General features: G+C 45.1%; 1 protein-coding gene and 1 long non-coding RNA gene across 3 annotated transcripts; both read right to left on the bottom strand.

Annotated features, from left to right (window-relative positions):
- Positions 1–2208: 2208 nt before the first annotated feature.
- Positions 2209–10182, bottom strand: LOC147673256 (uncharacterized). Its single transcript, XR_015302506.1, has 3 exons — positions 9173–10182; positions 3089–3162; positions 2209–2308 (listed from the first exon to the last, which is right to left on the bottom strand). It is a non-coding gene; the product is annotated as an uncharacterized LOC147673256 (long non-coding RNA).
- Positions 10183–36436: 26254 nt separating this feature from the next.
- On the bottom strand, positions 36437–71789 carry LOC147673255 (procathepsin L-like). 2 transcript variants are annotated; one of them, XM_086947057.1, is made up of 8 exons: positions 71723–71789; positions 60747–60909; positions 56825–56947; positions 55674–55829; positions 49941–50165; positions 43433–43601; positions 39381–39495; positions 36437–36834 (listed from the first exon to the last, which is right to left on the bottom strand). In XM_086947057.1, exons 2-8 carry the CDS (start codon positions 60879–60881, stop codon positions 36735–36737), a joined length of 1023 nt encoding a protein of 340 aa, XP_086803183.1. In that variant the 5' UTR covers positions 60882–60909; positions 71723–71789; the 3' UTR covers positions 36437–36734. The 2 variants fall into 2 exon arrangements, with proteins under 2 accessions (XP_086803183.1, XP_086803182.1); XM_086947056.1 differs by lacking the exon at positions 71723–71789 and adding an exon at positions 69034–69116.
- Between the last annotated feature and the right edge of the window lie 300 nt (positions 71790–72089).

Genomic DNA, 72089 nt, shown 5'->3' with positions numbered 1-72089 from the left:
CAGTTTAGAAGTCTCTGCCGTTAAATGAGGAATGCTGAGGTGCGTAGCATCGTCCTGTGGAAAGGACGCGTAGATCTTCCTCACTTTTTCTGTGAAAAAGGTGGCAAGGTCCTCGCATTGTTTCAGGGAGGTGATGCAGGAGCCTGGATTGGGGATATTCTGGAGGTTTTGAACTAGGTTGAAGATGGTTTTGGTAGGGTTGGAACTACTTTCGATTTCCTTTGCGTAAAAAGAGGCTCGAGTAGTGCGGATCGCCTTGTGGTAGATGCGAAGTTTAGATAGATAGAGGGTTTTGTTAGTATCTAAGTATTCTTTCCTCCATTCGCGTTCGGCTTTTTTGCACTCTTTCCGTAGCATTTTAAGTGCATCGTTGTACCATGGGTTAGAGGGGGAGCTGCGGGCTTTAGTCAATTTGGGCGGAATTAAGGCATCGAGCCCTGTGACTATCCATTCGCGGAAGGCGGCGTAGACTGTATTAATATCCCTATTTTCTTCGGGGAGGTGGAATTCACCTAGGTGGTTGATGAGGTCTCCGGAGATGAGTTTATGCCAAGGTCGTTTGTGGCAGGAGTTGGCCGTGCTTTTGGGGGGTGGTTTTTTTCCCATAATAGTAAGTTTGACAAGAAAGTGATCAGTCCAGCCCATAGGTTCAGGGGGGTCCGCCGTGACTTCCGAAAGGTTCGAGAACACGGGATCCAGTATGTGCCCAGCGGTGTGGGTAGGGGAGTGAACCAAGGGGTTTAGCTGCAAAGCCGTGATGTCGGCTAGCAGGTTTTTGATAGTGGGGTCAGTGGAGGAGTCAAAGTGAAGATTGAGGTCACCCAGGATGGTAAAGTTGGGAGAGGAGACTGCCAAGCTGTGTGCAAGTTCCAAGAGTTCCTCAATGAACCTGGTGGAGGGGCCGGGAGGCCGATAAACGTAAAGGCCAGAGAGAGTGAATTGCGGGCAGGTGGCAATCTTTAAGCGTGCGCATTCGCAGCCCCAGATTTCTTCCTTGGTAAAGGAGCAGTTATATATGGTTTTGTACACAACGGCTATTCCTCCGCCTCTAGAGTCTCTATTAACCAGTTTCATAGAGAAACCGTTAGGCAGCGTGAGATTTAAAATACTGGTTTGATCGTTATGGAGCCAGGTTTCACATAAGAACAGAATGTCTGGATTTTCGTCCATAATGAGGGTGTTGACTTCTGCATGGTGTTTTACAAGAGATCTGACATTCAATTGCAGAACTCGGAGGGAGGGTAGTTTGGGTATCGCTGCTGTACCACTTACCAGGCTGGGTAGGGGTGTTGCAAAGTTGCAAGATTCACACTGGAGTGCAGTTTGTCCGAGGTGGCCTTTGAGCTTGTTACATATAGTTTTGGCGTTTAGTGCGTGGAGACGATTTCTGTCATAGCTGACTCGATGAGAGGGTCATATCGATGATCATACTAGAAATACAGCAGTAATACTCAATCACATCCCCAAAAATGAGAACCTATGCCGCGGCACAAGCACAGACATACTTGAAGTGATTTATTCTGCAAGATGCATTAAATTGCTCTGCTTTACCCAATGAATCTTATCCAATTGTGCACCAATGAAGCATTCTCGTGGCATGTGGTGCTTTCTCCCTTCCCTATGGAGGAGAAGACAGCCATCATTTGTCATGGCAAGTCACCTAGAGCGTCTGATCGGTTTCCACATGGTCAGATCTCTAATGTGCCTTGTGAAATACTGCCTGGCCAGTTGTTCGAAGGAACTCTGAAGCCATACTAGTTAAGAAAGCCGGGATCAATGCAGGAGGAGACTAAGCCCCAGAGCCCTCATTCCACCCCTTGTCACCAGGAGGTGTGGCATAGAGGCCCTAAATGGAAGCCATTTCTTTGCAGCCTTAGTGCAAGGTTCACAAATGCAACTAGTGAACAAGGAACCATTCAGAGGGGGAACACCAGGGCACTGGCCATGTAATGAAATAGTAGACATACAGAGCACCAACTCCCTCCCCCAACCCACTAACACCCAATTCTAACAGCCAGCTTGCATTGGCAGAAACTTATGGGATAAGTAATTGTGTAAATTAAGTTCCTACCCATCACAAGAGCGTGATTCATTCCATCTTCTAAAGATGGCCCTGACCATCATTGGCAAACACTCAACCCACAGGAGAGCCCCTGTGGGAAAACCTTGATCACTATCCCATTCTCAAAATGAGCAGACACAATAATTCAGTTTCAACACTTTATTTTACAATAATGTGAAGCTGTGAAATGAGACCAGGTCTGGCCAAAGACTTCCTCCAAGAAGCTTCCTGTGGGAGGAGAGTCACCTACAAGAAAACAAGAAGAACATGAGCGAGAACAGCAACAGCCACCAGAGATGTTAAAGCATCTAAAAATTAACAAATACTAACAGATTTACAAGTCTACTTCTCCCTCTGCTGTAAACCAAACGGTTAAGATAACTCCTTTAACTGAGTGGAGAAAGTGCCCTCCCATGCACACCAGTATGTTTATGGGAAGTAGAAAACACAATATGCACAGGTCACTGCCGCGTGAGCTGGTATTAAATCGAAGTTTCAAGAACACAAGTATACCTTGTAAACTTCACTCCTTGAAAATCATTGCTGGGCCTCCCTTGGCAAGCAGACTTTATAGTATCTGGGAGATGCATCATACTTCTGAAACCTACAACCCTACATGCAGACAGACAAGCCCTTTAAGATACATGGGAGTTGCCAGTTTCCTCATTTTTGACAGACTTGTGCCAATGGTTAAATATCCCCCATTCCCCCCCCAATCCGAGTTTTCACAAGGTGAGCTTGGTCTTGGACACCTTCATGGTCTGGACCATTGAATCCTTCTAGATTTACCTACAAACCTGAGGTTACAGACTTGGCGCATCACACCTGTTAGTCTGAAGATTTCTCCTGGCACAGCAAACTACCTTAACTTTGATACACTTTCTATTCTCCAACATCTACTCCTCCCAGCATTATTACTTTACTCATGCCACCACCTCAGAAGGCAGCGATCAAAATTACTATAACAAGTATAGTCACATACTTTTGTATCATGCAGGTTACACACTTTATGAACCTATAACTTACCTTTCATAGTGCAGGCAAAAACAGGCTTCACAGCAGAGTGGATAACTGAGCAACACCAGGTCAGCTGCAGAAGGCTGTGGAAAAACAGAACATTAGGATCCAAAACCAACAAGACCTCTGTTCAGTTACTGATTTTCTGCCCAAGTTTTGTACCAATTGCAACCTCTGGAGGGTGTTCAATCAAAATAATGTACTGACAGCAAGAGCCAAAGACTGAATAGTCTTAAAGGCACCTGCTTTTGCCCCATTCCAAGGGGGGGGGGGGGGGGGGGTAAATCTGTTAAGTTTAAAGAAAAGCACTCTGGGGTGCTCTCGGATGCCAGAACTAGAAAAGAGAGAGATTAGACCAATCTCTTCCACTTAAGAGTTAGCAAGTGCATGCCATGTAAAAAATTGTAATTTAAATAATTTGCATGGACGTTAATGGCACTCTGCATCACAAAGAGGTTTGTATCCAAACTGGTCTCAGGCACTACCCCATCATGTACACTTGCTGGAGAGGACACAACAGGTACTTTTCGTAGCAATCTACATGTGCTGGATCCACCATATTAAGACAACAAGCATTTGCAATGCAATAGGTCTCGCATTAGGAAAGTTTGAGCTATTGGTATTGTAAATGACCAATTTTGTATTTATGTATTGGTTTTGAAAATAGCAAAATTAATATCTTTGTCATTTACAATGCCAATAGTTTTAAATTTCGCAAATGAGACAGCTATAGCATTTGTAACGCAATATGTGTTGTATTTACATGACTTAGATGTATTGATATTACAAATAACAATGGCTTGTAATTCTTTTAATAATTAATACGTAAAAAAAGGTTATTGTAAATTATAATGGCAATAGCTTAAACTTTTGTAAATAACTTTTGTGAAGATTATGTTCACTGTTTTTTATTATGATGAAAATGCAAGAACAGAAGTGAAATATTAACATATTTTTGTGACATTTGTAATAAAGTTTGAAACATTGGGAGAACATATTTGAATCAGTCGTTGTTGAATGGTTGCACAGATTGATGCTGTGATGGCGCTGAGTGTTGTTGGGGTGGCGACGAGTGATGCTGTGGCATTCAGTGATGCTGTGGTAGTGCAAAGTATGTTGTGGTGCCACTGAGTGATGCTTTGGTGGTGCTGAGTGATGCTGTGGCGAACCGATAGATAGAGTGAGTGTGATAGATAGATAGATAGAGGGAGGCCGATAGAGTGAGGCCGATAGAGTCAGGGCGATAGATAGAGTGGTATTGTATGGAGTGTGTGTTGCATTCAGTAGAGTGTAATTATGTGGTGTGTAATTATGTGGCACTGAGTGGTATTTGGAATGTATGTTGCTTTGAGTGCAGTGTAACTATGTTGCATATAATTGTGTGGCACTGAGTGGTATTTCGAGTGTATGTTCCATTGAGTGCAGTGTAATTATGTGGCGTGTAATTATGTGGCACTGAGAGGTATTTGGAATGTATGTTCTATTGAGTGCAGTGTAATTATGTGGCGTGTAATTATGTGGCACTGAGTGGGATTTGGAGTGTATGTTGCAATGAGTGCAGTGTTATTATGTGGCATGTAATTATGTGGCACTGTGTGGTATTTCGAGTGTATGTTGCATTGAGTGCAGTGTAATTATGTGGCGTGTATTTATGTGTCACTGAGAGGTATTTGGAATGTATGTTCTATTGAGTGCAGTGTAATTATGTGGCGTGTAATTATGTGGCACTGAGTGGTATTTGGAGTGTATGTTGCATTGAGTGCTGTGTAATTATGTGGCGTGTAATTATGTGGCAGTGAGTGGGATTTGGAGTGTACGTTGCATTGAGTGCAGTGTTATTATGTGGCATGTAATTATGTGGCACTGTGTGGTATTTCGAGTGTATGTTGCATTGAGTGCAGTGTAATTATGTGGCGTGTAATTATGTGGTACTGAGTGGGATTTGGAGTGTATGTTGCATTGAGTGCAGTGTAATTCTGTGGCGTGTTTTAGTGGCACTGAGAGGTATTTGGAATGTATGTTCCATTGAGTGCAGTGTAATTATGTGGCGTGTAATTATGTGGCACTGAGTGGGATTTGGAGTGTATGTTGCAATGAGTGCAGTGTAATTATGTGGCACTGTGTGGTATTTCGAGTGTATGTTGCATTGAGTGCAGTGTAATTATGTGGCGTGTAATTATGTGGCACTGAGTGGGATTTGGAGTGTATGTTGCAATGAGTGCAGTGTAATTATGTGGCGTGTAATTATGTGGCACTGTGGTATTTCGAGTGTATGTTGCATTGAGTGCAGTGTAATTATCTGGTGTGTAATTATGTGGCACTGTTGGTATTTGGAGTGGGTGCTGCATTGAGTGCAGTGTAATTATGTGGCATGTATTTATGTGGCACTGAGAGGTATTTGGAGTGTATGTTCCATTGAGTGCAGTGTAATTATGTGGCGTGTAATTATGTGGCAGTGAGTGGTATTTGGAGTGTATGTTGCATTCAGTGCTGTGTAATTCTGTGGCGTGTAATTATGTGGCACTGAGTGGGATTTGGAGTGTATGTTGCATTGAGTGCAGTGTAATTCTGTTGCGTGTATTTATGTGGCACTGAGAGGTATTTGGAATGTATGTTCCATTGAGTGCAGTGTAATTATGTGGCGTGTAATTATGTGGCACTGAGTGGTATTTGGAGTGTATGTTGCATTGAGTGCTGTGTAATTATGTGGCATGTAATTATGTGGCACTGTGTGGTATTTCGAGTGTATGTTGCATTGAGTGCAGTGTAATTATGTGGTGTGTAATTATGTGGTACTGTTGGTATTTGGAGTGTATGTTGCATTGAGTGCAGTGTAATTCTGTGGCGTGTATTTATGTGGCACTGAGAGGTATTTGGAATGTATGTTCCATTGAGTGCAGTGTAATTATGTGGCGTGTAATTATGTGGCACTGAGTGCTATTTGGAGTGTATGTTGCATTGAGTGCAGTGTAATTATGTGGCAGTGAGTGGGATTTGGAGCGTATGTTGCATTGAGTGCAGTGTAATTATGTGGCACTGAGTGGTTTTATAGCGCATGCTGCCAACTAACTAATTGCCTCTTGGCACATTACTGACACCTAGTCAGTCCTATTAGCCGAAGGTTATCAATTTTAGGACTCATTTGCTGTACTTCTGACCAAACATATGAACTTCAGAATGCACGCATGCTTCCTAGGTAGCTGATCTGCTCACCATGCCTTTTTACGGACTTTGTGGCTATGATTCTTTTGGGGGCGTCGGGGGGAGGCATAGCTACTAGCCCTCTTTACCACCATCTGTTTGTGGTAACCTTGTGGGTACGTTGCTTATTAGCAGGCCATGCTGTTGCAAGAGAAGATGGCAGAGGTGAGGGTGAGACTGCAAGTGTCTGCCTACTTAGGCACCGACAGCCATTAAAAATACGGTAGCTAATAAGGGAAATGTAATCTGCTTCTCGGCACAGCAGGATGTGACAATGTGCTGCGTTACCTTATTTCCCAGCATGCCATCTCCCCTTGGCCCCCATTGATACCGGGGTCCCGCCCCCTAGCTTACCTGCTTCAGATGGGCGGCACAGAGGGGTACACAGAGGCAGATGTGTTTGTTTGCCGGAGACAATCTCGTGCGGCTGCAGATGGCACTGCCCGGCAGCGGGCTTTGCTCCCTGACACCCCGTCACACTCCGAGTAGTGCTGGCAGAGAGGGGCTCCATCCCATCCTCTTTAAACATGCAGCGCTTCTTTTCTATTTTTTTTTTTAAGTGGAAAGGAAACTAGAATTCTGGCTGACTAAGGTATTTGGACAGGATGGTTTCCAGCTACGTCGCACACTGTGCTATGGTTTGGCATTTTGCAGTAACTGTTTTCAAGTACGGTGGGGACCCTCACAGCACTATGTGCCTCGCTATCCACAGGTATAGGTTGGGTGCTGCAAACTCGTGCCAAGTTCTTTAACTTGGGAATGTAACATTTAGAAATATCACGCCCCTCGCTTATCTGTTTGTCTACTGCAGAAGAGGTTAACTTTTAGTTATTTATATATCACTTAATAACAACATTGAACCTGTTTCTAAGCTTTTCTAAGTTTCACAGATAAAGAAACCGAGGCGGAGGGAGTGACTTTCTCAGGATCTCTGCCATTTGAGTCACGCTTGACATTTTGTCTGTGTTTCTTGTGGGCGAGGGCCCGGGGGAGAGATACCGCTAACTTTTTTTTTTTTTAATGACACCTGTCATGTGATAGAAATTTGGGTTGAACTTGTGAATGTTTAAAGACAACAATAATAATACAAGCATGTAGTGTCGTGTGCGGCAGAATTCGGGTTGTGAAGCATGATTGAAAACTTCCAGTAGATACGAAGGGACCATCGGTCCATCAAACCCGGCTCTCTAGCAGGTGCTTGCAGCCGGCTGGCTGAACCGGCTTCACACTGGAGCACCTGAGGCTTCAAATCCGCCTGTCGGGAAGGCCCTGCTGAGAAGAGAGCAGTGGACCCTGGCGCGGCACCGAGGGGGAAGGTTTGGGGCAGGGCCTCTACAGCGAGCGGCTGAGCCCAAAGGAGGCGCTGGACGTGCGAACTGGCCCTCGGCGTTGGAGCGCACAGGGCGTCGGGCTGACTGGCGGCAATGGTGAGTGAAACTCCTGGCAGAACGGACCGCACCTTGAGGGCCAGTGAAGCGTGTGTGTTTTCTGCATGGACCTGGACCCCAGCCACAGCAGTGCATTCACATGTGTGAGAAGCAGTGGGTTCAGGGCCAGGCATTCTTACAAGCCCCAAAAGGAGCCCTGTTAAATAAAAGTTTATCTATATTGGACTAACGTTGCGGTAGTCTGTACGAGGAACATTGGACCGTAGTTGTGTGCTCCCTACGACATGGGTGCGTCTGTCGGTAATGCTGTTTTGCATTTGTACTTGGATTGATTTATGCATGTTATATTCCTTAGTTTAGCAAACCACCGCATGCAGCTTTTCTAAATTGATATTTCATAATTACAGAGCGGTTTTCGAAGTTGAGTGGATGGAAACGGAGCGCGCATTACAAAAACGAAAGTGACATGTGCACATGCATTTGTTCACGAGCGCGTACACAGAAGCCAATCTGCGGGTGTCCGGTCTGTATCACTTGGCAGACAAGACAGTAAAACAATACATCCTTCTGCGATACCTAAACAAGCACTGCACTGTGGGGGAGAGATCGGCGACAGTGAAGGTGCCTGCGAGAGGCTCATGTGGCGTCTCAAAATTGAAAGCAGGAGCGCGAGAACAGACGCTGCTGACGCCGCCGTACACGCTCACAGCTCATGCCAGCAGCAAACGCGCGCTCACGAGGCCAAATCCGAGATGGAAAATGCGCGCCCCAGTCTGGTGTCCACATATTCAAGCATATATGTATACTAAAGTATACTGGAGGTCCATCGCTACGCTCGACCTAAAAATGAGGAGGTTCCAACTTAAGATGCACTGAAGCTTCCTCCAGCCCTTATTGCTGCCTACAATCTTCACCTCCCCACATCATCCCCCAACTCCACTACTAAACCCTCCACCTGGATAGACACGAACATACATTTTACTCTTACATTGCCACTATATATACACACACACACAGGGTTTGTAAGGGGTTTTAGATCAAGTTCATAAAGTTACTGCCATAAGAAAATGTGCAGAGAGAATGGCACTCACCATTTCATAGAAAGCAATTAAATACCAAACACTAGGTATAGATTAAATTATAATCCTGAAAAGTTATGGTTTTCTGCAAGGTTCATAATTCTTCCTCTAGAGCAAACACTTCAGGAACATATATAAAAATGCAGCCCAGTTCTATAGACTGGTGGTTAATGCATTTTCTGGTAACAGTAAATAGAACATTTTCTAAACTTGCTAAACTAAGATTTATTCAAACAGTTTCCCCATTGTTCATGTACATTCTATTGCAGAAAGGAAAGCACTCTTCACCCCAAAATATTGCTTAGTCAATTTTTTTTTTTACTTTATAGTAATTTGAATTACTTTACCTTAAAATTGGATTTTCATAATTTAGTAACCTTAGATTTCATTTCCATTAATTGACATATTGTAAAGCCATGACTTACCCGTAATACTGTAGCTTGAATTTGATAGGTTCCAAGACAACATGTAGGCAACTTCAATCATTTGTGCTTCAGGAATTGGTGCAGCACCGAGACGCAGAAGGCGGCTTCTAAAGCGGTGGAAATCTGTAATAGATACAAAGGACAAAATTAGTACAAATCTCAAGTGGAGAATCCAATATCTTCAGGTAGGAAGGAGACTTCAATATTCTGGCATACTGTACCAGCAATAAAGTCTAGAAGTGTCAAAAGGCAGGAGCTCCAGCTGTGCTGGGGGGGGGGGGGGGGTGTTTCTCCAGTGACTGGAGTAGATTTCACTGCGAGATGCCTGAATAGAGGCGTTCTATGCGGCCCTCGGGTGCCAGAATTCAGGCTATCTCGAGAGAGGTGACAGACCAGAGCCAATCGCTGCCTCCTCTCAGTTGACGTCAGCACTGCAGCTGGGTTACCCACATGGACACCCCCCCCAAAAATAAACTGGGTGGCCACATGGGGCCCGGCTGCAGCGCTGAGGTCAGGCTGAAAAAGAAAAGCCACTTTTTTTTAATTTAGTCATCACATAATAGAAATAGAAGTAAGAAAAAAAAAGTTAGAGAAAGTGGGAATACAGAAGGATAGGGAAAAGTTGACTTTATAATTGCTATAACAGAATACAAACATTCTGTTGGTACTCAGTGGGTATCACAGCTACCCAGCTTAGTGGTACTCAACCAAATATTTTGCATCTAAAAGAGACAAAACATCCATTTGCCATCCCTCACGGGAGACTAGCAGCTCAAATGGTGGACTATGCAGCCTTAATTGGTGCATGCAAGTATTGCAGTCACCATGCTGCAACAAGCAATCAGTTTTTGTAAAGTGCAGCTAATCACCCGCGTGGGTATCCAAGCACTAGGCACAGTAGATGGATGGAATGCAGAACAAATCAAAACATTCACCCCCAGTCAAGATCTGGGTTAAATCCATCATTCTTTTACTCTCCATGCAACCCCAGTTCAGACCTGGCCATATGCAAATCAGTCTAGGCCCTGTACCTCCTGGGAACAGTCCAACCTGAACTGCCAAGCCAGGTCCTCCCTGGACCTGAAACAAGCATCCTAGGGCCGGTTCCAGGGTTTCACCCCTCAGCCAGGATAGCTTGAATACAGTGGCACAGTGAGCCTGGCTGCTGGGCTCAAGTTAAAAAGCCAGGTCGAGTCTCTTCCTGAACTCCACCAGCAAGAAGGAGAAAGCCATTCCAGGACTTGGCAGCGAGGTAGGAGACAGAACGGCATATGCTGTGGTTTCGGCAGATGTGGTGTGCATGCTTGAAGGCAGGAGAGCAGAGGTCTCTGAACAGCTGGGGGAAGTTCAAGGGGTGGTGGACATATGCTGGTGCAAGGTCATGGAGGGCTTTGTAGGTGTCAATATATTGACTTAGCATCTTGCCTGGACAGGGACCAAGTGGAGGGTCCTCAGGTGTGGGATGATCTGGGTCCGTTTGGACAGAGGGGAAGAGTCTGGCCACTGCGCTTTATATTGTTTGGAGTCTAACCAGGAGTTCATGGTGGTTCCTGCGTACAGCGTGTTGCCAAAGTCCAACCAGCTGGTGACTAGGGCTTTAGTGAGTTTTCCATGGTGCTAATGGGACGCCATTTGAATATACTTGGAAGCATGCAGCGTGTGGAAGCAGGCGTATGAGGCTGAATTGATCTGTTTCAGACAAGTGGCATTCCTCCAGACGGCAATATTCTTTATGTAGTGGAGGAAGTCAGTCTTGGTGGTGGAGGGGGGTCTACTGAAGCAAGAGAATAAGCGGTCTTCAACTTAACATATGATGTTGAGAACATGGGTTCCAACAAGGTCAGCCAGAGGCATCACGTATGTGTTGATGTGTGGTGCTGAGGGATGAACCTTAAGGGAAACTGATGTGGGAGCACACTGCTTCACCTCCCAGCAGGTTCACCCCAGAAAACCTTATGCCTAATCTCTACTGATGACGGATAATAATCCAGAAATACGTGTCTAGAGATGGCCAGCACTAATCTGCACCCACCTGGTGAAACACGAGAGACTTTGCAAGTATACACACTTGGCAAACTGCATCTACCATGATGCCTAGGGGCGAACCTGCTGGGAGGTGAAGCAGTGTGCTCCCACTTCAGTTTCCTGAACCTTAAGGAACACCACAGATGATGCACGTAGGTTACAAGGTGAAGGAAGGACGGCGGATTCTCAGTCTCGCGAGGAATGATGAAATTCAACCAAGGGCATCTCCCTGTATCCCAATGTGATGCAGTCTCTTGAGTGGGTGGTAGGAAAAGGTGTTGAGCGCTACAGAGAGGTAGAGGACATAAAGGCTGCAGATTATCCATCAAAGAGGGTGAGGATGTTGTCAGTGGCAGCAATTAGGGCAGTCTGTTGTGGTCGATGTGAAAACTGGATTGGGAGGAGTTGAGCAGGTGGTTTCGCTGTAGGCGTTAGATGAGCTGCTGGTTGATGGACTTTGGCACGGAAAGGGAGCGGCAAGGTGGGTAGTAGCTCTAGAGTTGGGGGGGGGGGGGGGGGTCAGTAGAGGGGGACTTCTGAGCGTTTCCATGAGTTGGAAAAGGCAGCTATGTGATTGATATGGTGAGGATGGTGCTGAGTTGGTGACTGATATGGTTGAGGCAAGAACTACGGAAACAAGAACGGAGGCAGCAGAAGAAATGAATAAGGACACCCCATTACCGAAGCGTTCCGGTTGCCACTCAAGCGGCAAATAGACCTAAACTGTAGAAAATAACGTAAAAGCTGCAGGGGTTGCGAACTAATGCAAGTGTAATCCTACGATCACACAAATCTTGAACCACGCATCTTGCAAAGAAGCTGGTCTTGCTGGAAGCAGTGGGCTAAGATCTGCTAAATAAGCCATTAAATGATTCAAGCAAAGCCATCAGAGGCCTAGGCGAAAATTATGTTCCTAATGATACAAGGGAATATTCCCATAATCACCTTGCATGGTCATGATGGTGTGCAGCCACGACATTAGAGTATACCAGCTCAAAGGAGCATTTAGGGATCACAGTAAAAGCACATAAGAGGGTCAGGTGCCCACGAGTGCCAGGACAGGGTAGAACGCTAGAAAATGGACATAAATCAGGTAATATCACGATACAAGAGGTGGACACTAAGAACTTGAACTTTTGGGACTGTCAATTTGTGAAAAATGCAGCTTTCCAAGACTAAAAGTGCTGCTGAAACTACATGTGAAAGCGTAGGAGAACCTAAAAATAAGATTTTTTTATAATCCTATTTCACCGAGGAGCTGCTAGGTGTATCCTTTGAACTGGAGCCTAGATAGACTGAATCCTACAGCCAAGCTGAAGAGCAGGTTGGGCCAAAAGAGGCTGAGGAGTCTGCAAGAGGTATCCAATGCATCACATGGAGCAGAGAATTGTCAATCAAATTTATGTAGTAGACTAAAAGAGTAACTGGTGAGCATGTCACAGGTGAACTGTCTGACTGTACAAAGCACGTGTGCAAATCAGAAAACAATCAACCCACAGTCACATTGTGGGTACTGCCTATTAATACACTAGCTGAAAAAAAGCAATCAGCCGCCATTTTGCACCTTCAGAAGGTAACTAAAGAAATAGAAATCTCTTTTCTGAAGTCTGAATGCGAAGAGTTAAGCCAATTTATGTAGTCACAGAGACAAGTAATAGAAATATGCCCACAGCTACTGCCTCCAAAAGAAGCATTTCGATGGTGTCATTGAGCGAGCTGCTAGGGCAGGCTACGGCTGGAGCGTTCAATTCTACAGCGGGCTGTGGCTTTCACAGGGAAAAGGAGAGGGTCAAATTTAGCCTTAAAACCAGCTGAAAGTCTGATAAGAGATTATAGTAATTCACCAAACACTGTGGGTGAGCACAACTTGGTGCAACTGTCATAGCATCGAATCATGAACCAAAAAAGTATGGCCTGCTAAGTGTAATATGGACAGTATCATTGCTTCCCTAAGAAACCTCACAGATCCAAGTCAAGAGCTGCCACCTGGTGGCACTGCCCATCGCCAAGATGAACATTAAATCAAGCTATAAAGCGTGGATTTGGGCCACACAGCAGCGTAGAATTAGGGGATGGTAGAATCCATGCTATGAAATGAGACACATCATAGGGGCAGTGAGAAGGGTTTCAGGTGGGGCTGGCTTGCTCACACAGGTGACAGATTACAAGGTAAAGGCAGGATCACAATGATAGGTAGATTGAACCGTTTACTTCACTGCAAGTGGGAAAGTCCATCCTGTAGCTAGGAGGTAAAATAAATCCCCATTCCCTGGTCTGTTTATGCAAGTCAGATTTTTTTTTAGCCTCGAGAAATGTAGAGCTGAAAGTGGTATGCTTTTTAGGCTGAAACAGCATAGTAGTTTCTCGAAAACACCGAAAATACGAAGTCCTGAGCACACTAATGGTGTATAGTCCACACAAACCACATAAGCCAGCAGAATCGAAATTGCAAAGATAAAGCAGCTAGCTGATGGATTACTAGCTGCAGAGGAGAGGTCACTCGTGGAGTCCTGTCCGCAGGCAAGAGCCGCTAGAGAACCAGCTAAGAACTCAGTGACTAGAACTTCCATCAAAGGACTGGCAACCAAAGTGAAAGGCTTGGGATAGGCAATGCAAAGTATACCATGGTGTACCAACGTGTTCACTGCGCCTCTGCAGCAACCTAAAATGGAGGAGAACAAAAAACCAAAAAGTTAAAAGCAAACTCAAGCCAAAACAGCCCACTCAATTTTGGGGGGGGGGGGGGAGGGGGGGTGCACTTGCAAATAGGCTACAGCTGCGCCCACCACACTGAAGACCACCTTGCAGCGGATCACAGAGGCTAGCAGATAAGATACCATCCTGCTACATCCCCACCTCTTGCAAAAGTGGCCTGTACTCACTGATAGAATGAGAAGTTCCAGAAGACAAAGAACCATCTATAGGCCTGCAAAGAAAACAAAAAGTAAATTAGGAGGAAAAGATGGGAACTTCAACATAGCGCTCCCACTGGAACCCCAGACCACCCTTTCGTAAGTAGAAAGAAAAATGCCCCATACACAAAAATAACTTACCAACAGTGGTCCATTGAACTGGTCGAAAGCAGAAGAGAAATGCGTAATTTCTCTTACTTAGAACACCCAAAACTACCTGAACTAAGGAATTGCACAGATCTTGCAGCCGCCTACCCAGGAGACAGAGTAAACACCAACAGCTGCTGAAAGTCGTTTTCTGGCACTTAACTCAAGCATTCCACAATTTCTTTTTTGCAGTTATGTAGAGCGAACTTGACCCGTATTGGAGTGTTTACATGAGCACCAGTTACATTACACAAGGACAGATTCATGTTTTGGTAGTCACAGGGAGATTAAGCAATTTGCCCAGAACCACATGATGCTGAGCAGACACCCAGGCTCAAACCTGGTGCACCAGTTCCAAAGTAGGCAGGTTTGGCCCCAACTCCACATCCTTCCCTCTACTCGTGAAGAGTATAATAAGTCCAGGACACAGGTGGCAGTATCTCCCACAACCATAAATAACACTACCTCTAACTGAACCCCCAGTGCTCCAAGTACTGCGTACCTTTTGAGAAATACCCTTGCAGAAGCCCCCTCCTCACTTGAGCTGCATCCCAAGACACGAACATTGCAGTCTTACCTTAAAGCCAGACTCCTGGGGAGAAAAAAATACACCAAAACACATTACCGTAGACTGTAGAGTATAATCTCATGAAACTTCTCTTTTAATAAGCAAAAGCCCGCAAGAAAATGCCCACCCACCATCTTCAAGCCCAAATGCTGTAAAAATGTCCCCTCTTCTACATCAACACTGGTTCCAACAACAAGCATTGTAAACTCCAAGAAAGCAAACTTTCATACCCCAGAGACTCACTCTTCTCCTTGCGAGACTCAACACAGCTGCAGTGTAACCGTAAATTAGAAATTAAAATATAACCTACCAGAGTGCTAACCTGAAAGGGTGTAGAGCACTCCAGTACTCCCTAGCCGGTCTGTCTCTTCCAAATAGCCCGTTTACCATGATCTTAAAATTGTACTATAACTCACAAAACACAATCTTTTATTATAAAAGAAAAAAAAGTTTCTTAAAAAAGAGAAACTTGCTTGATAAGTCATCCTACCATAACTACACCAAATTAAAATAAAAACAGTTTTTCGTGAGGTAGCGGAGGGAGAGAGACGTTTATAGTGGAGAGTTTTTATTATTTTAACAAAAAAAAACGTAACCTCAAGATGGTCCGAGTCGATATGCATATAAATTGATCAGTTTAAACGCTTTGTTCTGAACAAGTTAGTGATTTAAAGTATTTACAAAACAATATCGAGACGAATAAAAGAAAGCAGTAGTCGATTCTAGGACTTCAAATTAATTACACCAGCCTCTCAAACATTACCTGGTGAATAAAAACATCTTTAGACCGATCGTAGAAAAGAACTGGAAAATAAATGAAATGAAAAGATATACAAAACTAAGACACCCCCAACGCTGGCGAACCCACCTCCAAAGACCGCTCCGTCGAGTCTTCTTCCGCGGTCGCCTTCGATAGAAGATGAGCATTAGAATCCTAAACTGCAAAACAAGAAAATGAGGGACCCCAAAACCACCCGGAACGTTCGGTGAGTGTTGGCACTCCATAAAACATCCAAGAACACGAACGACACAAGCATATGGATAATACTTATAGCAGATAAACACAACGTCTAAAAACAAAACTGTCACAATCGCACACAACATTCAGTACACAAACCAATTTACAATAATGAAAACAAAGCAGCGAAAAACAGACCCCTCCTGTCCATTTTTAAATTCATAGTGCAGGTGTGGCATTTGGTCACGTGGCCCCGTTTGGACAAATTAGTAATTACAAGCCACGCCTACTGCGGTCACGTGACAATCTCATGGTCAATCCAAGGCTTCCCTGAGATCTTGGCGGGAGCGAGGAGGCAGGTGGAGCGCGAGGGATGGAGCCAGGTGAACAATCCGGGTGTCGTTGATTGGCTCCTGAGTGAGAGCGGGGACTGTGATTGGCCACGTGGTATTCGGGTGATGGAGGCAGTATCTTTCTATCCGCCGGAGGCCTCTGGGTACCTGAGGGTGGGCAGGGAACAGCCACGGAAGTGGAATTGTCACCGGCCTTTATTCAGCAGCCCTGGCTCTCTGATGCATTCTGGGAGTTGTAGTCTTGGCTCACATATTGCACAGTACTGAACATGTCGCGTTAGCCTCGCTATGTAAGAGGAAAGCTAGGCGTGCCTTCATGAGTGGCTGACACAGACGGAGATGTCAGGTTTACAAATATCTGTTATTAAATCATCGGAGGGTTGTTTTGTAACGGGTGCTCCACAAGATGTGTTCACTTTCGAAAACAAGTTTCACGGTTGACACAGTACACACACTTACAACAAAAGACTCTCGGTGATCCAGTCCCATTACAAAGCATGGTCACCAATAGGTGTGGGGCAGCACTTTTATTGAAGCTAGGCCATGCCCTAGACAGTGCTTTAAATGGGTAGGTACTGAGTACCTGCACTTTAATTAATGTGAAAGTGAGAGCACCAGCAGTGGTGCATTACTTGTAATGGGAGAGTACCAGCACTTCTTGGTACAAACAGGTGTCTTTGGTAGTGAGCACCTACATGTATTTCTATATTTCCATTTTGTAGCACTGGTCCTAGAGCGCCCCTAATTCCAGTACCGACTCCTCCACTGATCTTTAGTGCACTACGAAATAGTTCTACAGCACCTTGCACCCTCTTATTATCCACTTGAGTTCTCTCACACACAACTCGCCTAAACTTCCCCAGTCCTGACGTAGTATCTCTGACCCATTAGCTGTTCCAGTACTGGGACCTACCTCCCTGACAGTCCAGTGCTGGAACCCCACCCAAGGGGGGACCCAGGGAGAGCCGTGCGCGAGCCGGTCTCTCCCTGGGTAGGTTCGCGCGAACGCTGGCCACGGGGAGCAGGTGATAATCAGATAGGACAGGACAGAGGGCATAAATAGAGGCAGGAAGAGCGGGAAGTGAACTGTGCCGGCGGGTAGCGTAGTTTGTTTTGCCCCACCCACACCTTTTTTCCCTGTCAGGTTGTTTTAGTTTTTAGGTGCTTTAGGTACTGACAACAATGTCTGTAGGCTTGCCACGCTAAGACAGGTTTAGGTTAATTTATTCTGTTGGTAGGCGGGTTTTAACCCATTGGATGCTGATGACGGAACCGCTCCGTCATCAGCTACGGTTGGGCTGTGCTGATGACGGAGCGGTTCCGCCATGGCCCGGCTGCCGTGCCTGCGCGGCGCTGACTTCGCGCCTGCGCGGCGCGTTCTATTGAGCGGGGCGGGCCATGACGGAACCGCTCCGTCAATGCACAGCTCAACCGCGGCTGGTGACGGAGCGGTTCTGTCACCAGCATGCGGCCACCGCTCGGCCGCCCCGCCCTGTTAGCGCTGCGGCGGAATAGCCGCCGCAGCGAAAGAGTTAATGGGGGGTGGGCAGCCTGGAGCGGGTTGGTTCATCCTCAAAGGGCAGTTAAAGGAAAGGAGGGGGGTATCTACAAGAGTCAGTTGCTTCTGCGTTTGTTCGAGTTATCTTGGTCGGGGGTTTACTCTTTAGTAAGGATGCTAAGTTAAGGTAAAGGAATTTTGGTTTAGTAAATAAATAATTGAAATAGTTTTGTTCCAGATTTTGTTTGCACATGTCTTGATAAAGTGGCCTTTCTTGCTAACTAAGAAGTAGTGGACAGTGATTTCTTACGCAAAAAAGAGTTGAACTCGACACAACACTTTATTTTCTTGAAATATATAGTGCTAAGAATCGCTGAAGGAAACTTCCTCTGCCTGGTTCCAATGCTTGTTGAATCCAAGGTGTACTCAGTATGTGGCCGCGACCTCAAGATTTGTTTCATGGTGCAACATGGAAATTTGTCACAATTGACATTGAATTTCACGTATCAATGCCACCATCTCCTTCAAACGATTCCTAAATCCAGAGATCTTTGTTGATTCTGTCTCTGTGCCTTTTGGTGCAGACCCACCGCTGCCACAACTATAACTCACCGGATGATGGAGGGCATTTCTTTCACCACCATGGAAATGACTTTTTGTTTTTTCTGGTGTAGTGCTTCCTCTTGTGTTTCTTCCTCCCCTGAGGCATGGGTGCATTACTTATGTCCTTCCACTGCTCACTTTTTCAGGCTCTATGATTTTTCTGTGTGTTTCAATCAATCAATCAGTGACACTTATAAAGCGCGCTACATACCCATAGGGTCTCAAGGCGCTGGGGGGGGGGGGGGGGGGGGGGTGCCGCTACTGCTCGAACAGCCAGGTCTTCAGCTTCTTCCTGAAGGAGAGGTGGTCTTGGGTCAGGCGCAGGTCGGACGGGAGGCAGTTCCAGGTCTTGGCGGCCAGGTAGGAGAAGGACCTTCCTCCTGTAGTCGCTCTTCGGATGCGGGGGACGGCGGCGAGGGCGTGGTTGGCTGATCGGAGGTGGCGTTTGGGAGCGTAGAAGTTGACTCGGCTGTTGAGGTAGCTCGGGCCTTGGTCGTGTAGGGCTTTGTGTGCGTGGGTGAGGAGGCGGAAGGTGATTCTCTTGTTGATGGGGAGCCAGTGAAGGTCTCTCAGATGTCCGGAGATGTGGCTGGATCGTGGGATGTCGAGGATGAGTCTGGCTGAGGCGTTTTGGATCCGCTGGAGTCTCTTCTGGAGCTTGGCGGTGGTCCCGGCGTAGAGGGCGTTGCCGTAGTCCAGTCGGCTGGTGACGAGGGCCTGGGTGACGGTCTTCCTGGTCTCTGTGGGGATCCACCAGAAGATCTTCCGTAGCATGCGTAGGATGTTGAAGCACGCCGAGGAGACGCTGCTGACTTGCCTGGTCATGGAGAGGGAGGAGTCCAGGATGAAGCCCAGGTTTCGTGCATGGTCTGTCGGTTTGGGTGCGGTGCCCAGGGCGGGAGGCCACCAGGAGTCGTCCCAGGCGGAGGGAGAGGAGCCCAGGATGAGGACCTCCGTCTTGTCCGAGTTCAGTTTCAGGCGGCTGGTCGTCATCCACTCGGCTACCTCTTTCATCCCTTCGTGTAGGTTGGCTCTGGCGGCGGCGGGGTTGTTGGTCAGGGAGAGGATCAGCTGGGTGTCGTCGGCGTAGGAGATGATGCTGAGGTGGTGTTTGCGTACGATGGCCGCGAGGGGGCTCATGTAGACGTTGAAGAGGGTGGGGCTCAGGGATGATCCTTGGGGGACGCCGCAGATGACTTCGGAGGCCTCTGACTTGTACGGTGGTAGGCGGACTCGCTGTGTTCTTCCGTCGAGGAAGGAGATGATCCATTCCAGCGCCTTGTCCTGGATTCCGATGTTGCTGAGGCGCCGTACCAGGGTGCGGTGGCAGACCGTGTCGAATGCCGCGGAGAGGTCTAGGAGGATGAGGGCCGCTGTTTCTCCATTGTCCATCAGGGCTCGGATGTCATCGGTGGCGGCGATGAGGGCGGTCTCGGTGCTGTGTTTGGCTCGGAAGCCGGACTGTGAGGGGTCGAGGGATCCGTTCGTCTCGAGGAAGGCGGCCATCTGCTTGTTGACGGTCTTCTCGATGACTTTGGCTGGAAACGGGAGAAGCGAGATGGGGCGGTAATTCTTGAGGTCGGTGGGGTCCGCTGTTGGTTTCTTGAGTAGAGCGCTGAGTTCGGCGTGTTTCCAGCTCTCGGGGAAGATGGCGGTGTCGAAGGAAGTGTTGATGATGTCTCGCAGGTGGGGTGCGATGACAGCGTCGGCCTTGTTGAAGATGTGGTGAGGGCAGGGGTCGGTTGGTGATCCGGAGTGGATTGAGTTCATCGTGCGGATGGTGTCTTCGGTGCTGATCGGGGTCCAGGCGTGGAGGGTGGTGGTGGGGGGGGGTGGCTGGTCGGTCGTGGTGTGCGTTGGTTGGTTGTTGAAGCTGCTGTGTATGTCTGTGATCTTGTTGTGGAAGTAGGAGGCGAGGGAGTTGCAGAGGTCTTGCGATGGGGTGATGTCGTTGTTTCCTGCGTTGGGGTTGGAAAGCTCTTTCACGATGTTGAAGAGTTCCTTGCTGTTGTGTGCGTTGTTGTCCAACCGGTCCTTGAATGCTGTTCTCTTGGCGGCGCGGATCAGCTGGTGGTGTTTCCGGGTGGCAAGTTTGTAGGAGGTCCTGTTGTCCGGTGTCGGATTCCTTTTCCAGACTTTCTCGAGGGCTCGGCAGTTCTTCTTGGAGCTCTTGAGTTCGTCGGTGAACCATGGGGCCTTCTTGCTGCCGGGTCTGCTAGGCGGGGTCCTCAGCGGGGCGAGTTCGTCCGCGCAGTTGCTGATCCACTTCGTGATGTTATCGGCGGCCTGGCTGGGGTTCGCTGAGCTGGCAGGAGGGTGTTGGCTCAGGGAGGTGGCGAGCTGGTCTGCTGTGATCTTGTTCCAGCTTCTGCGGGCGGTGTGTAGCTGGTGTTGGTGGGTCGTCGTTCTCTTGAAGGTGAAGTGGACGCAGCTGTGGTCCGTCCATTGAAGCTCTGTGGCGTGGCTGAAGTCGATGTCTGTGCTGGATGAGAAGACGGCGTCGAGTGTGTGTCCGGCGAGGTGGGTGGGGGTGGACACCAGTTGCTTGTTTAAGATCTCTACTAGAGTATGTCTATTTTCAGCTTTCTCCCTTGTGCACTTCTACCTCCTCCGTGTTCCTCTCGCCCACAGACCCTACGTGCTGTCTGTAGCGCTGTCCCCCCCAAACGCAATCCCTCAGTTGTTCCCGTTGCCCCCTCCTGCCAGTGATCATGTTGTCATCTCCCTCACACCCTCATCTCCCCCTTCCATCCACCCTCCTGCGTTGTCCTTGACCCAGCACTGACTTCGTAATACCCATTTTTAGGTCCAAGCCTACCGGACAGCACTGTTGTTTTGTTTGCTAAAGACATCTTGGGCACATTCACAAAGCTTTATTGGGAATGCATCCCGCCTCTTGCTTAACATTGGCTTTGTAGTTTGTAACTCACATTTCCTGGCTTTCTATTTGCTGGCTTTATTTGTCTTTGGCCGCCCAGCTTCAGGTCATCCCTCCCAAGGAGCAAAGACGCTTCACACTACCTCTCCTTGTATTTTTCCTCAAGTGCTCCTTTCTGTAATCAAGCCTGTAAATCTTGTTCGTATCTTGTCACATTTGCTGTGGATTCAAACACAGAGGTCAAATGTCAGACTCTGTCTTCCAAGGGAGCTTGATTTTTTTCTTTCTCTGACATCATTTTTGGACCCTTGTCCCCGATCTGGTCTGCAACCTGGTGGCCACCAGCCTTCGGCACCCCTCCTAGCCAAACCCCCAAGGTTAGGAATCTGGGAGTAACCTTCGATGATCATCTCAATTTCATGGCACATGCGAACAAAGTAGCGGCCACAGCCCACTATAAACTCAGAATGATAAGGAAAATCATCCCTTTTCTGCCTGATGCTGCTGCTAAAACACTGGTCTGCTCTTTAGTTTTATCATCCTTAGACTATTGTAATGCACTTTTTCTAAATTCACAAGCCAGGGTAACAAAAAAGCTGCAGACAATACAGAATGCAGCAGCACGTCTGCTGTCCAGAATACCTAAGTTCGCACCCATTTCTGATACCATACGGACATACCACTGGTTGACGATCCAAAACAGGATCAAGTTTAAATCACTCTGCATAGTCTATAAGGCACTTCACAATCAAGGACCACGTCCCCTCAAGGACCAGCTCATTCCCTATAAACCGGTCAGACAGCTTCGATCCACAACTCTCAATCAATTAGTTGTTCCACGTTCTAAAACAGTCTCCTGGGGCGATCGCCGCTTTTCAGTTGCGGCTCCTAAGATATGGAATACCCTGCCACAACACATTAGAACCAGTCCCTCACTTTTGCAGTTTCGAAAGATATTAAAAACTTGGCTGTTTAACCAGTGACACAGCTTAGCGATCTGCCTTAGTTTTTGATCTCTGGGGAAAGACATCTGATTAGTCTAGCGCCGAGACGCCTACAAGTATTTGTTCACGCTCAATAAATGTCAGTAATAAATAAATAAATAAATAAATAAATAAATCAAAGTGCGAGGATTTATGTGACAATCTTGATGGATATGGGGGTGGGGTTTGGGGTAGGGTGGTTTTTGTCTAGCACACAGCAACATTTAAATGAACTGTGCAAAGTTTCAAAGTTTCAAAGTTTATTTATTATGATAAGGAACTCTTTATGAGGTCCACATAAAACAGCATATACATACAAAGCACAAATACTTAAAAAAAGAAAAGAAGATATTTTCATCACAATCACATGAGATATCTTAATACAGGTCCAAAAAACATTTAAAAAAGTTGTACAGTTTAAAAACAAACATTTCATTAGGAGGGTTAATCAAGGCTGCCTTAAACGAAGACGCTGATAATATGTTAAGTTGTAGGCAGATTGATCTTAACCATCTACGCCTGCAAGGCATCAGTGTAGGGTAAACGAACATCACGTGATCTAGATCCTGATCATGTAATTGACAAAGATCACAGCGTGCCGAACAACCAAACCAGCTGGCTTGTAAAACTTTTAGCGGAAGCAAATTATGTCTTAATAAGTACACCAGGCGTCTCACGCCATGGGAGATGTTCCAGTACATATATGGTTGTGCTTTCCGCAGGGTATAAGATTCAATGACAGGCGTACAACCTTTTTTCGCTAGACAGAAGTCTCTATCAAGGCAAAACCCCAATTCCCAAGAGGCTGACTTCAAAACTGTTTTTAATTGATGAGAGGACAGTAAAAATAAAGTCTCCTCATCCAATTTCAATTGTAACACAGCAAGTCTAAAGTTTTTTACAATTGATGAGAAGTCATTAAAAGATCCTAGTAATTCATTTTTTATAAGGTCTCTTAAGGTATTGGGTTCACCTTTAGATAAAGCTACTACCCAGCGTATGATACTAGCAAGACCTTGAACCCTGCTGCTACGTAAACCCAATTCCTGTCGCAAGGAAGCAGTCGAGTTTGCGGTGCCTACAGACATTAAACTCCGAAGAATTTTTCCTTCCGCAGAGTTTAGAAAACTCCATTTTTTTAGATCAACTAATTCAATTCCATATAACAGGGAGGCTGGAACTTTCGCTCTAAAGACATCTAAGAGAATAGAAAAATGCCTTCTACCTGTGGCTTTATATAGGGAAACTAAGCTCTTTCCCTGAGAAATAGCCTTCCGGGAATTATTGTCTATGTGTGATTTGTCACTTAGATTGTGAGTGACAATTTTACCTAAAAAGGTATAAGATTTCACACATTCTAGTTTTTCCCCCCCCACAACCCATGGAAAGTTAGAACATTTAGACTTCTTTCTACCAGAAAAGCAAATCACCTTGCTTTTTGCCGTATTTATTGATAAAAAATGACTTTCAGCATATTCAAAAAGTGCATGCAACCGATTATTTAGGCCCTTTGGGGTGAGATCCAAAATTAGGATGTCGTCTGCATACATAAGGCATGCAATTGGAACACCCCCCAAGGATGGGGCAATACCGGCGCAGGCAGAAAGAGTGATGGGTAAATCAACAGTATATAATGAAAATAGCAACGGAGCCAAAAGGCAACCTTGCTTCAATCCATTAAATGTTGGGATTAATTTGGATACGCCGCGATCACCTCCAAGTAAAACTCTGCACCAAGTGTCAGAATATAGGGCACGAATTAACTTAATAAGGGAAGCAGGCATACCAAGGTTAACTAACTTTCTCCACAGCAAATTTCTATCTACTTTGTCAAAAGCGGTGGAGAAGTCAATAAAGGCGCCGTATACCTGACCACCCCGAACTTTCACATATTTTTCATTGATGACTTGCAATGCGGTCAGGTTATCTAAGGTTCCATGATTTTGTCTGAAACCTGTTTGCTCCAGGGGAAGGATATTATGTTCAGATACCCAATCGTTAATTAAAGAAAGCACACATTTTGCAAACACCTTACCAATGGCGTCAAGCAAGGCAATTTGGCGATAATTTTGTGGTAGATCTCTTGCCCCTTTTTTATACAAAGGGACAATGATGCTTCCTTTCCAGGAGGGGGGACTGTTCCACTTAAAAAACAGAATTTAAACACTGGAAAGAGTATTTTACTCCAAAGTTCACTCTGGTTTTTTAATACTAAAATTGGGATTTTATCAGGACCCATCGCACCAGAGGAACGCATATTCTTAATGGCACATTCAATTTCCTTTTCTGTTGGACAGTCAAGTGTAACAGCAGCATTATCGAATTCAACATTAATACCATGAGAATTATTATTACTGTACAACTTCTCAATATAGTGAACCCACACCTGTTCTTCAATGGCAATGGGCGTAGGACTGGCTCTAGTACCGCAGCCTTTGCCAATTAAGGACCAAAAGGTCTTAGTTTGGTGGTTAAAAGAAGCTTCCCTCAATTGAATCCAGAGGGCGTCTTCCTTAGAGCGTTTTAAACGAGCCTTAAGCCTAACTCTCCTTCTTTTCAGGATGGACAACTTAGACTTAGCTTCTTGGGTAAAACATAAAAATTGCCCCCTTACAACTTTATTTATTTCTCTATTTATAGCCCGCAGAGGGTAAGGGGCAACAAAGGACTGTTTCACACCTGATTTCTCCTTTGCACAAGCGGCTACAGAATCTAAAAAATTAACAAAACAAGACAGCTCTCTCCCCTCCCAGAGAGGAAGATTCTCGACAGTAACACACAAAAGAGGCGCTAGGTTTTCCACAGTACTGAGGTTCCAAAAACATTTCCCTGAGCTGGAATCAAAATTCACAGAATCTATATCCAGCCTCCATGGAACCACTTTCTGAAGACTAATGGAAACAGAAAGCGTCAATACATTATGGTCACTAAGATTCGATTCAATGACCTTCATATCCTTTAATAGGTGAAAACCGGCATAATCTATCATGATAAAATCAATAATAGATTTTCCCTTATTAGATTTACGAGTAAAAGCTGCCGGAATATCAGACGGAAGCCTCCCATTTACAATTAAGCAATCCGCTTTAAGTAAACCATCTAAAATAAGTTTACCTCTTTTGTTAGTTTTTATGTTGGGGGGAAACTGGGCTGAAGGTATATTCAGAGACTCTTCCAATGGGATATTTCTAAACAACTCCAACCCGCAGTTAGATACATTACAATTTAAGTCCCCAAACATTAACACATGCGGAGTTGGTGAGATCTCCAAGACTTTAGTTAAAAAAGTGAATAAAGTTTTTAAACCAGTATTGAAACAACAGTTGGGGGGAATATAAATGTTTACCACAATCAGCAATCTATTCGGGCAATCTTCAAATACATCTTTCAGAGTTATTGCTTGAAACAGTTTTCCTGGATCCAAATAGTGTGAATAGTTCCATTGCAATCTATTAGATAATAAGCATGCTAATCCTCCCTTAGCATGACCTCTTCTAGTGCTGGTTGCGTTAAAATCCAAAACAAAATAATCTTTATCCAAAACGAAACTTCCATCGACCCAGGTTTCTTGCAAGCAGATTATATCTGCCTTTTGAGCATGAAGGAAACCCAATTTATCCTTATAATCTTTGAATCCGGCAGTGTTCCATGAGATAAATTTCAGCTCCCTGTTAAAAATTGGAATCCTGAATGGAACGGGGAGCAGATTTACTCGCAAGGACTCCAGGAAGCCAACTCCATTTGGATTGGTCATCCTTCACCGTTTGCTTAAGGGGAGGGTTTTTGTAAGAAACCAGCCTTTCGTTTCTAGCCACACAAACTTTTAGGTTCTCAGAACCAAGATTAGACCAATCTGACAATCGCACATCTGAATTGGAGGAAAATGATAATGAGGGATTAGCAGCATTATTTAAAATACGTTTTTCCCCAAAGTGGGGCATCACATCTATCCCTCTAATTTGTAATTCCTCAGCCCATTGTAAAACCAGGTTTAACACAACTTTTGAATAAAATTTCACCCTTGTTGATCTTAAAGGTTTCTCCGCAATCTTGATGGATATGGGGGTGGGGTTTGGGGTAGGGTGGTTTTTGTCTAGCACACAGCAACATTTAAATGAACTGTGCAAGTATTTCAGAATATATCAGAATTATCAAAGCACAACATAAGCACAGTTTTTGTCACGACTGAAGTGTGTTCGAAATAAATATTTTAATATGATCGAAACAAATCTAAACACCAGGTGATGCCATTTCCACACATTATCGTTGTGCACTGTACAGTTTTATTAGTAAAACAGTATGTTTGTGCAAATGTAAGGGTCATTTCAATTGAAAATGCGTTATCTGTAATAGCAGAGCGCTACCACACCATGTATAAACCACTCTACGCCACGGCACTTTACTCTGCACCAATTCACACCACTGCACTCGACTCCACTAAACTTTACACCAAACCACTGTACTCTATTCCACTCTGCACAACTCCACTTCACACTTCTCTAGACTGCACCAGTCTACGCTACGCCAACCTTGGCGATACAACTAAACGCCCTTTCCCTGAATTGCATGATTTGAGATTGTAACGGAAGAACTCAATCTGACAGAAAGGGTATCCATACCTTTAATAAAATAGGACTAGGCAGTGTTAGCCTCATCGATAACATCCTCTTAGTTGTTAAACTTTGGCCATTTGTAGAGGACATGGTGGTTGCGCATAGGCACGGCAATGACCACAATGCGCTTGAGGTGGAGTTGGAACTTCCACTAGTACAAATCCAGCTAGCTCTCCCTCAACCACTAAATGTGAGGTGCAAGTTAACCGATAACAAATGTAGAATTCCTAGGTCTGCAGTGTCTAGCTCCGAGAGGGCCCTGAGAACAATATATACAAAGGCGGGACAAGCCCTGGAGACACTTTGCACCCTGAAGCCAGGGCCTTTTGAGGAAATAGCTATACCACAGGTTGAAGACATATATAACTCCCTTTTTAATAGCCTAAAGGTGGACTTTTTCAGAGAAGCCAGCAGCCAATGGCCAAGGAGCTGTGTACCATCCTGGTTTAGCAAAGAATGTAGTATGGCCAAGAGCGCTCTGATTACTGCATATAAAACAGTCCTTGTGAGAGCAAAGAGGGAATGGGATAGGCAAAACTGAGGACGACTCCTAGCTGCTGCAAGGGATAACAACCAAACCCTATTCTGGAACTTATTAGCAACTGGGAACAGGAAAGGAAGATCTAAAATTGGCAATAATTTTGCGGCAGAGGCTTGGATAGCCCTTTTTACAAATTTATACCAACAAAAATTAGATGAAGACCTAGTCCCGGAACTTCCAGTTACCCCCCTGTATTTTGGGCGACAGAGGACTTTCCCTTGATAATATCTACAGAGATAAGAGAAGCCGTAAGAAATATAGCACCATGCGAAGCCCCAGGCATAGATAAGATCCCTGGTGATCAGTTTGTTTTTATCTGAAAAAGATGTCTGGACACCGTATCTTACTGTGGTTTTTAATGCTATTTTAAATGGAACCTGCATTCCCAAAATGTGGGCTTGGGCTGAGATTTTTCCCATTTACAAAAAGGGTGCCCGTTGGACCCTGCCAACTATAGGCCAGTTAGCCTACTAGATACCAACCAGAAACATTTTAGCAGGGTGATATTAAGCAGGCTTCAGCACTGGTTTGAAGAGAACAACATAACTTTGTGCCCTTCAAGCGGGCTTCTGAGCCAATACTTCCACTGTTGACCAGGTTTTTAGACCACAGTTGATCTTTTGGAAGGTTGTAAGCTTTGCGAAGGGTAGTTTCTATGCAGTTTTTGTTGATTTTAGAACCGCGTTCAATGTGGTACGTAGAACTTGCTTGTGGAAATGCATTGAGCATCTCTGTTTACCTGTGCAATATAATAGAGAGACTACATCAGAATAACTATGCGCAAATCAGATGTGGTAGGCTGGGTGAGGTTACTGAGCCCATTCCTGTCAAGCGTGGAGTAAGGCAGGGCTGTGTTTGGGCCCCACCCTGTTTACCTTGTTTTGAAATGATTTAGTGGATTTTTAAAAATAGTAGTGATAGTGAAGCCCCTCATCTTGCAGGCACGTGGGTTTTGGCGCTCATATTTGCTGACTACACTCTATTGCTTGCAAAGTCACCTGTGGGCCTCCAGAAACAACTTGTGGCCCAACACACTGTATGCCACTCTACTCTACACCACTGCGCTTTTTGCCAATGCACTCTACAACATTTCAGTCTAGGCTGCTCCACTATTCTCTGCACTACTCCACGCTACGCCAGTACAATCTACACCACTCTGCAACACTGCACTCTATGCCAATACACTCTAGTCTGTATCACTCCACTTTCCGCCCATGCACTCTACTCTGCACCACTCCTCTTTACACCACACCACTGCACGCTACTCTGCACCACTCCACTTCACTCTATGCCTCTACACCACTTTACTCTAAGCCAATGCACTCTATGCCTCTCTACTCTACACCACAGTACTCTTCGCCAATGCACTCCACATCACTCCAGTCTAGGCAACTCCACTATTCTGTGCACAACTCCACTTTACACCACTATAATCTACGCCACTCTGTAACACTGCACTCTATGCCACTGCACTCTACGCCAATACACTGTACACCAATGCACTCTAGTCTGTACCATTTCACTCTACACCCCTGCATTCTATGCCAGTCCACTGTATGCCACCCTAATCTGCTCTGCACCACTGCACTTAATGCCACTGTACTCGACACCACTTTATGCCAATACTCTACGCCACTCTACTCTACTGTGCACCACGCTACATCACTTCACTCTACCCTGCACCACTCTATTCTACACCACTTAACTCTACTTTGAAATGATCTACTCTATGCCACTGCACTCTACTCCACTCTGCGTCACTCCACACTACTGCACTCTACTTGAAGCCACTGCACTCTATGTAATTGCACTCTACACCACGGCACTCTACTCTGCACCACTGTAGTCTTTGCCACTCCTCTCTATACCACTCTACTCTGTCACGGCACTCTAAGCCACTCTACTCTGTCACAGCACTCTATGTCTCTGCACTGTACGGCACTCTACTCTGTCACTGCACTCTCTGTCACAGCACTCTATGCCACTCTATTTGGCAAGACTGCACTCTCCACCACTGCTCTCTATGCCACTCTACTCTGTCATAACTTTCTATGCCATTGCACTCTCCGCCACTCTACACCATTGCACTGTACAACCCTTTACGCTGCATTACTGCACTCTCTGCTGCTGAACTCTATGGCGCTGCACTCTGCAGCACTCCACTCTACCCCACACCAATATACTCCACTCTATGCCACTGCACTCTATGCTACTACACTCTCTGCCACTCTACTCTGAACCACTGCACTCTATGCCACTGCATTCTACACCACTCTTCTCTACACCACTGCACTCTACGATGCCCCACTCGAATCTACGCCACTGCATTCTATGACGCTGCATCGTAAGCCACTATACTCTGCAACACTCTATGCCAAGGCACTCTACACCAGTCCACTTTACGCACTATACAACACTCTAAACCAATACCTTTACACCAGTCCACTCTACGCCATTCTACTCCAATTTTTGCCATTCCACTCTACAATACTCTGCGCCACTCTCCTCTACTTCACTAATTTTTAGCCATGCCGAACAGCAGCCACGCTACTGAACAACATGACTGAAACACTTTGGCAAATCCAACAGCTCTTGCATAGGTGAAATCTATTGACTTTTCCAATGCTTGTTACACATGTTAACATTGTCTGGCATAGTTTGCACCTCATTAGTACAGGTTTAACTCTCAATGATAGCAATAAGCAACAAAAAAGTGACCAGTCAACCTTTGCAAAGGGTGTATCACTGCGCTGCAACACATGTTATGGCGTGTTTAGTGACTTGTGAATCGTTTGAGCTAGAAACAGTTTTTGTTGTTAAAATCTGCATATTACACATCAAATGTTAGATTATTAGATTATGTGGCAAAAGCAGCAAATCTATAATTGTGCTAAAAACGCAGCAAAATTGCATAATTCCAGTAATAATAATCCACATTTGTAAAGCGCGAACCATCACCCGTTAGGGTCTCTAGGCGCTGGGGGCCGTCGGAAAGATTAAGCAAGCTATTGCCCAGAGTCACATGGTGCTGGGCTAATCTGCTGTCAGATTCCGGAGTCAGTCACCCTGGCCGCGGCACCACACCTCTCCCTGAGTCCTGAGTATAGTATTAGGTTAAGTAGGCTGTACAAATTCAGGTGCCTCCATTCTAGCTTTGGGCCCAGAAACTCCTCCGTGTTCATCTCCCAAATTAAAACACACTCACAAGCTGGCAGATGTCATACACTCCAAGTTTTATTACAAACAGCCCCTGATACAGCGGGGCAATATGCAAAGCACAAACGACAGACAACGACTGTCAGAAAAGCAAGGTGCAACTCCATATTGGGGGGTTCATATAACTCAATCTTTTCCTCACTTTCGCAACTGTATTGTCACACACTCACCAGGCAATATATTTCCTAACACTTCATCTTGGTAGGGGCACCTCAACCATTCCAGTATGGCTGTCAGGGGTACTGGGTTTGCAGGGTTCCAAGATGGCCGCTTTCTCAGGAGCTCAGGTGAAGCCCTCATCTTGAGTCCATGTCTGGCAGGCAAGGCATGGAGTCCCATTTAGAAACAAGCATTTGCAATGCAATAGGTCTCGCATTATTTAAGTTTGAGCTATTAGCATTGTAAATGGCAATTGTTTTTTGCTTTGTGCTATAGTTATTTTTTTACATAAAAAGCTATATATAAAATATGTTTTATTAAAGTTATTTATGCAGTATCTAAATTTTGTTTGCATAAAAGAGTACAATAATATCTTAGTAAAAAAGTCAAATATTTTAATGGTAATTCACCAAATGTTCATTTATGTGTTGGTTTTGAAAATAGCTAAATTAATAGCTTTGTCATTTACAATGCCAATAGTTATAACTTTCGCAAATGTGACACCTATAGCATTTGTAATGCAACATTTGTATTTACGTGACTTAGATGTATTGATATTACAAATAACAATGGCTTTTAATTTTTTTTAATACTTAATAAAAGTGATTGTAATTTATAATGGCAATAGCTTAAACTTTTGTAAATAACTTTTGTGAAGATTATGTTCAGTGTATTTTATTGTAACGAAATCCAAGAACAGAAGTGAAATATTAACATCTTTTTGTGACATTTGTAATAAAGCTTGAAACATTGAGAGAACATATTTGTGCTGTGGTGGTGCTGAGTGATGCTGTGGTGCTGCTGAATGGGGCTGTGGTGGTGCTGAATGGGGCTGTGGTGATGCTGAGTGATGCTGTGGTGGTGCTGAGTGGTGCTATGGTGGTGCTGTGGTGGTGCTGTGGTGGTGCTGAGTGATGCTGTGGTGGTGCTGAGTGGTGCTGTGGTGGTTCTGAGTGGTGCTGTGGTGGTTCTGAGTGATAATGTGGTGGTGCTGAGTGACTGTACTCACTGTCACTCTGCACTCACTGTCACTCTGCACTCACTGTCACTCTGCACGCACTCTGCACTCACTGTCACTCTGCACGCACTCTGCACTCACTGTCACTGCACGCACTCTGCACTCACTGTCACTCTGCACTCACTGTCACTCTGCACGCACTCTGCACTCTGCACGCACTCTGCACTCACTGTTTATGCACGCACTCTGCACTCACTGTCACTCTGCACTCACTGTCACTCTGCACTCACTGTCACTCTGCACTCACTGTCACTCTGCACTCACTGTCACTCTGCACTCACTGTCACTCCGCACTCACTGTCACTCCGCACTCACTGTCACTCTGCACTCACTCTGCACTCACTCTGCACTCACTGTCACTCTGCACTCACTGTCACTCTGCACTCACTGTCACTCCGCACTCACTGTCACTCCGCACTCACTGTCACTCTGCACTCACTCTGCACTCACTGTCACTCTGCACGCACTCTGCACTCACTGTCACTCTGCACGCACTCTGCACTCACTGTCACTCTGCACACACTCTGCACTCACTGTCACTCTGCACGCACTCTGCACTCACTGTCACTCTGCACTCACTGTCACTCTGCACGCACTGTCACTCTGCACGCACTGTCACTCCGCACTCACTGTCACTCTGCACGCACTCTGCACTAACTGTCACTCTGCACGCACTGTCACTCCGCACTCACTGTCACTCTGCACGCACTCTGCACTCACTGTCACTCTGCACGCACTCTGCACTCACTGTCACTCTGCACTCACTGTCACTCTGCACTCACTGTCACTCTGCACTCACTGTCACTCTGCACGCACTGTCACTCTGCACTCACTGTCACTCTGCACTCACTGTCACTCTGCACGCACTCTGCACTCACTGTCACTCTGCACGCACTCTGCACTCACTGTCACTCTGCACGCACTCTGCACTCACTGTCACTCTGCACGCACTCTGCACTCACTGTTTCTGCACGCACTCTGCACTCACTGTCACTCTGCACTCACTGTCACTCTGCACTCACTGTCACTCTGCACTCACTGTCACTCTGCACTCACCCTGCACTCACTGTCACTCTGCACGCACCCTGCACTCACTGTCACTCTGCACGCACTCTGCACTCACTGTTTCTGCACGCACTCTGCACTCACTGTCACTCTGCACTCACTGTCACTCTGCACTCACTGTCACTCTGCACTCACTGTCACTCTGCACTCACTGTCACTGCACTCACTCTGCACTCACTGTCACTCTGCACTCACTCTGCATTCACTGTCACTCTGCACGCACTCTGCACTCACCCTGCACTCACTGTCACTCTGCACGCACTCTGCACTCACTGTCACTCTGCACGCACTCTGCACTCACTGTTTCTGAACGCACTCTGCACTCACTGTCACTCTGCACTCACTGTCACTCTGCACTCACTGTCACTCTGCACTCACTGTCACTCTGCACTCACTGTCACTCTGCACGCACTCTGCACTCTGCACACACTCTGCACTCACTGTTTCTGCACGCACTCTGCACTCACTGTCACTCTGCACTCACTGTCACTCTGCACTCACTGTCACTCTGCACTCACTGTCACTCCGCACTCACTGTCACTCCGCACTCACTGTCACTCTGCACTCACTCTGCACTCACTCTGCACTCACTGTTACTCTGCACGCACTCTGCACTCACTGTCACTCTGCACGCACTCTGCACTCACACATGCAACAGTAATGTAAAGCTCTCAATGGACCTTAATCGGAGCGCGTTTCTGATTTAAAAGGCTGGCATGAAATAAATTAAGCGCATGTAAATTAGAAAGGAAAAAAAAACGAAAAAGCTATTAATATTGGGATAGAGTTTACGACATGCAGAAACCACACAGATTAAAGATGCAATCTGGCTGGGGACAAATGCCCACAGGCAAGACAGCAAACTAGAGAGCGCTAGAGTAAGAGTCTTCAAGGAACAAGAGCGGACGCACCGTAATCTCTTGGTGCTCACAGCTGCTTGGAAACTGTAATCAACGAACACGGGGAAATTCTCCGCATCACTGCCTGTAATTCTCTCCCAGCCTTCCACCAGCCCATCCTCTATGCACGTATGCTCATGTTACGCTTAATAAAATATTGACCTTCTATTCAATAAAAAGTGGTGCTATGTCCTTTATACAGCCACTCCATGTAGGCTCTGCGTCCCCACGCTCCAAGAGAAGCAAGGCACAAAATGTGCACTGCATTCAGAAATAATTTTTTTTTAAACATGCCCTAGCTGCGTAGTTGAGGTTCATTTCCGTCATAATGAAAACAAAAAACCCAACATGAAGATAAATCCTTCAGAAAGAATAACCTTAGCAATTGTGTGCAAATGGTGTGTGATAATTAATAGGAAATGTAATATAATATTAGGAGTGTGCGATATTTGCGTAAATTCTTTTGCAAAAAATACATGGAATTCTTCAATAAGTACACGAAATAACAAAAAAACATCGGTCCAGCATTTGGCAGCTGTTTTGCCATGTACATCCTCGCATTCATTCTTGGATACAAGGACATATTTTGCACTAAGAAAAAGTCGCAAAATCACGCGTGCACGAACAGCATCTGCACACGTTCTCTTTGCAAACCTTGTTTCCTGTGTTTATGCCATGGGATATTGACCCGAACAGAAGCTTCTTTACTTGATCTGGTCACGGTGTAATCACGTAATTGCCATGATTTCATCACAAATGTAAAGCAAATGCCAGAAATTAACTGAGATTACACTGTGTAACAGAAATTTCACCAGGACATACATAAAACCACAGAATTAGCGATAGCATCATAAGCGTGTCCTTTCACTGCAATTGCTTAATCCTCTGCATGTACACGGAAATCATTTGTCAAATATCAGGAAATGTAATCAAATAATGGAACAAAACAATTAAATGGAAAGGATAGCAAGGGTTATGAAAACATGTTCTTTGCTCACATAGATTGATTATGCACTCAGCTGTCTGTTGTACGTGCACCACAATATGCTTACAACGTGTGCAGTCTCCGAAGCTGTACGTCGTTACCGAAAGCACAGTGACAGTCCAGTATGCAAATAAACACAGTGCTAGGTGCTTGTGTGCTGACAAAATGGCCGTCTCTTCATCGCGGGCGCACTCTGGAAGTCAGGCAGCCTTTGTTTGGACGTGGGCGGGGCTCGTCAAAGAAACAGGAAGTAACTGCCGAGGAGGACGTCCGAAACATGCAGGCTTCACGCTGAAGTCCCGGGGCGCTTCAGAGAGACCGGGCGAAAGAGCGAGGGCAGACTGCATGGTAACAGAGGCAACACGGGGCTCCCGAGTGGTGAGGAGACCCCTGCGGCGTGCCAAAAGACGGCCCAGGAACCTGCACACCGAGCCGGTAAGTGAGAGCTTGCAGGCGGGGCGGGGCGGGGGGATTGTCTGTGCGTGTACTCTCGTGTGTGGGCGGCGGCGGCTGGGGGGGCGGGGGCGGCGGCGGCTGGGGGGCGGCGGCGGCGGCGGGCGGGGGGGGGGGCCGCCTGGGGAGGTGTAGTGTGTGTCTGTATGTGTGCGCTAGTGTCTGCCTGCGTGTGCATGTGTTGTGAACAGCCTGCTCTGTGTGTGTGTGTGTAGGTGCGGCGGCGGCGGCGAAGGGGGGGGGAGGGAGGAGGTGTGGCTGTGACTGTGATGTGCGCGGCTGTGATGTGCGCATGCGTGAATGTTGACGCGCGTGCACGCAGCTCAATCCACGCTCGTCACAGTTTTGTGTCCCTCATTCCCCGGTGTCAGGCAGCTATAAGTCTCCGACCCTGGACGCATCCTTCGGATGCGAATTCCAGGGCGAGACCTAAAAATGAGCAATGGCCTACTTTTGTTTTTTAGCATTTCAGCCCGTGCTTGGCAGCCAGCTGGCATTACATTTTTACTGGAAGTGCTCCTCCTGTGCCACCATCAAAAATAATCCCAGCCAAACTGGTAGGGATGGAGCGGCACAGCAGCGAGTGTGATGATGTAGAGCAACGGTTCTTAATCTGTGGTCCGGGGACCCCTGGGGGTTCACTAAGGGCCATATGTATCAACACATTTCCCCATAGACACAGAATGGGCAAAACCCTTTGATACATCTGACCCCTAACCCACTCAGAGGGCCCACGACTGCTTGGAAAATGAATAAAGTGTATAGAAATAAAGAAACTAAATTTAAAGTTCATATTATTTAAATGTTCTATAAATTGTGAAGGAATTTGAAATTTGAGGCTAAAAATAAGTTATTATCCTCAGATTGATTCTTGGAGCAGTACTAGTTCATTAAACAGAATATAGTATTGACAATGAGTGGCCTACATTTAAGTTAGAAAAGCTCTATCCTTCCCATTAAAATTCTGATTTGTTATATTTGTTTGTGGATTAAATTAAATATTTAATCATTTACATATTTGGTTGATGAATGAATGTTTCTGTATTTTTTCTGTATTGTTTTGTGTTTTGAATCGTCAAAAATGCAGGGTTCCTGGCTTCCAGTAATGACTCAGTGGGGGTCCACAGGTTCCTGTAATGAACCACTGATGTAGAGCATGCTATTGCTTACCCTGGAGGAAAAAAAGTTAAAGTGTCTGGATAGAGAAAGGATTGCTCTTAGGATGGAGAAAAGACTAGCTCAGATCAAATGGCGAAATAGCAACCCATAGGATGTTTGAAAATAAAAAACTAGACCATGAGATAGTGCAAGGGTATCTTCAAAGATCGAGTTACGGGATTGCTTTGCCCACTTGGAGAAAATTAATGAAATAATTTGAGTTAAAAAAATGTTTAAAAGGCAATGAACTAGCTCAAGAAAGCTCAAGATGGGGGTGGAGGGTCACTCAAGGGCCAGACAGATGACAAAATCAGCTCATGCAAAAATATTGTTAAGAAGTTGCAACTATTATGGGTTTTGGGGGCATGGTTGGGTCATGGCTGAGAGCCATCCTGTTCTGAAAGTTGCCCTCTTAACCCGCAGCCTACAGGGAAAAAGTCAGTGACAGAATGGACAATCTGGCCTTGGAGCACTCGACCTGAAGCTCGGATGGTGCGATCCATGAGCGAGGGTCCGGCTCTCAAGGACCCTCACAGAACAGGATAGAACGCCTGATCGGCCACGCCGCAGTGATTGTTGGCACCCTTCCTCAGACGCAGGTAGCCTTGTTCACCCCATTGCTCGGTCCAGCTGTAGAGAAAGAGAGAAATGAAGGCACTTGGTGACACCATGCAGCTCTTCGAAAGAGGTTATGTTGGGTACTTGCCACACACATGCTAGATAAAGAGTAGTCACAAGAGGCAACTCTTAGGAAACCATGCGGGTATGGGGCAAGGGGCGAGAAGGCCCAAGAGTGAAGAGTTCTTCAGAAGTGATAAACAAGAATAAAGAGTTGCTGAATACCAGCCTTTAAGTTAAGGGAAAACAGAGTGGCTCTAAGAACCACATAGGGAAGTTGATAAGAGCCACTGAATCAGAGGTGAAGTGATGAAAGGTGGTCATGTTATCCCTATGGCAATGCACCAGTGCTTAATTTGTGCCAGTGGTAGCAGGTGGTGAGCAACCAAGCTAGTTTTTTGGGAACTCAACTTATTTTTCACTGTCTGTCCTTGCCCCAGAGCAAGAGAAAGTGAGACAGGTCGAAAGGCGAGCAAGAAAGAGGAAAAGAAAAATAGGAAAACAGTGAGGAACGGAGAAAGTAGGGACGGAAAAGAGTTTATAAGAGTGAAAGAAAGAGTCAGGACATCTACATTGATGGGAGAAAGAGGCATGTGGTGGAATCAAAACTAGGCAGTCTTAGTATTCATGAGATAAAGAGACAGGAAGTGTAGGGGGAAGAAAGAGGCATGAGGTGGAATCAAGAACTGGCAGCCTCTGTATTCATGAGATAAAGACACAGGAAGTGTAGGGGGTGGAAGAAAGAGGCGTGAGGTGGAATCAAGACCAGGCAGCCTCGGTATTTGTGAGATAAAGAAAAAGGACGTGTAGGGGTGGAAGAAAGAGACATGAGGTGGAATCAAGACCAGGCAGCCTCGGTGTTCATGAGATAAAGAGACAGGAAGTGTAGGGGGTGGAAGAAAGAGGCATGAGGTGGAATCAAGACCAGGCAGCCTCGGTGTTCATGAGATAAAGAGACAGGAAGTGGAGGCGGTGGAAGAAAGAGGCTTGAGGTGGAATCAAGACCAGGCAGCCTCGGTATTCATGAGATAAAGAGACAGGAAGAGTAGAGGGCAGGAAGAGGCATGAGGTGGAATCAAGACCAGGGGGCCTCAGTATTCATGAGATAAAGAGACAGGAAGTGTAGAGGGTGGAAGAAAGAGGCATGAGGTGGAATCAAGACCAGGCAGCCTCGGTATTCATGAGATAAAGAGACAGGAAGTGTAGGGTTGGAAGAAAGAGGCACGAGGTGGAATCAAAACCAGGCAGCCTCGGTATTCATGAGATAAAGAGACAGGAAGTGTAGAGGGTGGAAGAAAGAGGCGTGAGGTGGAATCAAGACCAGGCAGCCTCGGTATTCATGAGATAAAGAGACAGGAAGTGTAGGGGGTGGAAGAAAGAGGAGTGAGGTGGAATCAAGACCAGGCAGCCTCGGTATTCATGAGATAAAGAGACAGGAAGTGTAGAGGGGAGGAAGAGGCATGAGGTGGAATCAAGACCAGGCAGCCTCGGTATTCATGAGATAAAGAGACAGGAAGTGTAGGGGGTGGAAGAAAGAGGAGTGAGGTGGAATCAAGACCAGGCAGCCTCGGTATTCATGAGATAAAGAGACAGGAAGTGTAGAGGGGAGGAAGAGACATGAGGTGGAATCAAGACCAGGCAGCCTCGGTGTTCATGAGATAAAGAGACAGGAAGTGTAGGGGGTGGAAGAAAGAGGCATGAGGTGGAATCAAGACCAGGCAGCCTCGGTGTTCATGAGATAAAGAGACAGGAAGTGGAGGCGGTGGAAGAAAGAGGCTTGAGGTGGAATCAAGACCAGGCAGCCTCGGTATTCATGAGATAAAGAGACAGGAAGAGTAGAGGGCAGGAAGAGGCATGAGGTGGAATCAAGACCAGGGGGCCTCAGTATTCATGAGATAAAGAGACAGGAAGTGTAGAGGGTGGAAGAAAGAGGCATGAGGTGGAATCAAGACCAGGCAGCCTCGGTATTCATGAGATAAAGAGACAGGAAGTGTAGGGTTGGAAGAAAGAGGCACGAGGTGGAATCAAAACCAGGCAGCCTCGGTATTCATGAGATAAAGAGACAGGAAGTGTAGAGGGTGGAAGAAAGAGGCGTGAGGTGGAATCAAGACCAGGCAGCCTCGGTATTCATGAGATAAAGAGACAGGAAGTGTAGGGGGTGGAAGAAAGAGGAGTGAGGTGGAATCAAGACCAGGCAGCCTCGGTATTCATGAGATAAAGAGACAGGAAGTGTAGAGGGGAGGAAGAGGCATGAGGTGGAATCAAGACCAGGCAGCCTCGGTATTTATGAGATAAAGAGACAGGAAGTGTAGAGGGGAGGAAGAGGCATGAGGTGGAATCAAGACCAGGCAGCCTCGGTATTCATGAGATAAAGAGACAGGAAGTGTAGAGGGGAGGAAGAGGCATGAGGTGGAATCAAGACCAGGCAGCAATCCCAGTGTTCAGCAGCACTGGTTGCAGTCCCTAAGTAAAACATTGAGTCATTTCACTTTTCTTTTTTCTTTTTTATTATGCACTTCATTGTTGCCATGCCCACGTCATACGTCCTCAGTCCATACCTGTTCTTGATGATCCAGTAGTCCACACTCTTCTGGTTCACCTGAGTGGTGTTGTAGCCCACAGCTAGCATGGCATGGTTCACTGTGCCGGTGCACCATGGGTCGTAGTACACACCTGCAAAATCGACCACAATGAGGGTTGTTATGATAACACTGTACTAGGCCACAACAATAGACTGTTGAGAAAACCAAAGATGGGCTCTGAACCCTGTTTATCTCCAGGCTCCTCTCTGCCAGGGTGGTACGAGGAGTTTCAGGGCTCAAGACAAAATAGTAATCTGCCTGCTGGAGCACTCCTCGTGGTCTTGGAAAGGTAATTTTCTAGGCCTTTTCTATAACTTGGCACCACTAGGTGTCATCCTGCACTTGCTGCCTTACCTCACTTTATGAGCATAGGCCATGATCCCGGCCCCAAAAATGCTGGCAAGCCGGCAAAGTGAGACAAACACTTGTTGGCACGGACGTCTGCAGTTAACTGGTGAAGACTATTAGTCCCATTTAGGTAACATCACCCTGCATCACCAAAAACCTGGAATAGCGTTTAGGTACCGCTCCGCTCCATCTGAAGTTCAATGACCTGCTCTGTAGTTTCCAGTTAGATTTGTGACGATGGACGAAAACCACTACGGGGCCTATCATGGGCCTTCAATATCATGGACCTGCTCTATCAGGAGGAATAACTTTCAAAGCCTACGATACTTAGTCGAGACCTTCCAAAGATACCGGCCTCACAATCATTCCAGTATAGAAGGAAGGTGGAGAATTTCTCACATCCAGGACAGCATCCTCTGCAATGCTCACCATCTCTCCTAGGACTCAAACAAAGCTTCCTGAAACCCTAAACACCTACACACTGATTCCAAATTGGCCCCAGTCTCAGTGTTTGCACCTGAGAGTACCAGGAGAAGGACCTGAGAGCACCAGGAGAAGGACCTAAGAGCACCAGGAGAAGGTCATGAGAGCACCAGGAGAAGGACCTGAGAGCACCAGGAGAAGGACCTAAGAGCACCAGGAGAAGGACCTGAGAGCACCAGGAGAAGGACCTGAGAGCACCAGGAGAAGGACCTGAGAGCACCAGGAGAAGGTCCTGAGAACACCAGGAGAAGGTCATGAGCGCACCAGGAGAAGGACCTGAGGGCACCAGGAGAAGGACCTGAGGGCACCAGGAGAAGGACCTGAGAGCACCAGGAGAAGATCCTGAGAGCACCAGGAGAAGGTCATGACCAGGAGAAGGACCTGAGAGCACCAGGAGAAGGACCTGAGAACACCAGAAGAAGGACCTGAGAGCACCAGGAAAAGGTCCAGAGAGCGCCAGGAAAAGGTCCAGAGAGCACCAGGAGAAGGACCTGAGAGCACCAGGAGAAGGCCCTGAGAGCACCAGGAGAAGGTCCAGAGAGCACCAGGAGAAGGACCTGAGAGCACCAGGAGAAGGACCTGAGAGCACCAGGAAAAGGTCCAGAGAGCACCAGGAGAAGGACCTGAGAGCACCAGGAGAAGGACCTGAGAGCACCAGGAAAAGGTCCAGAGAGCACCAGGAGAAGGTCATGAGAGCACCAGGAGGAGGTCATGAGAGCACCAGGAGAAGGTCATGAGAGCACCAGGAGAAGGTCCAGAGAGCACCAGGAGAAGTTCCAGAGAGCACCAGGAGAAGGACCTGAGAGCACCAGGAGAAGGTCCAGAGAGCACCAGGAGAAGGTCCAGAGAGCACCAGGAGAAGGTCATGAGAGCACCAGGAGAAGGACCTGAGGGCACCAGGAGAAGGACCTGAGGGCACCAGGAGAAGATCCTGAGAGCACCAGGAGAAGGTCATGACCAGGAGAAGGACCTGAAAGCACAAGGAGAAGGTCCTGAGAGCACCAGGAGAAGGTCCTGAGAACACCAGGAGAAGGACCAGAGAGCACCAGGAGAAGGACCTGAGAACACCAGGAGAATGACCTGAGAGCACCAGGAGAAGGACCTAAGAACACCAGGAGAAGGACCTGAGAGCACCAGGAGAAGGACCTGAGAGCACCAGGAAAAGGTCCAGAGAGCACCAGGAGAAGGACCTGAGAGCACCAGGAGAAGGACCTGAGAGCACCAGGAAAAGGTCCAGAGAGCACCAGGAGAAGGACCTGAGAACACCAGGAGAAGGACCTGAGAGCACCAGGAAAAGGTCCAGAGAGCACCAGGAGAAGGACCTGAGAGCACCAGGAGAAGGACCTGAGAGCACCAGGAGAAGGACCTGAGAGCACCAGGAAAAGGCCCAGAGAGCACCAGGAGAAGGACCTGAGAGCACCAGGAGAAGGACCTGAGAGCACCAGGAGAAGGTCATGAGAACACCAGTAGAAGGACCTGAGAGCACCAGGAGAAGGACCTGAGAACACCAGGAGAAGGACCTGAGAGCACCATGAGAAGGACCTGAGAGCACCAGGAAAAGGTCCAGAGAGCACCAGGAGAAGGACCTGAGAGCACGACCTGAGAGCACCAGGAGAAGGACCTGAGAGCACCAGGAAAAGGCCCAGAGAGCACCAGGAGAAGGACCTGAGAGCACCAGGAGAAGGACCTGAGAGCACCAGGAGAAGGTCATGAGAACACCAGTAGAAGGACCTGAGAGCACCAGGAGAAGGACCTGAGAACACCAGGAGAAGGACCTGAGAGCACCATGAGAAGGACCTGAGAGCACCAGGAAAAGGTCCAGAGAGCACCAGGAGAAGGACCTGAGAGCACCAGGAGAAGGACCTGAGAGCACCAGAAGAAGGACCTGAGAGCACCAGGAGAAGGTCCTGAGAACACCAGGAGAAGGACCTGAGAGCACCAGGAGAAGGACCTGAGAGCACCAGGAGAAGGTCATGAGAACACCAGTAGAAGGACCTGAGAGCACCAGGAGAAGGACCTGAGAACACCAGGAGAAGGACCTGAGAGCACCATGAGAAGGACCTGAGAGCACCAGGAAAAGGTCCAGAGAGCACCAGGAGAAGGACCTGAGAGCACCAGGAGAAGGACCTGAGAGCACCAGAAGAAGGACCTGAGAGCACCAGGAGAAGGTCCTGAGAACACCAGGAGAAGGACCTGAGAGCACCAGGAGAAGGACCTGAGAACACCACGAGAAGGACCTGAGAGCACCAGGAGAAGGACCTCAGAACATCAGGAGAAGGTCCTGAGAGCACCAGGAGAAGGACCTGAGAACACCAGGAGAAGGACCTGAGAACACCTGGACGAAGACTATAGGACACAGGGAAACGCCAGAAGAACAAGGAGCTCAGAGCAGCACGGTAAGGAGCAGACAACCTTAGGACAAGGTCCTGAGAACATCATGACAGGAACTTGAAATTAAATAACAGCATCAAACTGGAAAGAATTAAACATTATTTGATTACTGCATTCAACAAGAACTCTGTGCCACCTTTCTTAGCGATTATAAAGGCAGATAACCCTGAGGCCATCCAGATGGAAGTGATGATGCCATCACGTGAAGTATTTGCTGCACGCCTCCTTTTGATAAGTTCTATTATGTGCCGTTACTACTTTTGGCTCTGAAGTTTCCCTACCATTACTGTAGGAGGATGGGATGAGTTATCACAGGCCACAACAGATAAGAGTGACTCTGTCCTATTGCGACCTGTTGGAAATTCTCCCACCTTTGAGGCAATCATGGTTCCTTAAATTTAAGAATGCCAGATAACATAACATGTCTTTGTAAATCGCACGTTCACCCAGAAGGGTATCTTGGCGCAGAATAACTGACGTTTTATTGCTACCTAACTCAATGGTACTCGTTGTATCGACCTCAGAAGTATGAAAGGCTGAGTGAACCTGCCGGGATCTGAACCTGCGACCATGAGGTTGAAAACTAAGCTACCAGACATAAGTCACCAAGAGCCAGCACTAGACCTTTATTTAATCACTACTGCTTTCTGGGAATTGTAGTGTTGGGCACTTCAGCTGGAGCAATGGGATCAACCTTTCAAGATTACAGCAGTTTTGCAAAAGAAAGGTTCAGAACATGGTGTTCCTGATGACATGGAGTCACTTAGTAAACTTACATTTTAATTTGTGTACTTGTCTTCAGTTACCTGATCGGTAGAATCGAAAGGTGAAAAGGCTGGCATAGACGGCCACCGAGACCGGACCCACGGTTGCCACGGCCGCCTCCAAGGCTGACTCGTTGCCACGCTGGACGCCAACGGCGGAGGAGCAGTTGCCAGCCTTGTGGGCAGGATCATACTGGCACGTCTGGTCATCCTATGCAAGAATCAAGGATGCAATAAATATACATTCTCATCTAAACAGACACAAAATGGCGTCCCTGCTGCATTTTCCTCCAATTTATAGCTTTTAGAAAGCAATCACAGATCAGCATGAGCTGAGCAGGGAAAGGAGCAGGAAGAACAAATGTAAATCTCGTTTCTGAAAAAGCTTTTTTCTTGAAGCAAAGCAACCACACAATATGGCTGCTAAACTACCACGAGTACAGCAGGCCTTATCCTGTGAAAATCTGTATGTATGTAAGAATGTAGTATCTCTATAAAGCAAACCTAGACGAAAGGCTGTCTATGACTCTATTTCTCTCTGCCCCCCACTACCTTTGCGCTCTTCCAGTCCCTCCTTTTCCATCTCTCCTGCCATCCTCAGTGCTTTGAGGCGATCATATAATGGCATAAAGCACTGTTCAATTCCTATGAGCCACCTTACTGGGTCTGTATCTGTCCCTGCCATATTGGTCTGTCGAGGGCCTCACCTTAATCTGTTATTGCTTAATCCCCTACAAGCCTGACCCTGTTATGCCTGACCCTGTTCTGTCTGACCCTGTTCTGTCTGACCCGGTCCCAACCCTCAAGCTCCACATATTGGTCTTTTTCAGCTGGTTATTTTTCAGCAGTTTTTACTCAGCATAACATTGTTAGCTTTTAGTTCATTTTAAGCCAACTAGTTTTCTCACAACTCCATTTTATCTACCATTTTAGAGATATCCAAGTGTAATGAATGGATACAAAAGAAAATATTGCAATATCTAAGGAGAGGCCACAGGTGGCGCCAGAGCAGCTCCAACCAGTATAACTGATGTTAGAAAATATTTCCAAAGTAACTTATTATAATGTTTTGTCTTCTTGGAAGGACCCTCAGTCCACCCGGAAGAGGGTCTAAATGTATATATCTAAACCAGGCTCTAGGGGCTTAAGGTTTAACCCCCAAGAAGTAATTCTTTTCAGTTTTTAGCGCATCTTAATTCACGTGATGTCCTACTTCAGAAATTGGATGTTAGTAATACCTTGGTACTTATGAACTCCTTAAAGTACAACCAATAGCTGTCTTTGTGCCCTCTATACCTGAGAGCAAGGAATCTAGAAACCATGCCCTCTCCTCGAGTCTACCCACTGATGTCATCCATCTTTAATGAAGAGAGAAGAAAACAGGCAGCAGAATGTGCTGACCTATGTGAAATTCAAAGACCACATTGTGAATAGACGGACTCACGCAGAAGCATTACAATGAAGATGGCCGACATAATGAGCAGCTATACCTGGCCATAAGATATGTCCAAAGTGTAAATTGTTGTAAACTATGGGTTTGGTTATGTGTTAGAGTTTTCCTTTGTAAATAATAGTTCTCCTGGAGGCAATTTACTGCCTCTGCCATGGTGGCACTTAACATGCCTCTGATTTAAAGTGCTGTGTCTCTATGGCATAGCAGAGATAAGGCATATAAAATGGCCGGTTTCACCAATGCATTCCAGCCAATGGGAAAATATGTGAGCAGTTTCTCATCAATATACGATGTTGCAGGTGGAACTTCTGACCATATACAAGTACTTTAAATGCACTCTTGATAGGCAGCTACGTTGCCAGAACCTGTATTTGTCAAGCTTTTTATTATAGGGTTGTTACAAACACATATTTCTACGGTTTACGCTGTCTTTCCATAAGCGAATATTTCAGAACTCGCTGTGCCGGTACTGAAGCAGATTTAATGCTTCACATTTTTGTTAATTTACCTCCCTCTATCAGCGGCATAGAAGACCGATTCGGTAGAGTTGACATGGTGGAATTTCTGCAAATTTCTTAAATCTGAGTTTTTTCATCGTAGGGCAAAATTACCCCATCCGCTGCATTTTGATCACATATTGCATTATTGCCCTCACCTGAGCTCTTTAGAAACATACCAAGTGTGCATTTGTACTTTTTCAAAATAGTACAGAAAACAAATACTCAACAGGCAACAATTTTGGAGCGACGCATGCCCTGAACATGGTAGAACCTGTAATCAGCCAATTTATATCTTGTTTTCAAATGTGGCTAGCCCGATTCTTGGCCGTTTATAATCAAGAGATAGCAATTTATGCCACTAGGGGGGTGAAGTCTAAAAAGCGAGGGGAAAAATGAGGGCTCCTATCATGGCTTGGAGTGCCTCAGCAACTTCAAATTGAATGGTTTAAATTGGGTATGCTCAGTCATATGTATATGTATATGTATAATAGCTATGATCCCCTTAAAAATGTTTCTTTTTCAATTTTCCCCTTCCTTCTATTTTTCTTTATGGAAAAAGTAACCTATTTTCTTTTGCAAATTGTTTTTTTTTTTTTTTGTTTTTTGTTCCCTCGTTTATGTGTTTTTTGCTTTTTATATGATTGTATTAATTCTGTGGTGAAAAGTTTATATTCAATTCTAATGAAGTTGTCTAAATAAAAAAAAATAATAATAAATAAAAAAATAGATCTTGAAAGGCCTATCAGAAGTGCTTAGGAAAATACTCACACCTTTCTAAACTCTTCCCTCCTCTGTCCACCTTTAACCTATTCCTCCAATTAACAGGCTCTCTGATTCCTCCCAAACCTCTTGTTCTTACTATGAACTCCCAAATAATTATTTTTAACTCTTCTCTCCTGTATCCATCCTTTGGCCTAGTCATCCAACTAACAGACTCACATGTCTATTACTACCCATAACAATGTATATTTCCCTCTACTAATCCACCGTTATACATCTTTGGGTTCTGGAGTAGCGTGCTACTCAGCGAAAATCTCTTCAATGCCTCATCAGGGGTAGTAAACGCTATATAAATACAATTATAATTTCATCTCACTAAAGAGATACATGTCTTAATGTGCTACACTTTTATCTAGATTTTACCAGCAGGTCTTGTGATATCTATAGATATTGCACAGCGTGCTACAGAATAGCACATGCTTTTGGAAAACACAGATCTGCAGGAATGCTTTAAAATGGCATATCTCGATATCAGCCAGAGAACATTTCTGCTCAAGGCAGCTGTGCATATTTGTCCTCTTTTCTAAGCATGTTACTGCACAGAAAGTCTGGGAGGCATATCAATTAATAACATATAGTCTAACGATGACATAGTGCATGTTTATAAATAAATGAAGTGTTCTAAGCTGCCTTGCCTAAACTTGTGTTAAGATAATACAGTCTACAGCTTGTGCTGTTACACAAGTCCTGGTGAGGGGAGTTGAAACACTTACTCCACCCCGTCTAAAGCAACGCTTGCCGCTGATAACAGAGAAACCACCCTAAAAGCGCATTTAAAGTTTTGCCATAGCATAGCTCGTTGTATGGTAATGTTATCTTGCACGCCACTGGAGTCAAGCTATCCTGGCTGAAGACGGCTGATAGCCAGAAACCGGTCCTAGGATGTTTGATTCCGGTCCAGGGAAGACATGGCTGGGCAGTTCGGGCTGGACTGTACCCATGAGGCACAGGGTCAGACTGATTTGCATATGGCCATGTCTGAACTGGGGTGGTGTGGAGTGCAAAAAAACGATGGATTTAGGCCCGGATCTCTGTACTGGGGTGAATGCATGACATTGTTCTGCATTCTGTCCATCAACTGTTGTTTTCGCATCTGCCTGCAGAGGCACAAGATTTGATTAGGGGATGAAGTCTCTGCGATGCACATAAGAGAGCCCATTCTCATGATACCCGTGGTGGACTCACCCCTATTGTCTATGCTGGCAGTGGCATGAGAGACTGGCACAAGGGTCTCCAACCTTTTCTGTAGCGAGAGCTACTTTTAATCAGTGAAAATCATTGTGAGTTACTGAAGGCAAAGCCACTCGCACAATGTTACCCGATACCCCCACACCCAGCTTCACTGACTTTAAGCCTCATGCCCAAATTTCCATAGAGGCAGACACTATGGTTTTAAACAAAATACTCTGACTTGGCGCACTATGACAGTGCTGCCATGTGTGTCCGTGAGAGTGTTCTCTTTGGGGATGTCTGAAGATGTGTGTATATGAATCATATACATATGTATGGGTGACTGAGAACCTGTGTTGTATGAACTTGCAGTACAGGGCATACCTTTAGCAATATGTAGCACCGTCACATGTATAACACAAACATACAATATTGATTTTTTTTAATGGGAGACATTTAGAATGCAGAAACATTTTCTGCCAAAATATTCATAATATGGAAAAAAAAATCTGCCCTTTAAATTTCTTTCATTTAAAAAAAAACGGTTGTATTTTTCAGTTATACTTATTGAACCGTGTCTACTGGCCACAGAGAGCAATAGGCCTGTTGTTTATAAAACTTTGAAATGGGCGAAAATCAAAATGAAGAGTTAACTTAATCATTAAGGTAACTTTTCAATTTAATTTTCCCATATTTAAAAGCATTAAGAAACATACTTTTCTTTGTTGGTCCAATATTGAGTTGACAAAGACTTTTATTAGGAGTTAAATACCTCAGGGCTTCAGTTGTTCACCTCTGTGACCCTGGAGCATAAATCAGACTGAGCATTGCTGATTATCAGGCCCTGCTCTCTGCAATCTGATGATATTAAGTCTGATAATAATAATGTAAAATACACACAAACTTCCCTTAACTTTAAAAGAAATTTATGACCTCGTGCTACTCCGAAGGTGTCTCGTGCAACTGTTAACTCGGGGTCAACTGGTTGGAGACACCTGGTCTGGCATATCGTGGGACACTAATCTTGTGGACCGAATATCGAGAGACATTTTCTATATCTACCTCGAACATTTATGTACCATGACGAGATCTATATTATCAACTTAGTTTTTGAGTTAAGACTAGTAAATCTATACTTCCCTCTTTGCATTCAACTTTCAATACTTTGTTAATATTCTTGTACTCGACATTCAGGAGTAGAATCCTAAGCTCTAAAGTCATAGGAAGACCCTGGTCAAAACTTCAGAAAAGAAGAAGTTTGAGGAATATAAAGCAAGTAGTGCTGATTTGGCTCTAGGGCCTAGAGTCAGTGACGCTGCTTTGCACATCCCTCCTCCCCTTTCCCTCTCGCAGCATGGTGAGATATACTCTGGGGCGCTTTCAGCATTTTGCAAACAATCAAAGCAGTGTAACATAATATACAGATATTACACACTTATGATAAGCAGGTTCACAGATATTGACGTTGATACGGTTATTATTAAGAAATTTATGACACATCAGACACTCTGCAGTTCTGAGCTGCAGAGCCTGGTCCAAGCTAGGGTGAAGCAAGAACTGCCCAGGGCAATGATCTATACATTGACCTCCTGAAGTCACTCCTTACTCCACTTAGTACCCAGATTCTGAGTGGGTTGAATTCCAGTCCCTATGCAAACAGGAGTTTGAGCAGGGATCCAAGTTCTGAATTTTACAGCGAACAACACAACCCACAATATTCCTCAACATATGTCAGCAGTGAAACCTAATGATATTTATCAGGGAAAAATGGGCACAACAACTCTGAAACCTGCACCCCTGTTTGGTGGAAACACTAATTCCTCATGCAATGGCCCATTTTCCAACTGAAAGCTCAGAATATAAGATATTTACCATATCGGGTAACCACAGCACCACTCACTTTACCCCCACTCAGAATCGTGGCCTAAAAGTAGTACCTAATTTTGCTACGTGTAAGTCAAGTTACAAGGGCCGAGTCTCCGTACTTGTGGCGGAATCTCCTCAGGGCGCACTTCAGAGAGTGTGCTTTACAAAGATTCCGCCCGAATGCGGTCCTTCCGCCCCTAGTGTGGAGACTACGCACTTGTAACTTTACTACACGTAAGTACATGCGTGAATCTAGCGCCCAGTATTTTTAAATTGCCTTGCTGCAATTTATAAGGCTGTACACTGGGAGATCCCCCCAGCTACCTGGAAGACAATCTGACCAATCACGAAGGAGGAGAGGCTTAAGTGGGCCCGCCTCCCCGTGCCACTACTTTTCAAAGTACGACAGGAGTTCCTCTGTGAAGCCCAGATTCTCAGGCAAAGCCTAAACAATCCGGAGCTTTCTACCTACTAATGTATACTTGACTGCTTCCTTTATTCCAACATGAGCAAGCACCTACGAGATACCCGATTAACAAAATTCCCAACCTTTTATCGACCAATTCTTTCACTTTAATGATGTTTTTCTCAAAATCTAATTTCTGGGCTTATATTATGACATAATGCCATGGCTCTATATATGGTCTGCTTTTATATATCACCTATAAATGTTCCACACAAGTAGAAAGACTTTATATTCCTGTGCGCTGGTAGGAAACGACTCCAGTGATTTCACAAGTAGTCATTTTGACTTTTGGAAGGAGGCCTCTTGGCTTCTTACCCGTGCCACATAGGGGTAGGTTACTTCCGGGTCAATTCCTCCGTTAGTACGCACATACTCGAACGCCCTGCTAATGTAACCTCCGCTGCAGCCTTTGTTACCCAGAGGTTTGGAACAATCCACCAGGTTCTGCTCACTCAAGGACACCAGCAGTCCCGTCTTCTTGAAGATTTGTCCCTCGAGGGCTCCCGTAGCACTGAAAGCCCAGCAGGACCCACAGTGACCCTGTAAATGCCAAGAGCAGTGGTTTAGTAAGCTGTAAACAAATGAGTGGTACGCAGGAGTGAGGGGGCCCCAAGAGTAGACCTGAGGAGGACTGTCCAAAAGGAATTGGTAGGAATTTGAACAGAAGGGACCCCAAATTCACAAGTGGTTGTGGGCAGAAGGTGCACCAGTAGTATTTTGACACCTTTATAGTAAAATATTACTACAAAAACGTAGTTTACAGGCTGTAACCTTGACATTACTTTTACTTGTTAATTATATTACTTCAACACTAAGTTATCTTAATGAACAGTTATGGTTAGTAATAGATTATGGTTACTTTATTTATACTTGATTCATTTTGTTCAATATAATTTAAAGTCAGAGTTACTTAATTACCTAAATTTGAATGAATAAGGACATAAAATGAAATTAGAATGAAGGGTAGAATGAAGGTTTGCATTACTTCTCTCCATAAGTGCTAGAAAAGTTCATGACAGTCTTTGTTCAACAATGGGGCATTTCGTGTGTCTATCTTGCACTTTTGGCAACAATTTCTGCCAGAAAACAAATAATTATTTCAGCACTAAAACACGTGGATGCTCTTTCAGGTTTGTAAGCATTAAGCATGCCTGTCATTTTGTGATTTGTTATTTGCCCCAGACACAAGCCCTGTGGCCTATTCTTGCAATCACTGGTCCTGCCCTTTCCTGAGGAGGTTTGGGTGGTTGCGAGTGGGTTGCTATCTCTTCCATGTCTTTAGAACACATTTCAGACCCCAAAGTGAGGCTCAATAAAAAAAAATGCAGGAGTCCATCCGTCGTGCTGCTGAAGGCTGGAATTGCTGAATCCCAATACTCACTCATATTGATTCCACCTCATGCCTCTTTCTTCCACCCTTTACTTCCTGCCTCTTTATCTCATGAATACCAAGGCTGCCTGGTATTGATTCCACCTCATGCCTCTTTCTTCCAGCCTTTACTTCCTGTCTCTTTATCTCATGAATACCAAGGCTGCCTGGTATTGATTCCACCTCATGCCTCTTTCTTCCAGCCTTTACTTCCTGTCTCTTTATCTCATGAATACCAAGGCTGCCTGGTATTGATTCCACCTCATGCCTCTTTCTTCCAGCCTTTACTTCCTGTCTCTTTATCTCATGAATACCGAGGCTGCCTGGTCTTGATTCCACCTCATGCCTCTTTCTTCCACCCCCTACACTTCCTGTCTCTTTATCTCATGAATACCAAGGCTGCCTGGTCTTGATTCCACCTCATGCCTCTTTCTTCCACCCCCTACACTTCCCGTCATTTTATCTCATGAACACCGAGGCTGCCTGATCTTGATTCCACCTCATGCCTCTTTCTTCCACCCTTTACTTCCTGTCTCTTTATCTCATGAATACCGAGGCTGCCTGGTCTTGATTCCACCTCATGCCTCTTTCTTCCACCCTTTACTTCCTGTCTCTTTATCTCATGAATACCAAGGCTGCCTGGTATTGATTCCACCTCATGCCTCTTTCTTCCACCCTTTACTTCCTGTCTCTTTATCTCATGAATACCGAGGCTGCCGGGTCTTGATTCCACCTCATGCCTCTTTCTTCCACTGCCCTACACTTCCTGTCTCTTTATCTCATGAATACCGAGGCTGCCTGCTCTTGATTCCGCCTCATGCCTCTTTCTTCCACTGCCCTACACTTCCTATCTCTTTATCTCATAAATACCGAGGCTGCCAGTTCTTGATTCCACCTCATGCCTCTTTCTTCCACCCCCTACACTTCCTGTCTCTTTATCTCATGAATACCGAGGCTGCCTGCTCTTGATTCCGCCTCATGCCTCTTTCTTCCACTGCCCTACACTTCCTGTCTCTTTATCTCATGAATACCGAGGCCGCCTGGTCTTGATTCCACCTCATGCCTCTTTCTTCCACCCCTGCACTTCCTGTCTCGTTATCTCATGAATACCGAGGCTGCTTGGTCTTGATTCCACCTCATGCCTCTTTCTTCCACCCCCTACACTTCCTGTCTCGTTATCTCATGAATACCGAGGCTGCCTGGTCTTGATTCCACCTCATGCCTCTTTCTTCCACCCCTACACTTCCTGTCTCTTTATCTCATGAAGACCGAGGCTGCCTGGTCTTGATTCCACCTCACGCCTCTTTCTTCCACCCCTACACTTCCTGTCTCTTTATCTCATGAATACCGATGCTGCCTGGTCTTGATTCCACCTCACGCCTCTTTCTTCCACCCCCTACACTTCCTGTCTCTTTATCTCATGAATACCGAGGCTGCCTGGTCTTGATTCCACCTCATGCCTCTTTCTTCCACCCCTACACTTCCTGTCTCTTTATCTTATGAATACCGGGGCTGCCTGGTCTTGATTCCACCTCATGCCTCTTTCTTCCACCCCCTACACTTCCTGTCTCTTTATCTCATGAATACCGAGGCCGCCTGGTCTTGATTCCACCTCATGCCTCTTTGTTCCACCCCTGCACTTCCTGTCTCGTTATCTCATGAATACCGAGGCTGCCTGGTCTTGATTCCACCTCATGCCTCTTTCTTCCACCCCCTACACTTCCTGTCTCGTTATCTCATGAATACCGAGGCTGCCTGGTCTTGATTCCACCTCATGCCTCTTTCTTCCACCCCTACACTTCCTGTCTCTTTATCTCATAAAGACCGAGGCTGCCTGCCTGGTCTTGATTCCACCTCACGCCTCTTTCTTCCACCCCTACACTTCCTGTCTCTTTATCTCATGAATACCGATGCTGCCTGGTCTTGATTCCACCTCACGCCTCTTTCTTCCACCCCCTACACTTCCTGTCTCTTTATCTCATGAATACCGAGGCTGCCTGGTCTTGATTCCACCTCATGCCTCTTTCTTCCACCCCCTACACTTCCTGTCTCTTTATCTTATGAATACCGAGGCTGCCTGGTCTTGATTCTACCTCGTGCCTCTTTCCTCCTCCCTCTACACTTCCTGTCTCTTTATCTCACTTCTGCAGATTATTTTTCCTGCCTCTTCCCCTTTGCCTCTTTCCTTTCTGTATTTCTCTCCTTTGGTCCTTTACTGTGATGCCTGATTATAAAAAAAATAATTCTCATTCCCCAAAGAATGAGTGCCGGTGCCCGCCACCTGCACAAATAAAGCTGTGGTAATTGCACTGTCGGTGCGGGTCCGTTCTCCCAGGCGGTAAAATAGTCTTAGCCCCCCAGTGCGCGGTGTTTTGGCGCTTGCTACCTGCTCAGGTGTGTAGCTCAAGATGCTGCAGTTAGCCCTGCCTGCCACACGGGGGAGCCCTCCATACCCCACATGGAAGGAGGGGTCCTTTCTGGAGCTAAACTGGGCCCTGAGGACTTGACAGTATATTAGACATCCTTTAAGGGATCAGGGGGCCAAAGTGGAATGAAACGTGTGTTCCCCTCACTGTCCACCCTTGAAATGTCTTCCCCCCACCCCCATGCACTAGCCTTTGATTCTCTCTCTCCCGTTCCCTTCTTTCTTTTACCTCTGCTACGTGTTTCACCGCGCGCTCACTCCTGTTTTGTCTTGCACCTCCTCTCCATTTTACTCCCAGCTCTCCCTGTCTGCCACTCTCTGACCCTCCCTTTCTCTTTCCCTCACCCCTCCTCCTCAATTTTTCTGCTAAACTTTGTTCTTGCCTACTCCTTCCTCTCTATTCCTCTCCCCTCACCTTTTCTAACTCTTTTTTCTCTCTCCACAACATTCCCTTTCCAAGCCCACACTCCCCTTCTAACATCACTCCTCCCTCCTGCTTGTCTCTTCCTCTTCATTTTTATTCCATTCTACATTCTGTTTTTACTCTTTTTCCTCCCTTTATGTTTCTCCTCTTTTTCTTCAACTCCGTCCCTCCTTTTTCTCGTTCCTCCTTACTGTCTCTCCATCTCTTTTGCCTTCCTGTAACAGAATCTATGTTAAGAACTCATTTGTCTCCCTCCTTCACTTCCCTCCTGATATTAACAATCTCTCTCCACTCCCCTGTCACTCTTAGTTTTTTCTCTCAATATTCTCTCCTGTTCACTATCAGTTCTTAACTTGCCTTTTTCCCCTCTCTCTCTGTTTCTTTGCCCTCGCCTTCCTTGCATACATTGATTTATTGGCCACTTTGACACTGGATTAAATTGGCTCGCATGGACTTCACACCAGAGTCAAAATAACGAGCAGCCCTGATACCAGGCGAATGCAAATGAAAACCCTGTAAAACCACCAGAGCCCAAAAGAACAAATAAAACTGAATTTAAAGTGGGGAATATTGAGTGAAAATGGAGCCCAAGGACACTGTCTTCGCTGAATCAGATATCTGACCGGCAGCCTGCAGGCAGAGAGGTTTCTGCAGCCTGTGTGGCAATCCTTAATGGCTGTTGGAACGTTATTTCTACACAGGAAGGGGTCCTGCAACACTACACAATGTGCAGTCTTGTTCATACCTCTGACTGTGCCAATGTTTCCAGGTTGGCTTACATATTGCAAAATAAAGAAAAATATGCCGTTAATATAACCATTATTTTTCATAGCGTCAACCCAACATGGTCGGATAAGCAGATGAACATGTTTTGATCTCTTTGTCTCTTTTACCTGGTCTGCTTCAGGACAAAATCTTAGGACACATTTAATTTGCCCTCTAAGTCTTTGTCCCTTTCCATGTAGCATCGTTGGAAACGTTTTTGTGTCTCAACTAGTTTAAGATTCTTCAGTTCCCTGGTTAAAAAAAAACGAATTGTCTGCCATTTTCATTTAATTTTGTATTTTTGCAAATTAGAATCTTTCCTCAAGAGCAACATTTCGTTTAACCAGACTCGTAAGGCTGGCTTAAAAAAAAAACACACACATTTTTCTGTTCCTGCCAGGATACACACAATTTGGGGGAAGGTCTCTGGGTTCTCAATGTGCAGGTCTCTATGACTCCCCTGCCTTTTCCTTTCTGCTGCAGTTTGGTAAATACATACAAAAATCACTTGGAGACACTGCCCTCACCGCCAAGCACATGGACTTGGCTCAATATACATTCTCTGTTAATCGCTGTTCAATTTCATTACCTCACATTCTGCAAAATGTGTACATTGAAGCCACCTACTGCTGAAGCATCAGAAGCGTCATACAAAAAAAAAATATATTAAATAAATAAAAATATCTCACGGCTGAAATTTCCTGACCTATCCCACTGGGGCTCTATGAACAAAATAGTGTCACTGGTGAAATTCTTCAAATATCACTGAGGCTGACTAACAGCAAAAACAACTTCCACTGGGTTAAATGTAAATGAAGGTGCTTACTTTGATTTAACATTCAGTACAAGGGATAGCCTGCTCTTAAATGCGCCTAATTTTGTGGATATGAGGCACAGTAAACTAAAGTGATTTGTACAAGATCACACAATTCGTAGAGGGGAAGTTGAGATAAGTTCCTTGATCACTATAAAACATACCAGGAAGGTAAGTCTCTGGGAAAGAGCTGTACGGAGTGCACAATATTGGTTTGTTTGATGCCATCCGTTTGGTTCGCGCTAGCTCACCTGGTTCTTCACCGGTGTGACGAAGCCCTTCGCACTCCAGTTCACAGCCTTCGGCGCTTCAAAGGCGCCCAACTGTTGAAAAAGTGGCATCTCCATGTGTGGCTGCGAAGGCTCGAGGAAAGCACCATTCATCAACTGCTGGAATTCTTCATCGTGCTAGACATGAAGAAAGAAAGGCCTCCATCAGGTGGTGGCACGGGTTAGACGGCGAGGTTTACCACGAAGCAACGGGCAGTGGAAACCATAGAGCGTCTGGCATGGGGCTAAGTTTATTGGAATACAAGCTGATCTACAGAACTTTTTAATACCCACCCTATTCCATTGCCTTCTGCCACAACACTGACATGTTATTGTCAGGTGCCGGGACGCCTCTTCGCTGAGGCAGCTGCTCGCTATATAAGAATACCTAACATAACATAACATAACATAACATAACATGTACCACAGCTTATTTCCCCTCACAAAACCCCAATTGTATCCCCCAACTGCACCCTCAATGTCTCAATGGAACCATTTCACTGCCTCACCTCGTCCAACACTGTCCCTTCTACCTCAAGACCCTTCAATGTCCCCCTCTGAGCAGGCTCCTGTTGACTCACTGCACATCCGCACAATCTGGCTGCAACACAACCCAAGTGTTTCTCTTCCTACCGCCTTTATAGCTCGCCTCCATCCCATATTTTCCAACCTCACAATCATGTTGTTCCCTTCAGGAAGCCTGCAGACAACACGCTGACCAGCGACACTGCCCACTCATTATTATCCTCCAGAACAACCCTTTTAGCACCCCTAGGCCTTCTACAGCAATGCCCACTCTCTCTCACCCCCTTTCCTGTCTCTACTTCACTCCACTCCTGCATCATCCCTCATATACTTGTATTTGCTCCACCAAGACAAGCTCACTGTTTACTCCTCACAATCACCATTTCCCCAGGGCCTATTCTTAACCACAATCGTGTCCTCAGGTTCTTGCACATTCCTCATTGCCTCCCGTACACTACGTTCTCAGTCTTTCATGCACCACGTCTCCATGGTCCGTTCTCCATCCCATCATCATGGTCTTCCCTTAGTCATACCCACACTGTCATCATCATCATCACATCCTCGCCTTGCCGTAACAGTAAACAGACGGCGACTATGTTGAGATTTACCAGGTCTCCGAAGTGGTTGATCCTCAGCTTGTAGCTGTGCTTCCCAAGCGCGTGCTCCAGGTTATGTCGCTCAATCTGCTGCAGGTTCTTCTCCCAGATCCCACGCCGGGAGGCCTCTATGCCCTGAAAGAAGCAATGGTGAGTGAACTGAAGGCTCTACACAGGGATGTTCAACGATGGTGAACGGGGATGGAACCTTGACAAATTTTCAGGATACTTTTTGACTTAGGATAGTCATTCCTGATCCTTGGATCAATTGAATTCAGGTTTACCATATGGAGATATCCTGAAACCTATGCATGTAAGAGGCCCTATTTGATCAATGTTGGACACATGTGCATTACGGATCACTGAAATAATATTGAGTACAAAAATATAGACATACAAAAATATCGAGTATAAAATATCGACTACAAAAATATCGAATTCCTATCTACAAACAGGTAAGTACAAAAATATCAAATCAAAAATATTGTTTACAAATAATATAGTCAAAATATCGAATTTTTGTAAATGTCTTAAAAGCAATTTAAAATAAATTAAATATTAAAAATAATAACTAAAACATACTTAAAAATACTTAAATAACCTTAAAATTATAAAAGAATTAATTTAAGCTAAAAAAACATACAATTTTATTTTTTTAAACATATATATATATTCGCATGATATTAATAAAAAACATACAATATTTTTTACCATAGGATAGCGTAGGGGTAAAAATTACTATTCGCACTCCAGTGAGTGCAATAGTAGGGAAAGCGTTGGATAGCGTAGGGGTAAAAATGACTATTCCCACTTCAGTGAGTGCAACAGTAGGGAAAGCGTTGGATAGCGTAGGGGTAAAAATGACTATTCCCACTCTAGTGAGCTTAACAGTAGGGAAAGTAAAGATTTAATATATTAATAAAAAAAAATTAAATATCAATACCAGTAAAAAAGTAATTAAAAGTAAATACCAATTTAATATAACATAATAATTATTCAATTAAAAAAACAAATAAATATTAATTATTAAAATTCATTAACTATTAATACAAATTAATTACTAATTTACAATTAATTATTAACAAATAAAATGTAATTACCAATTAATTCAAAATAAATACCAATAAATAAATAAAAACATTTAATTACAATTAAGTAACTTCCCACCCTATTCCCCTATAAACCCACAACCCACTACGGAAAATAAATTAATACAATTACACATAATTATCAATTAATCAATTATTAAAAAATTAATTACCAATTAATAATTCAATAATTACCAATTACAAATTAATTAACCATTTATTCAAAATAAATACCAATAAATAAATGTAAATATGAATTAATTACAATTAAATTACTTCCCACCCTAATCCCCTATAAACTCACAACCCGCTACATAACTAAAACGCAAAAGTAAATAAAAAATAATTAATAATTTCTAAAAAGTAATATTTTATTTAATATAATTAAATTACTTTCCACCCTATTCCCCTATAAACCCACAACCCGCTACAGAATTAAATTACCCAAAAATGAAATAACATAAAATTCATTACTTACAAAATATACACTTTTCACACATACACTAACATACAAAACACTAAAGAAAATTCAATATTATTAAAAATTCGATATATTTTAATAACCTATATTATATACTTCGATATTTTGACTTTCTATATGTATAAAAATCGATATTACATTACTTACCTTAAATTCGATATTTTTGCTGACTATATTCTGTCCATTTAATATTTTGTCCATTCTATATTTTGAAGTCGATATTTATGTAATTCGATATTTTTTACTCAATATTTTGTGTAGTTACCGTGCATTACAAGATGTCTGCTGGGCTACAGAAATAAGACAGCACTGCAATAGTTGCATGACTGATAAGGCAGTGGTGAACCAGTAATAAAGTGTAGGGCTGTGGTTTTGTTTGCTTATGGACACATGTGAGATAAAGTTTGTGAGTGCATCATTGTCCAATCATGGGCCTCCCCACTAGCCATGTGACCTGCCTTTATTTCTTCTACTCTCACCTCACCGCCCTCTAGTAGCGTCATCTTTAAGTGGGACATGGAGAGTGGGACACTCTCTTAGACATCTGCTGAGGGACCGCCATCGCTGTGGCCATCCCACTTACCACTGATTTGTGAGAGGATTGCTCTACCAGGTTTGACATGACGGAGGTTGTTGCCCTGTGCAGGATTGTGTTGTTGCGTATTGTGTTGGATTTCTTTTGTTTAGGAGGCAAAACGGAGAATGTTTGTGGAGAGTGTCACCCTCTAATTTTAAGACTCCTCAGCACCTGCATAACTTTCAAGATCTGACCCCTGACCCCTCCTACCCTCTCCTAACAGGGCGTCCATCCAAGGCATCCAGGAGAAGGACAAGAAGGCCAAAGGCGAATTTCTCTCACATCTGCCCTCTTTGAACCGAATAGGGCCTGATGGGCCTTGAGTTACAACCCCAGTTACTCTTCCCACTATCTCATCCGTCTCAAATTGATAAACCTACATCATCCTGCCTCTCCCCGAAAAAAAACGACTTCTTCCTTTCACATAACTTCCATTCTCACCTCGTCTCTTACTTCGCCTATTCACACACACTCGTGTGGGTCCTGCCTCACGGCCTCGGACTAGGCTTGTTGATCATAGGACCACTATCATTGTGTCTTTAGCTTCCTTTTGGGGTGCTCCATCCCTGTTTCTGGATGGATAGACCCCAAAGAACCAATAATGTGGTATCTGTGCTCATTGTCTGAAACATCTGTGCTTCTAGGTAGACCCCAAAGATCTACTACTGCTGCATCTCTGGCGGCAACATCTCCACATCTGGGTGGACCCCACAGACTCACTACTGTGAGTTGATGGCTCATCATGTTTGCTCCTTCTCCTTATTCTGAGTGGAGCCCTCAGAGCTCTGGGTGGTCCCTACCCATGGATCCATGTCTGTGGAGTCTTTAGCACGCCTTGGGTTGCACCTTCTCTGCTCTGGATGGACCTGGCTCCATTCTCATATCAACGTACATAGCTGCCTTAAGAAGTAAGTCTTATAGGGTAATCGTGGTGGGCGTATGCAACTCTGACTCCATCCCTCACGTCTCTATCCACCACGCTCCATGCTCACGCACATCTACTAGCGTAGGGAGGGTGACAATGGGAGAGGAAGAGACACACATGGTAAGACTCATATACCAGGACAGGAATATATTGACAGGGGGTGAGGAGAGAGAGGTTTGTACATAGCGATAAAGCAAGACCCTGAACCATCACTGGGAAAGTGAAACACTGGCACACACCATACCCGAAACAAAAGATTGCTGGTCCCACTTGCAAAGAATAGTCAAAGATCAAGAGTCCAATATCTCACTAGAGCCTCAGCATGTGTGGGCATCCACTCCCAGCAGAGAGCAGGCTGCAGAACCAGGCCAGGGAAGCACTTGTTTGTACACAACACTTCCAGAACACTTTCACAGAGGATGTGGAAAATCACAAAACGCAATCTCAAAAGAGCCACATGGCCATGCACACAGCGAACGCTGCATTATACATAAGGCTCATTAAATAATGCAGTGATAGGAAATGTCTCCTTTAGACGCCGGAATGTATAATTGATGCTAACTGCACATCATGGTGATAGAAAACTCTGCATTGGTGGCGTCGCTTACACATACTTCGCAGGATTCTGCTTCGAGATGTGCAGGGACAATGTTGTTCTCACACCTAGGCGCAAGCCTACATCCGCTCTAAACTTTCTCAAAAGGAGGCGCGTAGCATTTCTCTGCTAGGAAGTCTGTTCCACTCCACATTGTTATGAGAATAAACCTCATGCTCTTGGCTCACTGTTCTCCGCCCATTGCCACCCTGTCATGGACACTCTAGGAAGCCCATGCCACCTTCTCCTGCTTTCATTCAATACTTACTCCAGGATACTGCTTTCCGTGCACGCTCTTCCAGTTTCTCCACTCTTCATCCAGCAACGGGTCCAACGCGCCAGAGGAAGACGCCAACAGGACCGCCGCGAAGACTACCAGGTCCCTGACGCTCGCCATGGCCATTGACCCAAAGTGAATTTTCTTGGTTGTCCTGAAGAAGAAAAAAAGAGTAACTAAGCACTCGGCTGAATTTTATTTGGTTAGGTTAAGAACGCTACTAGAGGTATAATACCAGAAGGTAATGGTGTAAATATTATCTGACCAAAATTTAGTGTGCTAAAAATTGTTTATGAAAATTTCCCTGCATTGGTGTTAATAATAGAACATATTCAGCCAATGGGGGAATGGTTTTGTAGACAATATTTAGGGCACAATATTATCGTCATACAATATTTGTATTATCATTATTCTTCCATGTTCTACTACATCACAACCTTGGTATCAGGTGGGTGCTGTCTGGTCAAAGTCAATCTAGGACATGGTGCAGTAGACCCACCAGAGAGAGGTGGCGGCCGCCCATCTGTTGTGTGCCCCATCTCATTTAGTGTGAAGGGTACAGCACAGTTGCCACCGTCCATGCTTGACGAAAAACATTTGCAACAGAGCTGTTAGTAGTGGACATGGCATTTGAAGTATAAGGTGGCCGCTCTAATGAGACCTCCCACTTTTTGTTACCTGAGGGGGTCCGCCATGTGCACCATGGCGGTCCTAGAGAGGAAAAGTCCATACTAGTCCTCTACACTTTGTGAGAAAACTCTCAGGGCATCAGGCACGTTCGTTTTTTGAAATTCTGGACACAGATCCTGCTATAGGGATCTATCTTAAGGAGAAAAGTGCCGGCAGGTCCAGCTTGCCTTATAGTATAACAAACAAGCCGTCACTGCCTCTTTTTCACCAAAAGGGCTCCCACCATGTAGGCGGAAAACACTTCAAGGATAAAAAAAGACTGTCACTTCGAGATAGGGTGGGCATACGACATCCCGACCAGTGGAGGGACACCTGAGATCAGAACAAAGCCTTAGTTGTCAGAATCTGATTTGGAAGGGAAAGCTAGTCTTTTCTCTGTTTCTAGTGTATAGACGTTATTTGATTGGTGGGGACCACCTCTTTATTATTCCTATGTTACAGGACATGTATTTTGGTGGCAGTCTGTTGTATTTAGTGTTCATAGTTTACAGGAGATGTCTTGTTGATGGCAGTCTGTTCTTCTTAGTATTCTTAACAAAGAAATTCAATGTGATAACGTATATGTACGCATGCAATGCACAGATCAAATGGATCACCCAATCTACGGAATAGACCAATATGGAGGCTGTGAACTCATGATCCTACGCTGAACCTATCGTATTTTGAAATTCTTTAAGTTCAAAGTAAATTGAGTCACCGGCATGCTTCTCTATGGCCTTCCTCAATGGGCGAATGCCCTAAGCCTGTCTCAGTAGTCTGGGATCTTGTCTTGCTCCTGGACTTAATAAACCCGGACTAAAACATTTATGAAGTGACAAACCTTTGCCTCAGTCAGCTTCTCACTCTGTGCAGAATAATTCAATTTCTCTCCTTTTTACACAGAATGACTGCGGACAATGCCTTTCTTCAGTCCAGAGTAGAGAATAACAATTCTGCTTCCCTTGGTCGGCCCCAAGAAAATAGCCCCTTTTTTCTAAAATTGCAGAACACTTTCATCAGAGATGTCTTTAATCTAAAACAAATTGATCCACTGTCATATAACCAGCTCCCAGTGTACAAACCAGATTATCAGCCCAAACTTTTTAGTAAACAAATTAAAAGTATTATGTGCGTAGGAATCGCAGGTTCGAAAACAAAGTTATGTTCATATAAGAGTATTCCAAATGGGGAATGAGACCCTTCCACGTACAAGCAGCAGAATCCTAGAACACCATTCGGCTCAAAATGCGCAATGAACCTTCACTACAAACATTATGCAAATCTCTAAAAAACATGTTTTTTTACCTAACAAATTGGCTTTGTGTTACGCCATTTTCCATGCTCACCACTGCCTATTCTTTAGTTCCAAGACTCCTCTGGAGTGTATGCTGCACTTGGAAATTAACCTAAATGAAGAGTTTACAGGAGCTGCCTTTTAGTGGATCCTGCTATGCAGTTTTCTTCATTTACAGAAATTTGCTTGTTTGAGAACTTCCACTCTTCAGAGTCCCTAGTTGGAAAACCAAACTCGCTGAAGGCACTCTGCTCTTTCGTATCTTTGGTTTACAAAAGCTGTCTTATGGTTAGTATCCTTTTCTTCAATATTCTCAGCTTACTGAAAATGCCTTGTTGGTGGCAGTCTGTTCTTTTTTAGTATTCCTTGTTTACAGAGGATGCCTTTTTGGTGGTTTCTGCTCTTTTTTTATTTTACAGTTTGCAGTAGCTGGCTTGTTGGTAGTATTCTGCTCTTTAGTGGTCCTACATTGTAGTAGCTGTCTTTGTTGGTTATATCCCATTCCTTAGTGCACCTAGATTGTTGAAGCTGCCCTGTTGGTGGTTTTCTGCTCTTCAGTAGTCCTAGTTTACAGTTGATGTCTTGTTGGTGGTATCCTCTTCTTTAGACATACCAGTTTAAAGAGGTTGCTTGTTGGTGAGACCCTGCTCTGTAGTATTTCTAGTTTACCAATTATGCCTTGTTGGTGGTAATCTGTTCTTTTTAGCATTCCTAGTTTTACAGAGGATGTGTTGAGGGCGGTATTATGCTATTGTTTTATTTACGGGTTACAGTAGCAGGTTTATTGGTATTATGCTGCTGTTTAGTGTTCATCCAATGCAGGAGTTGCCCCATTGGTGGCAGGCTGGTGTTCAGTAGTTTAGTTTAAGTTTACAGAAGCTGCCTTGTTGCTGATATCATGTTCTTTAGTATTGCTGATTTACAGCTGTCTTGGTAGAGGCATCCTGCTGCTTTGGGGTTCCTAGGTTACAGAAGCTGCCTTGTTTCTGGCATCATGTCTTTTTGGTGTTTCTAGTTTACAGAAGCTGCCTTATTGATGGTAATCTGCACTTTTGGGATTTCTAGCTTCTTGCTATTTCTAGATTAAAGAAGATGCCTTGTTGGTGGTATCCTGCGTTTTCGGTGTCTCTAAGTTACAGAAGCTGCCATTTTGCTGGTATGCTGGGGTTTTGTTGTTCGTCGGTTACAGAAGCTGCCTTGTTGGTGGTATCCTGCCTTTGTTGGTGTTGACAGATCACAGAAGCTCCTTTGCTTGTGGTATCCTACATTTGTGGTGCAACTGCTCTGGGAAGCAGCATTGATCCACCCACTTTGGTTTCCTTGTAAGGCATGTGGTGCGCATTTTAAAGGATGTGCCTGGCTCCTACTGGGCACCATATTAAGATAAAAAGATTTATAAAGATTTTTCCATGTATTCCCTTAAATGCTAAAACAATGGTGGTAACTGCACTGGTTCTATCTAAGATACACGACTGCAATGGTCTGTACTTAAACATGCAATGCTGACATCTTATCCGGCTACAAGCCTTGCAGAAGGCTCCCGCCAGATTGTTGGCAGGCATTCCCAAACACAAATCTATGTTTGCAAGCCATCAGTAGGCTTCACTCCCTCCATGCCAGGCAGCGTATTACATTCAAGGCCCTTTGTCTTGCCTACAAAGCTCTTCATGGCATAGGACCAGAATATTTGAAACAATCTTTCTAATGGTACATTCCATGGAGAAACCTTCGTTCCACTGGCACTTTCAAACTTGTGGATCCCAGGTTCAAATGGACCAATTGGTGTGGAAGACGTTTTGTGACCTCGACCGCAAAAGAATGGAACCAACTCCCTTTTCATACTAGCCTTCAGGAAGGAAGTAAAAGCATGGTTCTTTCTCCAACTAAGGATGATTCATGCATATTCACTCAGAGCTAGCGACTTGACACCGCCCAGTATTTGTTTGCGCTTTAGAAATCACTATAACACGACATAACTAGATTACAGACGCTGCCTTGTTGGTGGTATCCTGCGCTTTTGGTGTTCCTAGGTGTTTGGTGTTCCTAAGTTACAGAAGCTGCCTTGTTGGTGATATCCGGCACTTTAGTGCTTCTAGATTACCAAAGCTGCCTTGTTGGTGGTGTGCTGTGTTTTTGTTGTTCCTAGGTGTTTGGTGTTCCTAAGTTACAGAAGCTGCCTTGTTGGTGATATCCGGCACTTTAGTGCTTCTTGATTACCAAAGCTGCCTTGTTGGTGGTGTGCTGTGTTTTTGTTGTTCCTAGGTGTTTGGTGTTCCTAAGTTACAGAAGCTGCCTTGTTGGTGATATCCGGCACTTTAGTGCTTCTAGATTACCAAAGCTGCCTTGTTGGTGGTGTGCTGTGTTTTTGGTATTTCTAGATCACAGACGCTGCCTTGTTGGTGGTATCCTGCGCTTTTGGTGTTCCTAGGTGTTTGGTGTTCCTAAGTTACAGAAGCTGCCTTGTTGGTGATATCCGGCACTTTAGTGCTTCTAGATTACCAAAGCTGCCTTGTTGGTGGTGTGCTGTGTTTTTGTTGTTCCTAGGTGTTTGGTGTTCCTAAGTTACAGAAGCTGCCTTGTTGGTGATATCCGGCACTTTAGTGCTTCTTGATTACCAAAGCTGCCTTGTTGGTGGTGTGCTGTGTTTTTGGTATTTCTAGATCACAGAAGCTGCTTTGTTGGTGGTATCCTGCGCTTTTGGTGTTCTTAGGTTACAGAAGCTGCCTTCCTGGTGTTGCTATATCACAGAAGCTGCCTTGCTTGTTGTAACCAACGTTTTTGGTGCAATTAGATTACAGAAGCTGCTTTGGTGGTGGTGTTCCTAAGTTACAGAAGCTGCCTTGTTGGTGGTATCTTGCACTTTAGTGCTTCTAGATTGAAGAAGCTGACTTGTTGTCAGGTTTTGCTCTTTAGTATTACTAGTTTACAGCTGTTTTGTTGGTGGTATCCTGTTCTTTCGATTGCCCAGTTTACAGTAGAGGCATTATGGGTGGCATATTGCTTTCCTGTGTGTTTGTGAACAGAAGTTGACTTGGATTGCATCCTTACCTGCAATGATCCTGCTTTGTAGAAATGATCCTGTTTGTGAGGTTCCCCTCTTCAGTGTTGGAGTTGACAACAGCTGGCTTGCTGGTGGCATATGCTTTGTAGGTATAGTTTGCAGAAGGTAGCGATTTAAATGAGAGGGGTGTGGAGGAGTAAAGGGTAAACCCGTAGAAGTAGTTTTTCTGGTCTTCCTTGACACCGCAGCTGTCACCAGACAGTCATGTGAGCGTCACTAGAGAAGGGCTTTGGCGCCACCCCCATGTAGGGAGCCAGGAGTACATGTTTTGATTGGGCAAAAGTTGTGTGCTTCCACAAAAAAGTGCTTTCCCTCCACACAGCTGTGATCATTTCGTTTATTTATCCAACTGCTTGAGCTTGACTTATTGGGGTCACACATATGCATTGTAATGCTACTAAAGTGTCTTAGATACCTAGAATATGTATGGTGTTTTTCTCTGGCAGCAGCACAGATGGGAGGATGGCAGTCATTAACCTATGTGGATTTTTATGCCCGGATTGACGGTGCAACTGTTACCTGACCTTTTTACTTACACCAACATTATTCCACAGTTCTTTGCTGCTACACAAAAACATATCCATTCCCATGCTATCTACCTACAGTGCCTCACATTACCATACAACATTTCTTTAAAGGCAGACCTATTGGCATTGCCAGTGTTTTTCTGCTAATGGATGCACCAAATTCCAAGGTGACCCTTAACAAATGTTGCCAACGTATCCAAAAGGTCCATCCAGTGAAGGAGGGCTCGGAGCCGGGACCAAGACAGATTCTCCTGGTAAAATCTCTCCCAACAGCAGTAACACAGTCGGTCAGGGCAAGGAGACTTTATACCCCTTCTCTGCTCTTATTCATCCTTTTTTAATTTTTATACACTCTTTGCATTGTCCTGAAGTGGACTGTTCCAGGATTCCTCACACAACTGTAAGCTTTCTGCGATTTCCGCTTCTTTGTTAAATCTATTCTCGACAGCTTCAATTTTGTTTCTTTATGTCTTTTTACCATAATGAACTTTCAGTAATTAGAACACCCACCCTGGAAATTTGTGGACGAATTCTCGACTATCTCTGAAAAGAGTATTTTTGTATTAATTTGTAGGTATCCTCAAAATACGAGGAACTGAGGTGCTGTATAATGAGGGTGTTCACCGGCAAAACCGAGAGAGGTCTCATCAAAATCTCAAATGCAATGTACCTCACGAGCAGTGATGAGACAAATGTTGCACCTCAAGGTCAAACAGATGGAATCTGACTTACAGGAAAGCAAATAAGTTTGTATTCCAAGATTGGCGGGGATGCGGACGTTTAATCAAGCACTAAGCCCGAGCATGAACTAGTTTGGTATTCCTATTGGCTTGAATCATGGAATATTCCCCGGATTCTCCTCCTCGTTTAATAGTCGGTGGCAGAAGGTTCAGCAATGCCACCATCTTGTTAAGACTGTCCCTGCCTTCCGCTGAGCCCTTCGGCAGCACTGTATTCCAATTGTTCAGAGGTAGTCAATAATTTCATAACCTACTAATTTGCAAGTAATCCCTCTGTTGGTTCTAAATATTTCCATTCTTAAAATTGTGGAAGTAAATGATTTCATGACAAAAAAAATAGAAGTCAGAAGTGGGAAACAAGTGGAATCCATTGGTTTTGAAATTGCTGTCAACAATTGGAGTTTCAACAGGAGCACGACAGTTTATAAGGAGCAAATATATTAATTCATCGTTTGCCAACTGGCTTATTGCTTTGTGGCTCCTAATTTTCTAAACTTTTTTGTCTGTTTGGCCTTCAAAATACTGCAAGAGGGCTTACGGGGACTGTACCAAACAGCTATGCGCATTAAGATGACCGGCAAGACAGGGCCTTTGTTAATTCACCCCTCTTGGGTCAGCCTTGAACAATCTTATTCAATTTACCATGTTTGCTTGTTTGTGTTTACTTCACTCTATTTCCTCCCCGCACGATTTAGTGTTTCTCTGAAAAGGTGTCGAGGCCAAGGCTTCGCTCTGTATCAAGGGTCAAGTACATTGCGCGTGCTTGTATGAAACTTCTGCACTTTCTGAGCAGGAACCTCGGAACCACCTTTAGCACTACATGAAACGCGAGCTCAAGGAGAAACACGAGCTCAAGGAGAAACACGAGCTCAAGGAGAAACACAAGCACAAGGAGAAACAGGGGCACAAGGAGAAACGCAATTCTGGTCTGTGTGCAACTCACAGCATTGTATGCCAGTGGAAAACAACTAGCTCTAGTCTACTCTGTCTGTAGCTACATAGATCTCCAATTTGCAGGCTGCATCAAGTAGTGATGGGACGTCATTTGGTCTTCATTCACCTTTGTTATCACAGCATGGGCATTGAATGATTGCCTTAACTGCGACATTGAATGCTGGTGCATCATTGCGGTTCCTCTAACAAAATGTTGAAGCTGTCACGGCCCTTCCTGGAATAGGCGGTAAAGTCCTACCACTTGCCCGGAGCGGCAATCCATTTATTTTAAGCGTTGGCCCTGGAGTACTAAATTAAATACAACGAAACACTAAAACTTTAAATAAGTCTTCTCTAGAGGTGTCGTAGAAACCAGTCACCCAAATCCTAAAACTATCACCACTCCAAACTTCTTCCACTCCAAAAACCGTGTTATCGAGCGTCTTGAAATCTTCAACACCATCCTCTCATCCGGGTCCATCATACACCTTATTGTACGCAAGGCTTAAGCCATTCATGAAGACATGGCTCAACTTTTTTTTGAAGAGTAAGAGCGGAAATGTAGTGGGAGTCGTGTGCATCTTCAAAACACTGTACCATGATTTCCACAATGATTCGCCTTCTCCTGTCTGCGGGAGTCAGGTACGTGGACCCTCTGAGTTGTAAGATCTCTACTGTCCTCCACAGTCACAAATACAAGTGTATGATTCTCGTTTCCTCAGAAACACACAAATGACTAGTACACGCCAACGCACTTGACTTCCTCATCAGCAACCTCTTGGTCAAACTATCTGGATTCTACACACGACTTACAGCCATCCTCTGCAGGTTTTTTTTTTATTCGAATTTTATATAGAATAGCAATGTAAAGAAACAACATGACTCCCTAGACTTCGAGGCATCCTTCCCTTTCATTTATTGGGTTCCCCTGGAAAGGTTACGGATGGTCAGCTTCTCTAAAGCTCTGTCCTGGCCGGCACTACCTTTGGCTGCTAGCTTGGGGAGACAGGAAGATCACTCAGACTATGGCCAATCCACTGGTCGGTGTACTCACCCCACAATCCAGGTCATACACCTCGCAGGGCATCAAGGCCGCACTCGAGGCTCTCCAGCGTGCTCGCTCAGCCAGCTCAAGTGACAGCTTGGTTCTTAATTTTCCTTATTTGGTTTAACACCTTTCAAAAGTTTCCTCACAACATCATGTGGTTATTTACCAACATCCTTTACCGGGGCTGCTCTGTGCTCAAAAGACTTCTGAGAAACCTGTGGTTTGTGAGTCAAAGCGTGAAATGCTCTAACTACAGCATGGGGGTGGGCAGAGATACTAATACCTCCCCCCTAAGAAGACTGAAGCAGGAGCAGAGGCCCATCATCAAAGAGGAACATAATCTAAGTGCATGTGGTGTAGGGGGGGGTGCGATAGAAGAAGGAGGGCTTCTTTCTAGCAACTAGCTTGGAATTTAGAAGTACAGAAGAGGGCACAGGCCTGTAAGGTAATAAACCATCCATGGTTTCCAGGCATACCAAGAGCCAAGCAGGAGTGAACCCTCAAGGCAGCTCACAGACCAACAAGGCAAGACCAATAGCAGACGCGCACTACACAAACAACAAATATACCCACGGTAACATTTTCATTCCAGCTAGAACTGTCAACCCCTATATTAAGCCTTCTCCAGACACAAACCCTATTTGCCTTAGTGGGCCTGGTGTTCTCTTTGATGTAAACACAAAAGTAGTAGCAGTAGAGACTCCCCCCTCCTCCCAGCGCCTTGAGACCATACCGGGTGAGTAGCGCGCTATACAAATTTGTTTGATTTGATTTGAATTGAACTAGACACAACGACAACTTCAGAAAACTGGAACACTTCACGGTGCCCTCTTGAACATGGGCAGCCTCCCCAACTGTAGGAATTTAGGAAGGCAACAGGAAATAGGCAGTTCTAGGGGCATTTATAAAGTTTGCCATTCTTCACCCAGATCAATTAACAATCATGAAGTAAGAACAGAATCCACAAACATGATCTACCACCTAATTGGAAACTTAAATAGACCTGGGAGAATAATTCTCACCAATTCTACAGGTTGCTGTTCCTGAAGACTGATTAAACCTAGTCAATAGTCTCTCGATCAAGAAAAGTGGTAGAGGAATAACCGAAGTACCCGGTTTCGCAAGCCGGACCTGCACGGTATGGCATTGCACAACTCTAACGGCGAAGCTCTAGAGTTCCTTCCACTAGTTGCTGGTGGTTCCCCTGTTTAAGAAGTTTAGAACCAGAGGCAAAACCGTTGTCCATCTAGCCTCAAAATTGTGGAATACTCTGCCCGAGGATCTACGCAAATGCTCCAACTTACTCTGTTTCAGAAAACTCCTGAAAACAGCACTGTTCAGAGCTTAAACCTATCTGCCCATGTTTATCTGACTTACCTGCTTCTACAGCGGGGAGATACCCCTTCGGGGGTGATTCCTGCGCTTTACAAATCCCAATACAAATAGTCAAATGGCCCACTCACTTTACTGCTCAAAACTACAATGCTATCATAGTCCCACATGGGCTGATCTTAATGACTAAAAACCAACCCCTAGTGGTTGCTCATATACTAACTTTAGCCATCCCTCTTCATGCCCACCATTACCACCACCAGCCTCCTTCACAAATAGATTGATCAGACTGTGAAAAATGTGTGCCAGGATGCATTGGGCTGTTGAACCCTCTCCGATGACTGTCCAACTTCACCAACGACTCATTTTTTTAACAAAGTGGTTCCTCAAAAAACTTTGTGAAACAGTCAACACGTTCATGAGATACATCAGCTCAACTCAGATTTAAAATTACAATAAAACAGAACCAGAACCCTTGAAAGACCGTGGAGAAAACTCCACACCATAACCACGTTCAATCCGTTACAGAGGCAGAACAGAGTATATCAAGCAGCAATTAATAAAAGTCCAAGCGGTCCCACTACTCACAGCACAATTTAGACATCACACCAGGCTAAAGTGCTCTTCGAAAGCGTCTCCAAATTCCGTAACCAGGCACCTGCGAGAACTGCTGTCAGCAGCGCCACAACTCACGAGCTTACCATCAAACAATTAGTCACCTTTTTCACAAATGTTGCAAAACTACTCAAACAACATTCTGCATGTTCCACATCCTCTCAATCAAAGAAACTACTGAAGTAGTCAAGTCCATCACAATCATTACATCACCAGTTGACCCAAGCCCCACCCCAAATGTATTTGGAAATATCCCCCCAGCATCACTAACCAAGAAAATCAATTATTTCACCCCTCTCAGTTGAAAGACTCCCCAAAGAACTAAACATTTCATACATTAAGTCAATATTTAAGAACACATGGGCTTGAAGGATCAAACTCTGCAAGCTACAGGCCAATATTGAATGCTGCATTCAGGGAAGCTGATTGAAAAGGTCTGAAGAGTATGCGGTGTACAGTGCACATACCCACTCACCCCTTTTTAGTACGCTATGTAAAATGCACATGCTCGCACTACCCCCGAACAGTGAAACAGGGTAGTGCGAAAGTCAATGCAACCCCCTGAAGAGGATGTTTTGAAGGGTACATGATCAGGGTCCCCCAAATGGTGTGTTGTGTACAGTGCACATGTACAGATGGACCCCTGTACTGTATGATATATGCAGCATAAGCCCAAACTCACACAGGAGCAGTGAAAAGGGTACAGTACACAAGCCCACACTCGCCCCTGAATAAAGGTGCTACTCACCGCGGTCTTCCCGTGTTACAATCTACTGCTATCGAGAGCTCCTGCGACTGCAGTTAGTGCAGAGAGCTGAACACCAGTGATGCTTCCGCGTTCACATGCCTGACCACATTTACCACTTCCCTTACTTCCACGCCCCCTTAAAAAAACGCATAACGGTAATGCACCCCCCCAAAAACCTCCTACAGTACTAGGTCTTTTTTTTTTAAACACAATTTGGAAAGCTTTAGGTTGAACCTTTAGTTCAAAAACCACTTAGAATGGAAAATATTAAACCAAAATAGTTTGAAACTCAAACTTTCTTACTGCTACTTACCATCACTACAGCTTTGCTATGGTCGCCCAGGACTGGAGTTAGAGTTGCAAATCT

The sequence above is a fragment of the Lissotriton vulgaris genome, chromosome 12 (genome assembly GCF_964263255.1).
Source record: "Lissotriton vulgaris chromosome 12, aLisVul1.2, whole genome shotgun sequence".
Lineage (NCBI taxonomy): Eukaryota > Metazoa > Chordata > Amphibia > Caudata > Salamandridae > Lissotriton > Lissotriton vulgaris.
The sequence above is the reverse complement of the archived record's forward strand: the minus strand, read 5'-3'. Positions and strand labels throughout refer to the sequence as shown.

Coding starts and splice junctions, on each gene's coding strand:
- LOC147673255 (XM_086947056.1), bottom strand. Junction 43,602..49,940: donor CCTACCCCTATGTGGCACGG/GTAAGAAGCCAA, acceptor ATTCTTGCATAG/GATGACCAGACGTGCCAGTA. Junction 36,835..39,380: donor TACTGGATCATCAAGAACAG/GTATGGACTGAG, acceptor CTTTCTCTACAG/CTGGACCGAGCAATGGGGTG.